Genomic DNA, 72,089 nt, shown 5'->3' with positions numbered 1-72,089 from the left:
TTAACCGGTATATCGGATGGAGATAATCTGTGTTGTCACACAAATTTGTAGTAATCAATTTACAAAAAATACATCCAGCCTAGCCAATTTATACCAAACAGTATTTCAAAGATAATTTGTATACTCACTGTTACTTCAACGATGGTTTTTGAATGACCAATGTTCGGGGCACTCACCCAACTTACAAAAGCTGACCACCACAAAAGACACTTCCCTGGTCAGCTCGGTCTGCCCACACTCATCTCCTCTGTAATAATTATCTTGTTTGTCTGCGCTGGCGTTCACGTTTTGAGGCAACCGAAGTGTGTGTTTTCCTTGTCACTGAGCACGAACCACCTTTGCCCAACAATAACTTGACACAAAAGTTCAATTTAAATCCACATTTAATGTTTTATTATTTCAACTAGATTACAAAATATTTTTGACACATGCCTATTTCATTTAGTGGGTCAACAAAAGAAAATAAAATTACACTGAGCTCTTCGTCTCTCTGGTGGTTGCTATAACAGTGAAGATTCCAATGCGGCTGTAGACTGAACTAAGCCTAGAATATTTTCTTATGACTTGCATACCCGCAAAGAAGCCACAAAGAGGGAGGGAGAGTCAGAGACAACAAAACAAAGTCAACATAATCCATCGTCATAATTATTGGGGAGTGGAAAACGCATTTGCAAGTGTAGCATTGTGGCGTTTCTTGTATAAACAAACTCTATCCAGTGCTCTTTGGAAGGCATTAGGTTCCAAATGTAAGTCAAAGCGCTATTCTGTTAGTTTGTTACGGTAGCTGTCTCAGAATACTGCTAGTTTTTTGCGTCGAGATCTATTATAAAGCGTTCGGACCTCCTTTTCTTTGTTACGAATCTCCCTTGTCATGTATTTTTCGTAGGCAGATTTCCTCTCTCGAATGACTTTGCTACGGTCTCCGTTAACCTATTGCCATCTCTGTTTATGTCATATATGCTTAGACATTCAATGTTTCAGAAAATTCAAATCTTGTGTTTTTTCCAACCGCAGGTGTAGAAGCGTACAAAAGTTTTCCATAAAACTAAACTCCCACTTCGCAAGATACTATCTTCAACAGTGTTTCCAAAAACAGCTTTCAACTTAATGTTGGGAAACAAAGCGATCAACAACCGCAAAGCAATAAAAAACAACACAGTGGTTGTGAGCAGGCACAACAACTACCTACATTCAATGCGGCAAAATCATAGACGCACTGCTTTAATTTTAACAACAACAATAGCAACTGAAGCAGCGCACCACGCATCTAACTGCACGCTAGCAGCACTGTCAGCGCACAAGCAGTTAACCGGTATATCGGATGGAGATAATCTGTGTTGTCACACAAATTTGTAGTAATCAATTTACAAAAAATACATCCAGCCTAGCCAATTTATACCAAACAGTATTACAAAGATAATTTGTATACTCACTGTTACTTCAACGATGGTTTTTGAATGACCAATGTTCGGGTCACTCACCCAACTTACAAAAGCTGACCACCACAAAAGACACTTCCCTGGTCAGCTCGGTCTGCCCACACTCATCTCCTCTGTAATAATTATCTTGTTTGTCTGCGCTGGCGTTCACGTTTTGAGGCAACCGAAGTGTGTGTTTTCCTTGTCACTGAGCACGAACCACCTTTGCCCAACAATAACTTGACACAAAAGTTCAATTTAAATCCACATTTAATGTTTTATTATTTCAACTAGATTACAAAATATTTTTGACACATGCCTATTTCATTTAGTGGGTCAACAAAAGAAAATAAAATTATACTGAGCTCTTCGTCTCTCTGGTGGTTGCTATAACAGTGAAGATTCCAATGCGGCTGTAGACTGAACTAAGCCTAGAATATTTTCTTATGACTTGCATACCCGCAAAGAAGCCACAAAGAGGGAGGGAGAGTCAGAGACAACAAAACAAAGTCAACATAATCCATCGTCATAATTATTGGGGAGTGGAAAACGCATTTGCAAGTGTAGCATTGTGGCGTTTCTTGCATAAACAAACTCTATCCAGTGCTCTTTGGAAGGCATTAGGTTCCGAATGTAAGTCAAAGCGCATGGCTTTCCACTGGTAGAGTCCTTTACCTGCGACTGCGACAAGCGTGATTGGGAATCTATAGGGACTATACATCCTCGCTTTACACGTTTATTCACCTCTGCATCTATGATAGCTTGCATTGCTGGATGTCTTGGTGCATACCCTAATTTAATTTTACGGTCACCTGACCGTTATTGTGGAGAGATCCTAAATTCTTTTGAAAATAGGAAACTCTCGTGATATGACATCAATAACGAGTCCTTTTTAAGCTGTACTAAGCTCATCACTCTCTTTGTAAGTTGGTAATGTGTCCGTTACACATACAACCTGATCTTCAAAAGCCATGGCACAATGCTCTACCTGATGCGTTGGTTTGACCAATTAAACTCACGCATATGGAATTCCAATCCCAGAATAATCTCTTCTTTTAGTTATGGCATGATTAGAAGCATGGTCAATTTGATTATGTTGACTGACAGTTGGCTGAACCAGTTCGCTTACTTGAAAACTTGACGTTGATTTGTAAACGTGAAAATGACCAAAACATGTGAATGTATTTGTCTGTTGGCTAATACATTCCTCGATTCCAGTAACATTCGTAGCGTAATTAGCCATATCAATAGATTAAAAACAAAATAAAAAACATTAAGTTCGGCCAGGCCGAACTTTCAATACCATCCACCTTAAGGTAAAGCAAAGCAAAATTACAGAAGGTAGAACAAAGTTACCCCTAAATACAATTTTTTTTCCTTTTGGTGCCCTTATTTTATCAACACATATATAGATTTTGTTTATGTGTGAGTATTGGTTTGAATAAAAAAAATATAATACTTTGAAATTATTTCATATTCGGTTCCAAAATAAATGCATATTTTCGACGTTAATGAGCAACACATTGTACAATTTTGGGATAAAACTGCATTTTCCTACAATTTAAGATTCTATCTTGTGGAATAAGCCCAACATTCTATTCTTCTTTCGCGGGTTTTCCCAATATAAGAATTTTGTTAAAAAAGTTAAAAATAAACAAACCCAACTGCTGTATATTTAAAAGTCTAATTGACACCATAAGACTCCAGTACAGAGTTGCATTTTTCTGGTTTCTTTGAAGTTGAGCAACCTTTCTTATTGAGCCATGGGGTGAAGGAAACATTTTTATATAAAAGTATCTGAATTCATCTTAAACTTCATATACCAATAAGACCGTTTGCACAATGCAGTAAATTTTATCAAAAAACCGTAAAGTGTCTGAAGTCATTATATGTGGCCATACCAAAACGGAACCTCTTTAAGTAATTCTATACTTCAAGGATTGTCATCTATCATATCTTCTAAAATACAAAATTTGAAACAATTATGTATGTAAATGTGACGGGGATTATCAAAATACCGAATATCGGCGGGTATACTTACATGTGCGGTTTAGGAAAACGTGGAACTAAATATTCAATGTTCTGCCAACGAGCAAAATCCCATTATGAACTACAAAGCCCAATTTTATGAACATATCGAATATCGGGAGGTACCGTTATACAATGTTTCGTCATACGAGCAAATAACAATTTTTAGAAAAATTCGTATTAAAATTTTGCATAAATCATAAAAATGCCAAATATCGGGAGGTATCATTATATGGGGCTATACCAAAACTTGGACATATACATAAATTGTTTCGCCACACGAGCTAAAACCCATTATTGCTGCAAAGACCAATTTTTAGACAAATCCGTGAAAAAAGTGGTAAAAATCATCAAAATACCGAATATCGGCAAGTACTCTTATTTAGGGGCTATATCAAAACGTGGACCTGTACTTACAATTTTTCACCACCGGAGCAAGAACCCATCATGACCAATAAATTCCAATTTTTAGACAAATCCACGAAAAATGTGACAAAAAATTATCAAAACTCCGAATATCTGGAGGTACCGTTATATGTCGGTTATACCAAGACGAGGACCAATACATAAAATCTTTCGCCAGCGGAGCAAGAACCCGTCATGACCAACAAATTCCAATTTTTTGAGAAATCCGCGAAAAAATATGTCAAAATCGTCAAAAGACCGAATATCGGGAGGTACCGTTGTATAAGGGCTATACCAAAACGTGGACTTATACATAATTGTTTGCAATCTTGCTCTATTCGGTGGGAAGTGTGTATGCATCAAAAGCCTAATGTCTCTTCTATTGTTTCCATCTTGTTAGCCATATCATCCACCATTGTTTTTGATATATCATTTAATACATATAATAATACATTGTTGTATTCTTTTAGTTTGTTACGGTAGCTGTCCCAGAAGACTGCTAGCTTTTTGCGTCGAGATCTATTATAAAGCGTTCGGACCTCCTTTCCTTTGTTACGAATTTCCCCTGTCATGGGTTTTTCGTAGGCAGATTTCCTCTCTCGAATGACTTTACTAGGGTCTCGGTTAACCTATTGCAGGTGTAGAAGCGTACAACAGTTTTCCATAAAACTAAATTCCCAGAGTCAGAGACAACAAAACAAAGTCAACATAATCCATCGTCGTAATTATTCACTCCCCGTTTCTTGGCGTTTCTTGCATAAACGAACTCTATCCAGTGCCCTTTGGAAGGCATCAGGTGCCGACTGCAAGTCAAAGCGCATGGCTTTCCACTGGTAGAGTCCTTTACCTGCGACTGCGACAATAGTGATTTTGAAGCTATAGGGACTATACATCCTCGCTTTTCAAGTTTATTCACCTCTGCATCTATGATAGCTTGCATTGCTGGATGTCTTGGTGCATACCCTAATTTAATTTTAAGTTCACCTTACCGTTATTTTGGAGAGACTCTGAATTCTTTTAAAAATAGGAAACTCTCGTGATATGACATCAATAACGAGTCCTTCTTAAGGTGTACTAAGCTCATCACTCTCTTTGTAAGTTGGTAATGTGTCCGGTACACATACAACCGATTTTCTTACCTTAGCCTGATCTTCAACAGCAATGGCATAATGCTCTACTTGATGCGTTGGTTTGACCAATTAAACTCACGCATATGGAATTCCAATCCCAGAATAATCTCTTCTTTTAGTTATGGCATGATTAGAAAGAGTGGTTTCCAAATATCACTCGTAGCATGATCAATTTAGTTATGTTGACTGACAGTTGGCTGAACCAGTTCGCTTACTTGAAAACTTGACGTTGATTTGTGAATGTGAAAATGACCAAAACATGTGAATGTATTTGTCTTTTGGCTAATTCGCCATATTAATAGATTAAAAACAAATAAAAAAACATTATGTTCGGTCGGGCTGAACTTTCAATACCATCCACCTTAGGGTAAAGCATAGCAAAATTACAGAAGGTAGAACAAATACATTTTTTTTTCTTTGGTGCCCTTATTCTGTCAACACATATACAGATTTTGTGTACAATTTTTAGAAAAATTCGTATTAAAATTTTGCATAAATCATCAAAATGCCAAATATCAGGAGGCACCATTATATGGGGCTATACCAAAACTTGGACCTATACATAAAATGTTTCCGTGAAAAAAGTGGTAAAAATCATCAAAATACCGAATATCGGCAAGTACCCTTATATGGGGGCTATACCAAAACGTGGACCTGTACTTACAATTTTTCACCACCGGAGCAAGAACCCATCATGATCAATAAATTCCAATTTTTAGACGAATCCACGAAAAATGTGACAAAAAATTATCAAAACTCCGAATATCTGGAGGTACCTTAGGTACGGTTATACCAAGACGTGGACCAAAACATAAAATCTTTCGCCAGCGGAGCAAGAACCCGTCATGACAAGCAAATTCCAATTTTTTGACAATTCCGCGAAAAAATGTTTCAAAATCGAAAAAATACCAAATATCGGAAGGTACCGTTGTATAAGGGCTATACCAAAACGTGGACCTACACATAATCGTTTGCAATCTTGCTCTTAATCATGGTGTCGATTATGCGCTCCATGGTTTTGAGTAAGAACGATGTTAGACTTATCAGTCGATAAGACTTAGGTATTGCGTATCTTGCCTTCCCAGGTTTGACTATAAAAACTACCGTCGCTTCCTGCCCCGCTTCTGGACTTCTTCTTGGACGAAATATAGTCCGCTTCCTTTTGAAGCAGAGCCGGGAAAACCATATCTGGTCCCATCTTGTTTCCATCTTGTTAGCAATATCTTCCACCATTGTATTGGCTTGTGCGTGGGTATTGAAAGAAACTATTTTGTTTGTGGTACATCATTTACGCTGTCAATCTGTTCGCAGAAAAGCTTCCAGGAGTTGCGTTTTGCTGATCTTACTACATTGTTGTATTCTTTTAGTTTTTTACGGTAGCTGTCTCAGAATACTGCTATTGTTTGCCGTCGAGATATATTATAAAGCTTTCGGACCTCCTTTCCTTTGTTACGAATTTCCCTTGTCATGGGTTTTTCGTAGCAGATTTCCTCTCTCGAATGACTTTGCTACGGTCTCCGTTAACCTATTGGCATCTCTGTTTATGTCATCTATGCTTAGACATTCAATGTTTCAGAAAATCCAAACCTTCTGTTTTTTCCAACCGCAGGTGTAGAAGCGTACAACAGTTTTCCATAAAACTAAACTCCCACTTCGCTTTCAACTTAATGTTGGGAAACAAAACGATCCAAAATAATATGTTTCCAAGGAGACATAGAGCCAACGATACAATTAGAATTTGTCTACATCAACCCCTTTCCTCAATAGCGGTTATGCCCAAGAACCAAAACTCAAAAATGTTAACTTTGGCTTTACTTGTCTTTCTATTCGAACAAGAGAACGGTCAACCTCGTACGACGAATAGAAAACCGCAAAGCAATAACAAAAACAACACAGTGGTTGTGAGCAGGCGCAACAACTACCTACATTCAATGTGGCAAAATCATAAACGCACTGCTTTAATGTTAAACAACAACAATAGCAACTGAAGCAGCGCCCAAACAGTGAACCAATATTCAGCAAAAACAACAATGTAATAACGGTATATCGGATGGTGATAATCTGTGTTGTCACACAAATTTGTAGTAATCAATTTACAAAAGTTTCTTCAAAAAATTCAATCAGCCTAGCCAATTTATACCAAACAGTATTTCAAAGACAATTTGTGTACTCACTGTTACTTCAACGATGGCTTTTGAAGGACAAATGTTCCGGTCACTCACCCAACTTACAAAAGCTGACCACCACAAAAGACACTTCCCTGGTCAGCTCGGTCTGCCCACACTCATCTCCTCTGTAATAATTATCTTGTTTGTTTTATTATTTCAACTAGATTATAAAATATTTTTGACACATGCCTATTTCATTTAGTGGGTCAACAAAAGAAAATAATATTATACTGAGCTCTTCCTCTTTCTGGTGGTTGCTATAACAATGAATCTGCCAATGCGGCTGTAGACTGAACTAAGCCTAGAATATTTTCTTATGATTTGCATACCCGCAAAGAAGCCACAAAGAGGGAGGGAGAGTCAGAGGCAACAAAACAAAGTCAACATAATCCATCGTCATAATTATTGGGGAGTGGAAAACGCTATTGCAAGTGTTGCATTGCGGCGTTTCTTGCATAAACAAACTCTATCCAGTGCCCTTTGGAAGGCATTAGGTTCCGAATGTAAGTCAAAGCGCATGGCTTTCCACTGGTTGAGTCCTTTACCTGTGACTGCGACAAGCGTGATTGGCAAGCTATAGGGACTATACATACTCGCTATACAAGTTCATTCACCTCTGCATCTATGATAGCTTGCATTGCTGGATGTCTTGGTGCATAACCTAATTTAATTTTACGGTCACCTTACTGTTATTGTGGAGAGATTCTGAATTCTTTTGAAAATAGGAAACTCTCGTGATATGACATCAATAACGAGTCCTTCTTAAGGTGTACTAAACACATCACTCTCTTTGTAAGTTGGTAATGTGTCCGGTACACATACAACCTGATCTTCAACAGCCATGGCACAATGCTCTACCTGATGCGTTGGTTTGACCAATTAAACTCACGCATATGGAATTCCAATCCCAGAATAATCTCTTCTTTTAGTTATGACATGATTAGAAAGAGTGGTTTCCAAATATCACTCGTAGCATGATCAATTTGGTTATGCTGAACCAGTTCGCTTACTTGAAATCTTGACGTTGATTTGTGAATGTGAAAATGACCAAAACATGTGAATGTATTTGTCTGTTGGCTAATACATTCCTCGATTCCTGTAGCATTCGTAGCGTAATTCGCCAGATCAATAGATTAAAACAAATAAAAAAACATTATATTCGGTCGGGCCGAACTTTCAATACCATCCACTTTAGGGTAATGTAAAGCATAGCAAAATTACAGAAGGTAGAACAAAGCTACCACCTAAATACAATTTTTTTCCTTTGGTGCCCTTATTCTGTCAACACATATAAAGATTTTGTGTATGTGTGAGAATTGTTTCGAATAAAAAAATACAATAATTTTAAATTATTTCAAATTCGGTTGCAAAGTAAGTGCATTTTTTCGACGTTAATGAGCAACACATTGTACAATTTGGGAAATTTGGATAAAACTGCATTTTCCTACAATTTAAGATCCAATCTTGTGGAATAACCCCAAAATACTATTCTTCTTTCGTGGGTTTTCCCAACATAAGAATTTTGTTAAAAAAAAGTTAAAAATAAACACACCCAACTGCTGTATATTTAAAAGTCTAATTGACACCATAAGACTCCAGCACAGAGTTGCATTTTTCTGGTTTCTTTGAAATTGAACAACCTTTCTTATTGAGCCATGGGGTGAAGGAAACATTTTTATATAAAAGTATCTGAATTCACCTTAAACTTCATATACCAATAAGACCTTTTGCACAATGCAGTAAATTTTATCAAAAAACCGTAAAGTGTCTGAAGTCATTATATGTGGCCATACCAAAACGGAACCTCTTTAAGTAATTCTATACTTCAAGGATTGTTATCTATCATATCTTCTAAAATACCAAATTTGAAACAATTATGTATGTAAATGTGACGGGGATTATCAAAATACCGAATATCGGTGGGTATAGTTATATGTGCGGTTTAGGAAAACGTGGAACTAAATATTCAATGTTCTGCCACCGAGCAAAATCCCATTATGAACTGCAAAAACCAATTTTATGAAAATATCGAATATCGGGAGGTACCGTTATACAATGTTTCGCCATACGTGCAAATAACAATGTTTAGAAAAATTCGTATTAAAATTTTGCATAAATCATCAAAATGCCAAATATCGGGAGGCACCATTATATGGGGCTATACCAAAACTTGGACCTATACATAAAATGTTTCGCCACACGAGCTAAAACCCATTATGGCTACAAAGGCCAATTTTTAGACAAATCCGTGAAAATAGTGGTAAAAATCATCAAAATACCGAATATCGGCAAGTACCCTTATATGGGGGCTATATCAAAACGTAGACCTGTACTTACAATTTTTCACCACCGGAGCAAGAACCCATCATGACCAATAAATTCCAATTTTTAGACAAATCCACGAAAAATGTGACAAAAAATTATCAAAACTCCGAATATCTGGAGGTACCGTTATATGTCGGTTATACCAAGACGAGGACCAATGCATAAAATCTTTCGCCAGCGGAACAAGAACCCGTCATGACCAACAAATTCCAATTTTTGACAAATCCGCGAAAAAATGTGTCAAAATCGTCAAAATACCGAATATCGGGAGGTACCGTTGTATAAGGGCTATACCAAAACGTGGACCTATACATAATCGTTTGCAATCTTGCTCTTAATCATGGTGTCGATTGTGCGCTCCATGGTTTTGAGTAAGAACGATGTTAGACTTATCAGTCAATAAGACTTAGGTATTGCGTATCTTGCTTACCCAGCTTTGGCTATAAAAACTACCTCGCTTCCTGCCAGGCTTCTGGGAAATACGCAAACGTTAGGCACCCGTTGAAAGTTCCGGGTAAGATGGACGAAATATAGTCCGCTTCCTTTTGGAGCAGAGCTGGGAATACCATATCTGGTCCCTCTGCCTTCAACGATTGGAAACTTTTGATGGCATCTTTTATCATCGAATCACAGTCACATTCCCTCTATTTTCCGATACATCTAAGTGTGTCGTGATGTTCGGAGTGAAGAGTGTATTCATCAAAAGCCCTAATGTCTCTTCTATTGTTTGCATCTTGTTAGCAATATCATCCACCATTGTATTGGCTTGTGCGTGGGTATTGAAAGAAACTATTTTGTTTTTGATACATCATTTACGCTGTCAACCTGTTCGCAGAAAAGCTTCCAGGAGTTGCGTTTTGCTGATCTTACTACATTGTTGTATCCTGTTAGTTTGTTACGGTAGCTGTATCAGAATACTGCTAGTTTTTTGCGTCGAGATCTATTATAAAGCCTTCGGACCTCCTTTCCTTTGTTACGAATTTCCTTTGTCATGGGTTTTTCGTTGCAGATTTCCTCTCTCGAATGACTTTGCTGTGGTCTCCGTTAACCTATTGGCATCTCTGTTTATGTCATCTATGCTTAGATATTTAATGTTTCAGAAAATCCAAACCTTGTGTTTTTTCCAACCGCAGGTGTAGAAGCTTACAACAGTTTTCCATAAAACTAAACTCCCACTTCGCAAGATACTATCTTCAACACTGTTTCCAAAAACCGCTTTCAACTTAATGTTGGGAAACAAAGCTATCCAAAATAATATGTTTCCAGGGAACATAGAGCCAACGATACAATTAGAATTTGTCTACATCAACCCCTTTCTTCAATAGCGGTTATGCCCAAGAAACAAAATTCAAAAATGTTAACTTTGCCTTTACTTTTCTTTCTATTCGAACAAGAGAACTGTCAACCTCGCACGACGAATAGGAAACCGCAAAGCAATAACAAAAACAACACAGTGGTTGTGAGCAGGCACAACAACTACCTACATTCAATGCGGTAAAATCATAAACGCACTGCTTTAATGTTAAACAACAAAAATAGCAACTGAAGCAGCGCACCACGCATCTAACTGCACGCTAGCAGCACTGTCAGCGCACAAACAGTGAACCAACATTCAGCAAAAACAACAATGTAATAACGGTATATCGGATGGTAATAATCTGTGTTGTCACATAAATTTGTAGTAATCAATTTACAAAAGTTTCTTCAAAACCGAAGTGTGTGTTTTCCTTGTCACTGAGCACGAACCACCTTTGCCCAACAATAGCTTGACACAAAAGTTCAATTTAAATCCACTTTTAATGTTTTATTATTTCAACTAGATTATAAAATATTTTTGACACATGCCTATTTCACTTAGTGGGTCAACAAAAGAAAATAAAGTTACACTGAGCTCTCCTCTCTCTGGTGGTTGCTATAACAATGAAGATTCCAATGCGGCTGTAGACTGAACTAAGCCTAGAATATTTTCTTATGATTTGCATACGCGCAAAGAAGCCACAAAGAGGGAGGGAGAGTCAGAGACAACAAAACAAAGTCAACATAATCCATCGTCATAATTATTGGGGAGTGGAAAACGCATTTGCAAGTGTTGCATTGTGGCGTTTCTTGCATAAACAAACTCTATCCAGTGCCCTTTGGAAGGCATTAGGTTCCGAATGTAGGTCAAAGCGCATGGCTTTCCACTGGTAGAGTCCTTTACCTGCGACTGCGACAAGCGTGATTGGGAAGCTATAGGGACTATACATCCTCGCTTTACAAGTTTATTCACCTCTGCATCTATGATAGCTTGCATTGCTGGATGTCTTGGTGCATACCCTAATTTAATTTAACGGTCACCTGACCGTTAGTGTGGAGAGATCCTGAATTCTTTTGAAAATAGGAAACTCTCGTGATATGACATTAACAACGAGTCCCTTTTAAGCTGTACTAAGCTCATCACTCACTTTGTAAGTTGGTAATGTGTCCGGTACACATACAACCTGATCTTCAACAGCCATGGCACAATGCTCTACTTGATGCGTTGGTTTGACCAACTAAACTCACGCATATGGAATTCCAATCCCAGAATAATATCATCTTTAATTTATGACATGATTAGAAAGAGTGGTTTCCAAATATCACTCGTAGGATGATCAGCATTGTCATGTTGGCTGACAGTTGGCTGAACCAGTTCGCTTACTTGAAATCTTGACGTTGATTTGTGAATGTGAAAATGACCAAAACATGTGAATGTATTTGTCTGTTGGCTAATACATTCCTCGATTCCTGTAGCATTCGTAGCGTAATTCGCCATATCAATAGATTAAAAACAAATAAAAAACATTAAGTTCGGCCGGGCCGAACTTTCAATACCATCCACCTTAGGGTAAAGCATAGCAAAATTACAGAAGGTAGAACAAAGCTACCCCCTAAATACAATTTTTTCCTTTGGTGCCCTTATTCTGTCAACACATATACAGATTTTGTGTATGTGTGAGTATTGTTTAAAATAAAACAAGTAAAAAAACATTAAGTTCGGCCGGGCCAAACTTTTAATACCCTCCACCTTAGGGTAAAAGAAACATTAGAAGAAATGTGACAAAAACCATAAAAATTCCGAATATCGGGAGGTACCGTTATATGGGGGCTACACCAAAAGGTCGACCTATAATTACAATGTTTTGCCACACGAACTAGAACCCATTATGACCAACAAATACCAATTTTTAGACAAATCAGTGAAAAAATGTGGCAAAAACCATCAAAATACCGAATATCGGGAGGTACCGTTATATGGGGGCTATATCAAATCATGGACCCATGCATGCAATGTTTCGCCACCGAAGCTGGAACCCATTATGACCAACAAATACCAATTTTCAGACAAATCCGTGAAAAAATGTGGCAAAAATCATCCAATTACCGAATATCGGGAGGTACCGTTATAAGGGGGCTTTACCAAAACGTGGACCTACACATGCAATGTTTTACCACACGCTCAGGCACCCATTATGACCCACAAATACCAATTTTTAGACAAATCAGTGAACAAATGTGGCAAAAACCATCAAAATACCGAATATCGGGAGGTACCGTTATATGGGGGCTATACCAAATCATGGGCCCATACATGCAATGTTTCGCCACCGGAGCTGGAAACCATTATGACCCACATATACCAATTTTTAGACAAATCCGTGAAAAAATGTGGCAAAAAAAAATAAAATACCGAATATCGGGAGGTACCTTTATATGGGGGCTATACCACAACGTGGACCTATACATGCAATGTTTTGCCACACGCTCAGGGACCCGTTATGACCTACAAATACCAATTTTCAGACAAATCCGTGAAAAAATGTGGCACAAATCATCAAAATACCGAATATCGGAAGGTACCGTTATATGGGGACTATACCAGAACGTGGACCGATATATCTCATTTTCAATACCAACCATCCTAGACACAATGCAAATAGCTCTGCTAAATTTTGGCCCTCTACGTCAAATAATGTGGGCTGTATCGTGATTTCAACAGACAGACCGACAGACAGACAGACAGACGGACATCGTTAAATCGACTTAGAATTTTATGCTGATTATGAATATATATACTTTATGGGGTCTAAGACGAATATTTTAGGATGTTACAAACGGAATGACAAACTTAATATACCCTCCTTTCCAAGGTGGAGGGTATAAAAATACAATAATTTGAAATTATTTCAAATTCGGTTGCAAAATAAATGCATATTTTCGACGTTAATGAGCAACACATTGTACAATTTGGGAAATTGGGATAAAACTGCATTTTCCTACAATTTAAGATTCAATCTTGTGGAATAACCCCAAAATCCTATTCTTCTTTCGTGGGTTTTGCCAATATAAGAATTTTGTTAAGAAAGTTAAAAATAAACAAAACCTGCTGCATATTGAAATGTCTAATTGACACCATAAGACTCCAGCACAGAGTTGCATTTTTCTGGTTTCTTTGAAATTGAGCAACTTTTCTTATTGAGCCATGGGGTGAAGGAAACATTTTTATATAAAAGTATCTGAATTCAAGCGTGTTTCACCTTAAACTTAATATACCAATAAGACCGTTTGCATAATGCAGTAAAATTGATCAAAAAACCATAAAGTGGGTGAGGTCATTATATGGGGATTATCAAAATACCGAATATTGGTGGGTATAGTTATATGTGCGGTTTAGGAAAACGTGAAGCTAAATATTCAATGCCACCGAGCAAAATCCCATTATGAAATGCAAATACGAAATTTTATGAAAATATTGAATATCGGGAGGTACCGTTATACAATGTTTCGCCACACGAGCTAAAACCCATTATGACCTACAAATACCAATTTTTATAGAAATTTGTGAAAGAATGTGGCAAAAAATGAAAATACCTACTATCGGGAGGTACCAATATATATGGGGACTAGAACTCATTATACCCTACAAATACCAATTTTTAGAAAAATCCGTGAAAAAATGTGTCAAAAATCATCAAAACACAGAATATCGGGAGGTACCGATGTATGGGGGCTATACCAAAACGTGGATATATACATAAAATGTTTCGCCACACGAACTAGAACCCATTATGACTACAAGGCCGATTTTTAGACAAATCCGCGAAAAAATGTGGCAAAAAATGATCAAAACTCCGAATATCAGGAGCTACCATTATATGTGGGCTATACCAAGACGTGGACCAAAACATAAAATGTTTCGCCAGCGGAGCAAGAATCCGTCATTACCAACAAGTTCCAAATTTTTGACAAATCCGCGAAAAAATGTGTCAAAAATCGTCAAATTACCGAATATCGGGATGTACCGTAGTATAAGGGCTATACCAAAACGTGGACCTATACATAATCGTTTGCAATCTTGCTCTTAATCATGGTGTCGATTGTGCGCTCCATGGTTTTGAGTAAGAACGATGTTAGACTTATCAGTCGATAAGACTTAGGTATTGCGTATCTTGGCTACCCAGGTCTTGGCTACCTCGCTTTCTGCCAGGCTTCCGGGAAATACGCAAACGTTAGGCACCCGTTGAAAGTTCCGGGTAAGTTGGACGAAATATAGTCCGTTTCCTTTTGGAGCAGAGCCGGGAAGATCATATCTGGTCCCTCTGCCTTCAACGATTTGAAGCTTTTGATGGCATCTTTTATCATCGATTCACAGTCACATTCCCTCTATTTTCCGATACATCTAAGTGTCTCGCGATGTTCGGAGTGAAGTGTGTATTCATTAAAGCCCTAAGGTCTCTTCTATTGTTTCCATCTTGTTAGCAATATCATCCACCATTGTATTGGCTTGTGCGTCGGTATTGAAAGAAACTATTTTGTTTTTGATACATCATTTACGCTGTCAACCTGTTCGCAGAAAATCTTCCAGGATTTGCGTTTTGCTGATCTTACTATATTGTTGTATTCTTTTAGTTTGTTACGGTAGCTGTCCCAGAATACTGCTAGTTTTTTGCATCGAGATCTATTATAAAGCCTTCGGACCTCATTTCCTTTGTTACGAATTTCCCCTGTCATGGGTTTTTCGTAGGCAGATTTCCTCTCTCGAATGACTTTACTAGGGTCTCCGTCTCCGTTAACCTATTGACATCTCTGTTTATGTCATCTATGCTTAGACATTCAATGTTTCCCTGCTCTAGCCATTCTTATACCTGTCTCTCATACTTTATCCAGTCACTCTTGGATTTGTTCCGGAAACGTATTGGGTTCGGCGACGGCCGCGTTATATCAAATCTTATATACCGATGATCCGAATATGAGTGTTTTTCCAAAACACTCCAATTCTGAATCTCGTTTATAAGATTTCCTGAACAAAAAGTAGTACCTCCTCCCTACTTTTGTTTACAAGGTACAAGCAATGTTGTGAGAGGTAGCATCGCTACATAATAGAATTTCGTTAAATGTTTGTTTTGCTTTGCCCACCAGTTCCGACGTAGGTGGTAGTGTCGGCGCGTCGAACGGTAGGTATACTGTCGATAGGTATATGTTGCCATTCCCCTGCCTCAGTACAGTTGCGTCCCATAAATTTGTGTGACATATTATACAAGTTTACGGTCGAGACGCTGTATTGGAATAGAACAGTGGGTAATTAAAATGGTTTAGTCCGGAGACCTTATTCTGAACAGTCCAAGGTTTCTGAATTAATCCAATGCGTATCTTACCTGTATTTATTAGTTTAATCAGAGCTATAGTTGCCATCTCCCTCCGATCAAGGTTGATGTAGATGACCTCTATCATTGGTCCTCCAATAGACGGGCTTCTTGAGAGTGGGTGATTTCTGCATCGACTCCCTGCTTTTTGTTGCTTGGGGGCTCCTCTTTCTGCTTCTTGCTGTCACTTTTGGTTTCCTCGTCTTCGATTCTCAACTTGTTATTCTTGAATCTGACAGCGCTCGATAAATAGAAAGTAGTGTCCTTAGTCTTTGTCAGACTGGCCATGGAAAGACTTCCCTGTGAAAGACTTCCCATCTATTCACGTCCAAAGTGTTGTTTTGTCTCCCAAAGACTTCAAGCATACGTTCCGTCTCGAACTAGCTGCCAAATCCTCTGACGCATACCTTCGTTTTCGTTAGGCGAGGATTTCGCTCTTCCTCATCAACTAGGGGCTGCCGTTTTCCCAAGGGGATTTTATCTTCGTGATGATCTACTTCAGGGCGGTAATGTTTGCATTTGTAGCAAGCTTAAGAAAAAATGTCCTAATGCCGCTACTCATAATGGAATTTGTATCACCGCCTTCCATTATGTGATCCATTTCCTTTTGGTCTTTGGGTAAATTGCATGAATCTTTATTGCCATCGATCAATGCGTAGCGCACTTCGTACCTATAATGTTTTCTGGCTGTTTTTGAATAAGATGGATGGTTCTTACCCTTTTCCTCGGACCGCTTTCTTTTCTGTTGGGTCAGGGATTTTTTCGCAGAAACCCCAGGCTTAGCAGTGAATTTCGTGGCCGGGCTCACCTTTTCATGTTTGGGTTAACCTCGTCGCCCTTGGTCAAAGGATTCCTATTACAGTCTTCTTGGCGGAGCACCTGACTCCAAGCGAGTGCGTCTACTTGTAGCACCCTTAGGAGCATTCTCGGACTGTATATGTGCTCGTTTGTTGCTTCCTCTGCTTTGGCCGTTGAACCAAAAAAAAAGATTTTCCTTTTAGTTGTGAGCCTCGCCAAGCTGTCGCTCACTTCTTTTTTAGTTTTGTGAGCTTCCTCCTTTGTTGGGATTAGAAAAACGGTAGTATTGTTTCTGCAGCTGCCAGATTCTGTCTGATAGATTGATAAATAGTTGCGGTATACGCAAAAAATAGTTTAAAAGAAAAGTTGCGGTAGAAAACTTTAAGTTTCTTTTCAACAGCTTCGAATTTGATTACGTCTTACATGAATATGCGCGGTCTAGATTGTAAGACCGCTTACTTGACATGTTGACGTTGATTTGTGAATGTGAAAATGACCAAAACATGTGAATGTATTTGTCTGTTGGCTAATACATTCCTCGTTTCCTGTAGCATTCGTAGCGTAATTCGCAACATTAATGGGTTAAAAAAAAACATTAAGTTCAACCGGACCGAACTTTCAAGACCATCCACCTTAGGGTAAAGCATAGCAAAATTACAGAAGGTAGAACAAAGCTACCCCCTAAATACAATTTTTTCCTTTTGGTACCCTTATTCTGTCAACACGTATACACATTTTGTGTATGTGTGAGTATTGTTTTGAATAAAAGAAAATACAATAATTTGAAATTATTTCAAATCCAGTTGCAATATAAATGCATATTTTCGACGTTAATGAGCAACACATTGTACAATTTTGGGATAAAATGCATTGTCCTACAATTTAAGATTCAATTTTGTGGAATAACCCCAGAAATCAATTTTGTGGAATAACCCAAAAATTCCATTATTGTTTCGTGGGTTTCCCCCAATATAAGAATTTTGTTAAAAAAGTTAAAAATAAACAAAACCAACTGCTGCACATTTAAAAGTCTAATTGATACTACAAGACTCCAGCACAGAGTTGCATTTTTCTTGTTTCTTTGAAGTTGAGCAAACTTTCTTATTGAACTATGGAGTGAAGGAAACATTTTTATATAAACGTACCTGAATTCAAGTGTATTTCAATTTAAACTTCATATACCAATAAAGACCGTTTGCACAATGCAGTAAAATTTATCAAAAAAACCAAAAAGTGTGTGAGGTCATTATATGGGACCATACCAAAACGGGAACCTCTATAAGTAATTTTATTTTTTCAAGGATTGTCAGCTATCAAATCTTCCAAAGTACCAAATTTGAAACAATTATGTAGGTAAATGTGACGAGGATGATGCTTTAGAAAAACGTGGAACTAAATATTCAATGTTCTGCCACCGAGCAAAAATCCATTATGAACTGCAAATACAAATTTTTTGAAAATATCGAATATCGGGAGTTACTGTTTAACAATGTTTCGCCATACGAACTAGAACCCATTTTGACTAACGAATACCAATTTTTAGACAAATCCGTGGAAAAAGTGGTAAAAATCATCAAAATACCGATTATCGGGATATACCGTTATATGGGGGCTATACCAAAACGTGGACCTATATATACAATGTTTCGCCACCGGAGCAAGAACCCATCATGACCAACAAATTCCAATTTTTAGACAAATCCGCGAAAAAATGTGATGTTATTTGTTAAGGGTTACGCGACTTAAAAGCGCTGTTTATCTGTTGTATTGCAGCGAGTTTCCTTTTGATAAATTTTGAAATTTTATTTTTATTCAATATTGCGAGGTTTGAGTTGTGTGGTGGTTTTCACTATTACAGTATTAAAAAATAGTGTTTTGTGCTTTCAATTATTAATATTTCTTTAAGAGTTTTTCGTAGTTATTCGTTTCAGTTTTTAGTAGTTATTCGTTTTGGTTATTTATTCCTTAAATTGTGCTACGCTGCCTTCTCTTCATACTTAACGCGATTTTAATTTAATTTAAAATCAATTTCGTCTTTTACGCGATACATCAAAAGCCGCCGACCACTTTTACTTTGTAAGTTTCAAATGAAAAAAATTGAACTTAGATTTGCGAAACTTGTCAAAAGTCTCATTGCTGCATTTTTACACATTTAAAAACCTTTTTTTATTGAAACCGAATTAATTTTGTGGCTACTGGTGAAAGAGTTACTTAAAACTATTTTACAATATTTAAGAGAGAAAATGAAAAAATCTTATTATTTGCGAAACATTGTATGTTTATGTCCACGTACATCGGTACCTCCCGACATTCGGTATTTTGATGATTTTTGCCACATTTTTTCGCGGATTTGTATAAAAATTCGTATTTCGTATGGCGAAACATTGTTAAAAAGTTACTCCTGATATTCGATATTTTCATAAAAACTGGTATTTGCAGTTCATAATGGGCTTTTGCTCGGTGGTAGAACATTGAATATTTAGTTCCACGTTTTCCTTAACCGCACATTTACCCACATAATTGTTTCAAATTTGGTATTTTGGAAGATTTGATAGATGACAAACCTTGAAGTATAAAATTACTTATAGAGGCTACCGTTTTGGTAAGGCCCCATATAACGACCTCACACACTTTATGTTTTTTTTTTTTTTTTTGATAAATTTTACTGCATTATGCCTTACGGTCTTACTGGTATATGAAGTTTAAAGTGAAACACGTTTGAATTCATATACTATTATATAAAAATGTTTCCTTCACCCCGTGGCTCAATAAGAAAGATTGCTCAACTTCAAAGAAACCACAAAAATGCAACTCTGTGCTGAAGTTGTAGTGGCAAATAGACTTAAATATGCAGCAGTTGGTTTCGTTTATTTTTAACTTTTTTTGAACAAAATTCGTATATTGGGGGAAACCCACGAAACAATAATGGAATTTTGGGGTTATTCCACAAGATTGAATCTTAAATTGTAGGACAATGCAGTTTTATCCCAAAGTTGTACAATGTGTTGCTGATTAAAGTCAAAAATATGCATGTATTTTGCAACCGATTTTCAAATAATTTCAATTATTGTATTTTTTTTTTTTATTCCAAACAATACTCACACATGCACAAAATATGTATATATTTTGACAGAAAAGGGCATCAAAAGAAGAAAATGTATTTAGTGGATAGCTTTGTTCTACCTTCTGTAATTGTGCTATGCTTTACCCTAAGGTGGATCGTATTGAAAGTTCTGCCCAACCGAACTTAATGTTTTTTTTATTTGTTTTTAATCCATTGATATGGCGAATTACGCTACGAATGCTACAGGAACGAGCCAACAGACAAATACATTCACATGTTTTGGTCATTTTTACATTCACAAATCAACGACAAGATGTCAAGTAAGTGGTCTAGGTTGTAAGCGCATATTCACGTAAGACGTTATGTTTAAAAGAAACTTTTAATCTTCAACCGAAACTTTTCTTTTAAACTATTTTGTGCATATACTGCAACTACCTATCAATCTATCATATCTAAAGACAGAATCTGGCAGCTACAGCAACAATACTACCGGCTTGCTAATTCCAACAAAGGAGGAAGCTCACGAAACGATAAAAGAAATGAGTGACAGCTTGGCAAGACTCACAACTAAAAGGAAAACCTTTTTTTTTTTTGTTAAACGGCGAAAGATGAGTAAGCAGCAGACAAGCACAAAATGCAGTCCCAGAATGCTCCAAAGGATGCTACAAGTACATGCACTCGCTTGGAGTCAGGGAAGAGGATCAGGTCCCCTGAGGAGGAAATAAAGCTTCCCGCCTTCAAGTGCTCCGCCATGAAGACGGTAATAGGCATCCTTTGGCCAAGGGCGACAAGGTTGACCCAAATATGTAAAGATTAGGCCCGGCTGCAAAATTGACTGACCAGCCTGAGGTTTCTGAGAAGAAATCCCTGACCCAACAGAAAAGGAAGCGGTCCGAGGAAATGGGTAAGAATAAGATGGCTATCTTCTTCAAAAACAGCCAGAAAACATTATAGGGACGAAGTGCGCTACGCATTGATCGATGGCAATAAAGATTCATGCAATTTACCCAAGACCACCTGGAAACAATAGAGGAAATGGTCATGAGTAAAATCCAATTCAAATGTTGGTATTAAGCATGCTGCACATGCAATCACTAACGCCCCAAGGGAGATTAGTGGTAAGATAAAATCCACTTGGAAAAATGGCAGCCTCTAGTTGGTGAGGAATAAAGAAATTCCTCGCCTAACGAAAACGAAGATATGCGTCAGAGGATTTGGCAGCAAGTTCAAAACGGAACGTATGCTCTTTGGAAGACAAAACAGGACTATGAACGTGAATAGATGGGAAGTTTTCCACAGGGAGGAGAAGGAGGATGGCTCTCTCCCTGTGATTGGAGTTGACGATATCTCCATGGCTAGTCTGACAATGACTAAGGACACTGCTTTCTATTTGTTGAGATATTTGAAATAACGCGGCCGTTGCCGAATCCAATACGTTTCCGGAACAAATCCAAGACTGACTGGATGAAGAGTGAGAGATCCTTCGTCCATTTGTTCCGAAAACGTATTAGGTTCGGCGACCGCAGTCTTATCGCTGCTTATGTATTGGTTTTAGTAGTTAATATGGTTTAGTCCAGAGACCTAATTCTGAACAGTCCAGGGTTCCTGAATTAATCCAATGTGTACCTTACCTGAATTTATTACATCAATCTGATCTATAGTTGCCGTCTCGCTCAAATCAAGGTTGATCTGGATAACCTCGGTTCTTCGACGGGCTTCTCGAAAGTCGGTGATTTCTGCATTGACTCCCTGCCTTTTGTTGCTTGGGTCTCCTATTTCTGCTTCTTGCTGTCACTTTTGGTTTCGTCTTCGACTCTCACCTTGTTATCTTGAAGCTGACAGCAATCCAGACATATAAAGTAATGCCCTTAGACTTTGTCAGACTGGCCATGGAGACATCATCAACTCCAATCACCGGGAGAAAGCCATCCTCCTTCTCCTCCCTGTAGAAGACTTCACATCTATTCATGTCCAAAGTCTTGCTTTGTCTTCCGAAGACTTCGAGCACACGTTCCATCTCGAACTTACTGCCAAATCCTCTTATGCATACCTTCGTTTTCGTTAGGCGAGGAATTTCGTTATTCCTCACGAAATTGAGGTTGCCGTTTTCCCAAGGGTATTTTATCTTACCGATAATCTCCCTTGGGTCGTTAGTGTTTGCATGTGCAGAAACCTTTTTTATTTTTGTCAGGCAAAATTTATTTTTGTCAGTTCTATTCTATGGTAGAAGAACACAGGTAGTCGACTCGACACAGCTGCTGTGACAACTGCCAAACCAATTTTGAAATTGACAATTTTGAAATTGATAATTTTGAATGAAAAATTATTCAAATTTGTAAAAATTGTAAAAAATGCATCTCATTACAAATTTACGTATTTTTGAAAAACAAAACAAAAAAAAAAAAACATATCAATGTTCCCAAGCGTTGATGCATCTACCTATATTCTTCTACCATGGTTCTATTCCTACACCACAAGGTTTTATCTCAATCCCTCCACATAACCAAACTTTGAATTTCCTAGATGAGATATATGCTCTGTTTTATACCCTTCACCTTAGAAAGGAGGGTATATTAAATTTGTCGTTTCCCTTGTAACATCCCCATATATGCACCGTTGACGCCATAAAGTATATATTCATAATCGGAATTAAAAATGAGATATATCGGTCTACGTTTTGGTAAAGGTGCTGATGATTTTCGCCACATTTTTTCTACGAATTTGTCTACTAATTGGTATATGTAGGCCATAATGGGTTCTTGTTTCACAGGCAGAACATTCCATGTATAGGTCCACGTTGTTGTATATCCCCCATATAACGGTATCTCCCGATATTCGGTAGTTTGATGAATTTTGCCACATTTTTCACGGATTTCTATGAGAATTGGTTGAGTAGGTCATAATGGGTTCTAGCTCGTGTGGCGAAACATTTTATGTACAGGTCAACGTTTTGGTATAGCCACCCTACAACGGTACCTCCCGATATTCGGTATTTTGATGATTTTTTTCATATGTTTTCGGTTTTGATTTGTCTAAAAATTGGAATTTGTTGGTCATGGCGGGTTCTTGCTCCGGTGGCGAAACATTGTATGTTTAGGTCCACGTTATATAACGATACCTACTAATATTCGATATTTTCATAAAAACTGGTATTTGCAGTTCATAATGGGCTTTTGCTCGGTGGCAGAACATTGAATATTTAGTTCCACGTTTTCCTAAACCGCACGTGTAACTATACCCACCGATATTCGGTACTTTGATAATACTCGTAACATTTACCTACATAATTGTTTCAAATTTGGTATTTAAGAAGATTTGATAGATGACAATCCTTGAAGTATAAAATTACTTATAGAATTTCCCGTTTTAGTATGGCCCCATATAATGACCTCACACACTTTATGTTTTTTTGATAAATTATGCTGCATTATGCAAACGGTCTTACTGGTGTATCAAGTTTAAAGTAAAACACGCTTGAATTCAGATACTTTTATATAAAATATTTTCTTCACCCCATGGCTCAATAAGAAAGGTTGCTCAACTTCAAAGTAACCAGAAAAATTCAACTCTGTGCTGGAGTCTTATAGTGTCAATTAGACTTTTAAATATACAGCAGTTGGTTTTGTTTATTTTTAACTTTTTTAACCAAATTCTTAAATTGGGAAACCCGCGAAAGAAGAATAGAATTTTGGGCTTATTCCACAAGATTGAATCTTAAATTGTAGGAAAATGCAGTTTTATACCAATATTGTACAATGTGTTGCTCATTAAAGTCAAAAATATGAATTTTGCTATGCTTTACCCTAAGGTGGATGGTATCGAAAGTTCGGCCCGGCCGAACTTAATGTTTTTTTTATCTGTTTTTAATCTATTGATATGGCTAATTACGCTATGAATGCTACAGAAAACGAGGAATGTATTAGCCAACAGGCAAATACATTCACATGTTTTGGTAATTTTTATATTCACAAATCAAAGTCAAGATGTCAAGTAAGCGGTATAGATTGTAGGCGCATATTCACGTAAGACGTTATCAAATTTGAAGTTTCCAACCGAAACTTTTCTTTTAAACTATATTTTGGGCATACTGCAACTACCTATCAATCTATCGTATCTAAAGACAGAATCTGACAGCTGCAGCAACAATACTACCGGTTTGCTAATCCTAACAAAGGAGGAAGCTCACGAAACGATAAAAGAAATGAGCGACAGCTTGGCGAGGCTCACACTAACTGGAAACCCTTTTTTTATACCCTCCACCATTATACCCTCATTCTCGGAATACTCACGTCCGACCAAATAAAGTATATATATTCTTGATAAGCGTAAAATTCTTAGTCGATTTAGCGATGTCCGTCTCTCTGTTGTAATCACAATACACGATGGATACTACAGCCTAAGACAGAAAATTATCTGTGCAGGTTCACGTCTTCATAAAGTCCCCGTATAGCGGTACCTCTCGATGTTCGGTAGTTTGATGATACCGTATAGCGGCACCTCTCGATATTCGGTAGTTTGATTATTTTAGCGACATTACTCACCAGAATAGTTTTAAATTTGGTATTTGAAGTTCGTAATGGGTACTACAGCCTAAGACAGAAAATTGTGTGTGCAGGTTCACGCCTTCGTATAGCCTCCCTACCACGGTACCCCCAATATTAGGTATTTTGACGATTTTAGGTACTATACTCACCGAAATTGTTTGAGATGTCGTATTTAAAGTTCGTAATAGATGCTACAGCCTGTGACAGAAAATTGTCTACGCAGATTCAGATCTTCGTATAGCCCCGATATAACCTCCCTATATACGGTATTTTGAAGATGCTACGTAATACCCGTTTATAATATTGTAATGGCTTATAACAAAATGCCTATGAAGGTCCACGTCGTGTAGACCCTAATATAACGGCTATATTCGGTATTTTTAAGATTTAACGGATTTTATTTTTTGAAAATTTCCAAATTCGTGGAGGGTATTCAAAGTTCTTATTCAAAAACAGTCAAAAAACATTATAGGGACGAAGTGCGCTACGCATTGATCGATGCCAATAAAGATTCATGCAATTTACCCAAAGACCATATGGAAATGGGCAACAACAATATCTTGGATCACATAATGTGATACAAATTCCATCATGAGTAGCGGCCGCCCTGAAGTAGATCATCACGAAGATAAAATCCTTTTGGGAAAACGGCAGCCTCATGGTGGTGAAGAAGAGCGAAATTCCTCGCCTAACGAAAACGAAGTTATGCGTCAGAGGATTTGGCAGCAAGTTCGAGACGGAACGTATGCTCGAAGTCTTTGGAAGACAAAACAAGACTTTGGACGTGAATAGATGTGAAGTCTTCCACAGGGAGGAGAAGGAGGATGGCTCTCTTCCTGTGATTGGAGTTTACGATATCTCCATGGCCAGTCTGACAAAGACTAAGGACACTACTTTCTATTTGTCGAGCGCTGTCAGATTCAAGAAAAACAAGTTGAGAATCGAAGACGAGGAAACCAAAAGTGACAGCAAGAAGCAGAAAGAGGAGCCCCCAAGCAACAAAAAGCAGGGAGTCGATGCAGAAATCATCCACTCTCAAGAAGCCCGTCTATTGCAGGACCAATGCTAGAGGTCATCCAGAATCAGGCCTCCGGACCATTTTAATTTCCAAATGCCAATACAGGTTAATTTCCAAACGCCAATACAGGTTGTCGACCGAGAACTTGTATAGTATGTCACAAAAATTTATATTTTCTTTTTTCATAAGAGTTATCAACGATTGACGCAGGGGAATGTCAACCTGACGTCAGTATATCTACCGTAAGACTTGCCGACACTCCCACCTTCTTCGGAAATGCAGCGGCTGGTAAGCAAGGCAAAAATAACAGGTAAAGAAGTAATTATAAGCAACGATAAGACGGCGGTCGCCGAACCCAATACGTTTTCGGAACAAATCCAAGACTGACTGGATGAAGTATGATAGACTAGTAAAAGAAAGGCTATGGTAGGGAAACATTGAATGCCTAAGCATAGATGACATATACATAGATGTCAATAGGCTAATGGAGAGTTTAGGAAAGTCATTAGAAGGATGTTGTGCTCTTTGAGAGAGGAAATCTGCCTACTAAAAACCCACGGCAAGGGAAATTCGTAATAAAGGAAAGGAGGTCCGAAGGCTTACAATAGATCTCGACGCAAAAAACTAATGTGCGTGAAGATAAAAACGATTTTAACTAGCGAAGACAACACCCAAGCTGGACGCACTTTCTGTTGTATAACAGTGTATACGAGATATGCGGAAAATAAAAACGATATTTGTAGAGGTGAAATAAAAACGATTTTTGAAGATGCGAAACAAAAATTCATTTTTTTTAATTTGTAGTTATTCTTGTTTTTACCTGATAATGAACATAACTATAAGTATAAAAAAATAAAATAACTAATTTAAAGATGTTTCCATAAAAAACTTTCGTCATCATACCGATTATTTTTTAATGGAAGAAAATTACATAGCTCACTTTGCGGCAATAATAAATAGTGCACTCATATAAATGGTACTGTAGGAAAGTCTGTTCCAAGAGCTTTCTAAAACGCTATTACTTGGCCAAATCGATCGTGGAAAATTAGAGAAAAATTGATTTTTCTTATTTTTCAAAAGTTATCAACGAGTCCCCCTGTGCGAAAACAAAAAATAGTGCAAGCTCATGGAATAGCACGTTGGAAAGCCCATGAGGTGTTCTTTCAAGATATATACACTCGTGAAAGATTAATCGGGCAGATTTTTTTAAAAAAATATTTTTCCTAAACTCATGTGTTTTCTAGAGGGAAATATAAATGGCCTACTGTGCAGCAATAAAAAATAGTGCACGCTTATGAATGGTACTGCAGGAAAGGCCGTTCCAAGAGCTTTCTAAAACTTGGCCAAATCGATCGTGGAAAATTAATTTTTGTTATTTTTCAAAAGTTATCAACGAGTCCCTCTGTGCGAAAACTAAAAACAGTGCAAGCTCATGGAATAGCACGTTGGAAAGCCCATGAGGTGTACTTTCAAGATATATACACTCCTGAAAGATTAATAATCTAATGCCTCGATGGTTATACGACCATCAATTGTTTTTATAAAAAAGAAGATATATATGTAATTATAAAATGTATTTGTTACCCTCAAAATTGACGGCTACGCCTATTATTTATTATAATTATATTTCTAATTTATTATAAGTAAAGATTTTTTTCTTGTAACATCGCTAGATGTTGCAAGGGCGGCGAAAATGTTTAACTTCAATTTAATTTAATTTGTTTAAAATACAACCCTTTGCTCTTTTTCTTCAATTTGTCAAATACCATTTTATTCAACGTTGAACTCTCGTTTAAAGTTAATGATGACAAAATTATAACGATCAAAGATGATCTATTCGCGCCTCTCTTGTGACATCTAGGCTTGCTCGCCACTTTTTACTCACTTGTTTTTCGGATTTTCGTCCAACAACATCGAGCAACTCCCATTGCTAAAAAACGTAAATAATATTAGTTCTTCGACTAATATTCAATAAAACGGCCAATTTTTATTATTTAAACATTTTAACTAATTGTGTTTTATTTTCCCTTTATTTATTTTCGCTGCTCCGAAACAGTATGTATCTTGGAAAAAGAGACATTGTAGCTAAAAAATGGTGGCGCTTCCACTTGGGAAGACAATAATTGATAGGGCATTCACAACAACTGGTGTCGACTTCGCCCGCCCATTTGTGATCAAATCATTAACTAGTCGTGTGTGAAAGATTACAAAGGGATATATTTGTGTGTTAGTTTTTTTATACCAAGACCATACATCTAGGAGCAGTAAACGATTTGTCCACTCCCAATTTCTTACTGGTTTTTCATCGATTTGTTGCACGTCGAGGTTGTCCTCGCTTGATATTTTCAGACAATGGTACGAATTTTGTGGGTGCTTCCGGTGGAATTTTCGAGATTTCATTCGGAATACCTGCGAATCGTTCCGTAATGTATTTGCAAATCAGTGCCTCAATTGGAATTTTATTTCAGCGGGTGCTGCACATATGGATGGACTCTGGGATGCTGGAGTGAAAGTTTCAAGCAACACTTCCGAAGACAAGATCGAAAAGTTCGGCTTATATTGAAGGAATTGGTAACCGTTCTGGCCAGAATAGAGGCTTCTTTGAATTCGCTTCCTCTATGCACGATGACTGATAGTTCGGATGAACTAGTAGTGAACAAGTCATTTTTTGATTGGCGCTCCATTGCTCGCTCCTTCTGAGCCTGTATTATCTAACGGACCTTTATCGCTCGTGAATAGGTTTTGAAACGAACGACCCTTTCTCATTTGTTTTGCCTTAGATGTTGAAGTTTTCGCTTCCAATGACAATGTAATGTATAATCTGAATTTACATATCTACCATGTGATATAGATATTTTTAACGGCGATTTCCTTTCCTGGCCTACCTTTATGGTTCTTTTCTCTGCGGTATACATCAACAACTGTCGACTTAGTAACATTGAAAAATTATATTATTTACTTAAGGAAACCAGTGGGGAAGCAAAAGACATCATATCAAAGTTTCCGCTGACACACAAAAGTTTCGCTTTAGCGTGGCAGGCTTTGATCTTCCAGTTATCGATAATGAGTCCTGCGGTTCAAAAAATCTACAACGAGCAATTAATGAATGTATTTCGGCTATGGCGATCTATGACGTTTCGGCTTTGACTGATTGGAAGAATTTGGATCGTTTTCTTATGGAAAGGATCCAGACCCTTACTTGTCTCCAAGTCATTCGTGGTATTGACTCATCAAAAAAGGTAAACAAAGTCCATATTCTGTGTTTTTTAGTGTTTCTTTTGGTATTTAAGAAGATTTGATAGATGACAATCCTTGAAGTATAAAATTACTTATAGAATTTCCCGTTTTAGTATGGCCCCATATAATGACCTCACACACTTTATGTTTTTTTGATAAATTATACTGCATTATGCAAACGGTCTTACTGGTGTATCAAGTTTAAAGTAAAACACGCTTGAATTCAGATACTTTTATATAAAATATTTTCTTCACCCCATGGCTCAATAAGAAAGGTTGCTCAACTTCAAAGAAACCAGAAAAATTCAACTCTGTGCTGGAGTCTTATAGTGTCAATTAGACTTTTAAATATACAGCAGTTGGTTTTGTTTATTTTTAACTTTTTTAACCAAATTCTTAAATTGGGAAACCCGCGAAAGAAGAATAGAATTTTGGGCTTATTCCACAAGATTGAATCTTAAATTGTAGGAAAATGCAGTTTTATACCAATATTGTACAATGTCAAAAATATGAATTTTGCTATGCTTTACCCTAAGGTGGATGGTATTGAAAGTTCGGCCCGGCCGAACTTAATGTTTTTTTATCTGTTTTTAATCTATTGATATGGCTAATTACGCTATGAATGCTACAGAAAACGAGGAATGTATTAGCCAACAGGCAAATACATTCACATGTTTTGGTAATTTTTATATTCACAAATCAAAGTCAAGATGTCAAGTAAGCGGTATAGATTGTAAGCGCATATTCACGTAAGACGTTATCAAATTTGAAGTTTTCAACCGAAACTTTTCTTTTAAACTATATTTTGGGCATACTGCAACTACCTATCAATCTATCGTATCTAAAGACAGAATCTGGCAGCTGCAGCAACAATACTACCGGTTTGCTAATCCTAACAAAGGAGGAAGCTCACGAAACGATAAAAGAAATGAGCGACAGCTTGGCGAGGCTCACACTAACTGGAAACCCTTTTTTTATACCCTCCACCATTATACCCTCATTCTCGGAATACTCACGTCAGACCAAATAAAGTATATATATTCTTGATAAGCGTAAAATTCTTAGTCGATTTAGCGATGTCCGTCTCTCTGTTGTAATCACAATACACGATGGATACTACAGCCTAAAACAGAAAATTATCTGTGCAGGTTCACGTCTTCATAAAGTCCCCGTATAGCGGTACCTCTCGATGTTCGGTAGTTTGATGATACCGTATAGCGGCACCTCTCGATATTCGGTAGTTTGATTATTTTAACGACATTACTCACCAGAATAGTTTTAAATTTGGTATTTGAAGTTCGTAATGGGTACTACAGCCTAAGACAGAAAATTGTGTGTGCAGGTTCACGCCTTCATATAGCCTCCCTACCACGGTACCCCCAATATTAGGTATTTTGACGATTTTAGGTACTATACTCACCGAAATTGTTTGAGATGTCGTATTTAAAGTTCGTAATAGATGCTACAGCCTGTGACAGAAAATTGCCTACGCAGACCCAGATCTTCGTATAGCCCCGATATAACCTCCCTATATACGGTATTTTGAAGATGCTACGTAATGCTGTTTATAATATTGTAATGGCTTATAATAAAATGCCTATGAAGGTCCACGTCGTGTAGACCCTAATATAACGGCTATATTCGGTATTTTTAAGATTTAACGGATTTTATTTTTTGAAAATTTCCAAATTCGTGGAGGGTATTCAAAGTTCTTATTCAAAAACAGTCAAAAAACATTATAGGGACGAAGTGCGCTACGCATTGATCGATGCCAATAAAGACTCATGCAATTTACCCAAAGACCATATGGAAATGGGCAACAACAATATCTTGGATCACATAATGTGATCCAAATTCCATCATGAGTAGCGGCCGCCCTGAAGTAGATCATCACGAAGATAAAATCCTTTTGGGAAAACGGCAGCCTCATGGTGGTGAAGAAGAGCGAAATTCCTCGCCTAACGAAAACGAAGTTATGCGTCAGAGGATTTGGCAGCAAGTTCGAGACGGAACGTATGCTCGAAGTCTTTGGAAGACAAAACAAGACTTTGGACGTGAATAGATGTGAAGTCTTCCACAGGGAGGAGAAGGAGGATGGCTCTCTCCCTGTGATTGGAGTTTACGATATCTCCATGGCCAGTCTGACAAAGACTAAGGACACTACTTTCTATTTGTCGAGCGCTGTCAGATTCAAGAAAAACAAGTTGAGAATCGAAGACGAGGAAACCAAAAGTGACAGCAAGAAGCAGAAAGAGGAGCCCCCAAGCAACAAAAAGCAGGGAGTCGATGCAGAAATCATCCACTCTCAAGAAGCCCGTCTATTGCAGGACCAATGCTAGAGGTCATCCACATCAACCTTGATCGGAGCGAGACGGCAGCTATAGCTCTGATGGAACTAATAAATACAGGTAAGATACGCATTGGATTCATTCAGGCACCTTGGACTGTTCAGAATCAGGCCTCCGGACCATTTTAATTTCCAAATGCCAATACAGGTTAATTTCCAAACGCCAATACAGGTTGTCGACCGAGAACTTGTATAGTATGTCACAAAAATTTATATTTTCTTTTTTCATAAGAGTTATCAACGATTGACGCAGGGGAATGTCAACCTGACGTCAGTATATCTACCGTTAGACTTGCCGACACTCCCACCTTCTTCGGAAATGCAGCGGCTGGTAAGCAAGGCAAAAATAACAGGTAAAGAAGTAATTATAAGCAACGATAAGACGGCGGTCGCCGAACCCAATACGTTTTCGGAACAAATCCAAGACTGACTGGATGAAGTATAATAGACTAGTAAAAGAAAGGCTATGGTAGGGAAACATTGAATGCCTAAGCATAGATGACATATACATAGATGTCAATAGGCTAATGGAGAGTTTAGGAAAGTCATTAGAAGGATGTTGTGCTCTTTGAGAGAGGAAATCTGCCTACTAAAAACCCACGGCAAGGGAAATTCGTAATAAAGGAAAGGAGGTCCGAAGGCTTTACAATAGATCTCGACGCAAAAAACTAATGTGCGTGAAGATAAAAACGATTTTAACTAGCGAAGACAACACCCAAGCTGGACGCACTTTCTGTTGTATAACAGTGTATAAGAGATATGCGGAAAATAAAAACGATATTTGTAGAGGTGAAATAAAAACGATTTTTGAAGATGCGAAACAAAAATTCATTTTTTTTTTAATTTGTAGTTATTCTTGTTTTTACCTGATAATGAACATAACTATAAGTATAAAAAAATAAAATAACTAATTTAAAGATGTTTCAATAAAAAACTTTCGTCATCATACCAATTATTTTTTAATGGAAGAAAATTACATAGCTCACTTTGCGGCAATAATAAATAGTGCACTCATATAAATGGTACTGTAGGAAAGTCTGTTCCAAGAGCTTTCTAAAACGCTATTACTTGGCCAAATCGATCGTGGAAAATTAGAGAAAAATTGATTTTTTTTATTTTTCAAAAGTTATCAACGAGTCCCCCTGTGCGAAAACAAAAAATAGTGCAAGCTCATGGAATAGCACGTTGGAAAGCCCATGAGGTGTTCTTTCAAGATATATACACTCGTGAAAGATTAATCGGGCAGATTTTTTTAAAAAAATATTTTTCCTAAACTCATGTGTTTTCTAGAGGGAAATGTAAATGGCCTACTGTGCAGCAATAAAAAATAGTGCACGCTTATGAATGGTACTGCAGGAAAGGCCGTTCCAAGAGCTTTCTAAAACTTGGCCAAATCGATCGTGGAAAATTAATTTTTGTTATTTTTCAAAAGTTATCAACGAGTCCCTCTGTGCGAAAACTAAAAACAGTGCAAGCTCATGGAATAGCACGTTGGAAAGCCCATGAGGTGTACTTTCAAGATATATACACTCCTGAAAGATTAATAATCTAATGCCTCGATGGTTATACGACCATCAATTGTTTTTATAAAAAAGAAGATATATATGTAATTATAAAATGTATTTGTTACCCTCAAAATTGACGGCTACGCCTATTATTTATTATAATTATATTTCTAATTTATTATAAGTAAAGATTTTTTTCTTGTAACATCGCTAGATGTTGCAAGGGCGGCGAAAATGTTTAACTTCAATTTAACTTAATTTGTTTAAAATACAACCCTTTGCTCTTTTTCTTCAATTTGTCAAATACCATTTTATTCAACGTTGAACTTTCGTTTAAAGTTAATGATGACAAAATTATAACGATCAAAGATGATCTATTCGCGCCTCTCTTGTGACATCTAGGCTTGCTCGCCACTTTTTACTCACTTGTTTTTCGGATTTTCGTCCAACAACATCGAGCAACTCCCATTGCTAAAAAACGTAAATAATATTAGTTCTTCGACTAATATTCAATAAAACGGCCAATTTTTATTATTTAAACATTTTAACTAATTCTGTTTTATTTTCCCTTTATTTATTTTCGCTGCTCCGAAACAGTATGTATCTTGGAAAAAGAGACATTGTAGCTAAAAAATGGTGGCGCTTCCACTTGGGAAGACAATAATTGATAGGGCATTCACAACAACTGGTGTCGACTTCGCCCGCCCATTTGTGATCAAATCATTAACTAGTCGTGTGTGAAAGATTACAAAGGGATATATTTGTGTGTTAGTTTTTTTATACCAAGACCATACATCTAGGAGCAGTAAACGATTTGTCCACTCCCAATTTCTTACTGGTTTTTCATCGATTTGTTGCACGTCGAGGTTGTCCTCGCTTGATATTTTCAGACAATGGTACGAATTTTGTGGGTGCTTCCGGTGGAATTTTCGAGATTTCATTCGGAATACCTGCGAATCGTTCCGTAATGTATTTGCAAATCAGTGCCTCAATTGGAATTTTATTTCAGCGGGTGCTGCACATATGGATGGACTCTGGGATGCTGGAGTGAAAGTTTCAAGCAACACTTCCGAAGACAAGATCGAAAAGTTCGGCTTATATTGAAGGAATTGGCAACCGTTCTGGCCAGAATAGAGGCTTCTTTGAATTCGCTTCCTCTATGCACGATGACTGATAGTTCGGATGAACTAGTAGTGAACAAGTCATTTTTTGATTGGCGCTCCATTGCTCGCTACTTCTGAGCCTGTATTATCTAACGGACCTTTATCGCTCGTGAATAGGTTTCGAAACGAACGACCCTTTCTCATTTGTTTTGCCTTAGATGTTGAAGTTTTCGCTTCCAATGACAATGTAATGTATAATCTGAATTTACATATCTACCATGTGATATAGATATTTTTAACGGCGATTTCCTTTCCTGGCCTACCTTTATGGTTCTTTTCTCTGCGGTATACATCAACAACTGTCGACTTAGTAACATTGAAAAATTATATTATTTACTTAAGGAAACCAGTGGGGAAGCAAAAGACATCATATCAAAGTTTCCGCTGACACACAAAAGTTTCGCTTTAGCGTGGCAGGCTTTGATCTTCCAGTTATCGATAATGAGTCCTGCGGTTCAAAAAATCTACAACGAGCAATTAATGAATGTATTTCGGCTATGGCGATCTATGACGTTTCGGCTTTGACTGATTGGAAGAATTTGGATCGTTTTCTTATGGAAAGGATCCAGACCCTTACTTGTCTCCAAGTCATTCGTGGTATTGACTCATCAAAAAAGGTAAACAAAGTCCATATTCTGTGTTTTTTAGTGTTTCTTGATTTAAATCTTGCGTTCTCTGCTCTAAATTGGTCCAGCCAATGCGAATCCAAATATTCCCTCGACTTCGTCAGGTATATCCCACTCTGTCAATAGACAATTGCATCAGATTTCGCAAAACAAAAAAATGTTGTTTTGGGTACTGCAATGGTGAATCTGATTCACCAAGGCATCACATACCCTGCTCGTGCCCTAATCAACCCAGCTACTGAATCGTCTTTCATCACTGAAAATTTGCAACGTCGTCTTGGTGGTTCTACTACGTCGACTCAAGCTACGATTTCTGGCGTTAATCAAAGTGTTTCTACTACATTCAGAAATTGTGGTCATTATGCATAGGATACCCTATCGACTCATCAATTTTCTTTGAAATCCCAGCTCTAGTGGTTCCCGCTATTTCTGGTAATTTACCCTCTATTTCAATAGGTAGTGACATAATTTCCTGTTTGCCAAACATTCGTTTGGTAGATAGAAACATTATGATTTATATCCTAGAATCTTTTACAGGGAATTCAATCAAACATCCTAGGTTATTTAATGTAGCAAAGAACTGTTTTCGGCTGGATCATTACTGGTCCCATTCCCAATTCTACCATTACGGTTTTAACAACCACGATCAACTTTCCGAAAGAAGATCTTAACAAGTCTCTTCTTCGATTTTGGGAATTGGAAAAAACTCCAAAACCTCAAAAAACAATTGATGGTCGTATAACCATCGAGCAATAGAAGATCGCCTCCCCGCCAAAAATGGTTAATTGAGCCCTGGGGAACACGGGACTCGAATAAGTCTGTGACTTTATTACCCTCGGGTAAACATTAGACCCAAGAATGAGCCCAACGTGAGCGGACTTATGGAATTTGGGATCTGCCAATTGTATCCCGGCATAATGGTCCTTAAAATAGTCGGGGGCTGATTGCGACGGGCGTGACCACATACCTCAAGGACATACTTCTGGCGGAAACGCGTAGAAGTTTGGACGAATCATGAAATGATTGCAACGTAAGTTGGCAATAAAGCTCTTGGCCAACGTTTAGAGAATTCAGCTGAAGCTTACTAGCCAGCGCTGAGCATATACGGCTATGTCCAGCACAGGGGGTCCAACAGCGCTCTGACTGATACTTTTCTATCCGGAAGGATAATATTAACCAAATTGTCGGCCCCAACGTAACAATGGGCTGAATGGACTGTATGTCGGAACATCAAAGCTCGACGGCTTGGACGAGACCAGACAAGGAGGAGCAGATAAACTTGGTTTAGAGGACTTCTTTGGAACGGACTTTTTCGAAGTGGGTATATGAGACGAATTGGATGGACGGCTTTGGTAGCCACATCTGTCGATGGAAGTTCGTGGACGACGGGTGCAAGCTCCCGTAAAGGAGACGCCGTGCCAACGGTACAGGTAGAGCCTTAGGAGATTGGGGCACGCTCTCTTGAATCTGCGGTAGCCCTTACATCTCGGCATTTTCTTATAGGATCTCCAACCAATTGGATATCGTTAACCATTATAGAAAGTTAAAGCGCTCTCACAACAATTCTGCCTTCGGTGGAAAGAAAAATAGTTAAAGAGCTTCCATCATCGTTACAAGTGGAAATTTCCGTAACGCGATATTCAACCGGACGATTTAGTAGTCCTTCGACAGGAACATTACCTCCCACAGCGTGGGAATTAGGTGGCATTGTCCAAATTTATCCGGAATTGTTCACCTCTCTCCCATGGCATCTCCACTTTTTTCACAGTTGGAAAATTTGAGTCAGATGGACCCTTCCTTCCTTACTACGATGAGGACATCCCAATGTCGGATTAAGAGAGAGGTATTGAGGATGCCATTATTCCTTTGGGCTCCCAGGACTCCGATATACGCTGGGTCAGCAATGCTATGGCTCCTCTTCGGGAACCTGCAACGCTACTACCCGGCTCTACGGCCGATCTAGCAGGCTCCACTTGTCCTCTACGGATAATTTCACTGCAGAGCCTGCCCTAAATCAGGGATTTTCGTCGCTACCGACAGGAGATACCCCCAGGTGCTCCTACCCGCAACCAGTGGCCTTTCGACCACAGACACCAGCAGACACACGCTGCTCCTCTACGGGAGATTGCACCAGCGAGTCCTGCAGGTCCCCAAGGCTCTGCCTGGACCGTTGGCACGGCGTCTCCTTTACGGGAGCTTGCACCGTGGTGGTTTATATTACCCTTCCGGATAGAAAAGTATCAGTCAGAACACTTTTGAACCCCTATGCCGTATATGCTCAACGCTGGCTAGTAAGGTTCAGCTAAATTCTCTAACCTTGGCCAAGAGCTTTAATGCCAACATCTGTCTCTATTTCCAAGCTGATATACACTCCTGAAAGATTAATAATCTAATGCCTCGATGGTTATACGACCATCAATTGTTTTATAAAAAAATAATATGTAATTATAAAATGTATTTGTTACCCTCAAATTGACGGCTACGCCTATTATTTATTATAATTATATTTCTAATTTATTATAAGTAAAATTTTTCTTGTAACATCGCTAGATGTTGCAAGGGCGGCGAAAATGTTTAACTTCATTTAACTTATTTGTTTAAAATACAACCCTTTGCTCTTTTTCTTCAATTTGTCAAATACCATTTTATTCAACGTTGAACTTTCGTTTAAAGTTATGATGACAAAATTATAACGATCAAAGATGATCTATTCGCGCCTCTCTTGTGACATCTAGGCTTGCTCGCCACTTTTTACTCACTTGTTTTTCGGATTTTCGTCCAACAACATCGAGCAACTCCCATTGCTAAAAAACGTAAATAATATTAGTTCTTCGACTAATATTCAATAAACGGCCAATTTTTATTATTTAAACATTTTAACTAATTCTGTTTTATTTTCCCTTTATTTATTTTCGCTGCTCCGAAACAGTATGTATCTTGGAAAAGAGACATTGTAGCTAAAAATGGTGGCGCTTCCACTTGGGAAGACAATAATTGATAGGGCATTCACAACAACTGGTGTCGACTTCGCCCGCCCATTTGTGATCAAATCATTAACTAGTCGTGTGTGAAAGATTACAAGGGATATATTTGTGTGTTAGTTTTTTTATACCAAGACCATACATCTAGGAGCAGTAAACGATTTGTCCACTCCCAATTTCTTACTGGTTTTTCATCGATTTGTTGCACGTCGAGGTTGTCCTCGCTTGATATTTTCAGACAATGGTACGAATTTTGTGGGTGCTTCCGGTGGAATTTTCGAGATTTCATTCGGAATACCTGCGAATCGTTCCGTAATGTATTTGCAAATCAGTGCCTCAATTGGAATTTTATTTCAGCGGGTGCTGCACATATGGATGGACTCTGGGATGCTGGAGTGAAAGTTTCAAGCAACACTTCCGAAGACAAGATCGAAAAGTTCGGCTTATATTGAAGGAATTGGCAACCGTTCTGGCCAGAATAGAGGCTTCTTTGAATTCGCTTCCTCTATGCACGATGACTGATAGTTCGGATGAACTAGTAGTGAACAAGTCATTTTTTGATTGGCGCTCCATTGCTCGCTACTTCTGAGCCTGTATTATCTAACGGACCTTTATCGCTCGTGAATAGGTTTCGAAACGAACGACCCTTTCTCATTTGTTTTGCCTTAGATGTTGAAGTTTTCGCTTCCAATGACAATGTAATGTATAATCTGAATTTACATATCTACCATGTGATAGATATTTTTAACGGCGATTTCCTTTCCTGGCCTACCTTTATGGTTCTTTTCTCTGCGGTATACATCAACAACTGTCGACTTAGTAACATTGAAAAATTATATTATTTACTTAAGGAAACCAGTGGGGAAGCAAAAGACATCATATCAAAGTTTCCGCTGACACACAAAAGTTTCGCTTTAGCGTGGCAGGCTTTGATCTTCCAGTTATCGATAATGAGTCCTGCGGTTCAAAAAATCTACAACGAGCAATTAATGAATGTATTTCGGCTATGGCGATCTATGACGTTTCGGCTTTGACTGATTGGAAGAATTTGGATCGTTTTCTTATGGAAAGGATCCAGACCCTTACTTGTCTCCAAGTCATTCGTGGTATTGACTCATCAAAAAGGTAAACAAAGTCCATATTCTGTGTTTTTTAGTGTTTCTTGATTTAAATCTTGCGTTCTCTGCTCTAAATTGGTCCAGCCAATGCGAATCCAAATATTCCCTCGACTTCGTCAGGTATATCCCACTCTGTCAATAGACAATTGCATCAGATTTCGCAAAACAAAAAAATGTTGTTTTGGGTACTGCAATGGTGAATCTGATTCACCAAGGCATCACATACCCTGCTCGTGCCCTAATCAACCCAGCTACTGAATCGTCTTTCATCACTGAAAATTTGCAACGTCGTCTTGGTGGTTCTACTACGTCGACTCAAGCTACGATTTCTGGCGTTAATCAAAGTGTTTCTACTACATTCAGAAAATTGTGGTCATTATGCATAGGATACCCTATCGACTCATCAATTTTCTTTGAAATCCCAGCTCTAGTGGTTCCCGCTATTTCTGGTAATTTACCCTCTATTTCAATAGGTAGTGACATAATTTCCTGTTTGCCAAACATTCGTTTGGTAGATAGAAACATTATGATTTATATCCTAGAATCTTTTACAGGGAATTCAATCAAACATCCTAGGTTATTTAATGTAGCAAAGAACTGTTTTCGGCTGGATCATTACTGGTCCCATTCCCAATTCTACCATTACGGTTTTAACAACCACGATCAACTTTCCGAAAGAAGATCTTAACAAGGCTCTTCTTCGATTTTGGGAATTGGAAAAACTCCAAAACCTCAAAAAACAATTGATGGTCGTATAACCATCGAGGCAATAGAAGATTGCCTCCCCGCCAAAAATGGTTAATTGAGCCCTGGGGAACACGGGACTCGAATAAGTCTGTGACTTTATTACCCTCGGGTAAACATTAGACCCAAGAATGAGCCCAACGTGAGCGGACTTATGGAATTTGGGATCTGCCAATTGTATCCCGGCATAATGGTCCTTAAAATAGTCGGGGGCTGATTGCGACGGCGTGACCACATACCTCAAGGACATACTTCTGGCGGAAACGCGTAGAAGTTTGGACGAATCATGAAATGATTGCAACGTAAGTTGGCAATAAAGCTCTTGGCCAACGTTTAGAGAATTCAGCTGAAGCTTACTAGCCAGCGCTGAGCATATACGGCTATGTCCAGCACAGGGGTCCAACAGCGCTCTGACTGATACTTTTCTATCCGGAAGGATAATATTAACCAAAATTGTCGGCCCCAACGTAACAATGGGCTGAATGGACTGTATGTCGGAACATCAAAGCTCGACGGCTTGGACGAGACCAGACAAGGAGGAGCAGATAAACTTGGTTTAGAGGACTTCTTTGGAACGGACTTTTTCGAAGTGGGTATATGAGACGAATTGGATGGACGGCTTTGGTAGCCACATCTGTCGATGGAAGTTCGTGGACGACGGGTGCAAGCTCCCGTAAAGGAGACGCCGTGCCAACGGTACAGGTAGAGCCTTAGGGAGATTTGGGGCACGCTCTCTTGAATCTGCGGTAGCCCTTACATCTCGGCATTTTCTTATAGGATCTCCAACCAATTGGATATCGTTAACCATTATAGAAAGTTAAAAGCGCTCTCACAACAATTCTGCCTTCGGTGGAAAGAAAAATAGTTAAAGAGCTTCCATCATCGTTACAAGTGGAAATTTCCGTAACGCGATATTCAACCGGACGATTTAGTAGTCCTTCGACAGGAACATTTACCTCCCACAGCGTGGGAATTAGGTGGCATTGTCCAAATTTATCCGGGAATTGTTCACCTCTCTCCCATGGCATCTCCACTTTTTTCACAGTTGGAAAATTTGAGTCAGATGGACCCTTCCCTTCCTTACTACGATGAGGACATCCCAATGTCGGATTAAGAGAGAGGTATTGAGGATGCCATTATTCCTTTGGGCTCCCAGGACTCCGATATACGCTGGGTCAGCAATGCTATGGCTCCTCTTCGGGAACCTGCAACGCTACTACCCGGCTCTACGGCCGATCTAGCAGGCTCCACTTGTCCTCTACGGGATAATTTCACTGCAGAGCCTGCCCTAAATCAGGGATTTTCGTCGCTACCGGCAGGAGATACCCCTCAGGTGCTCCTACCCGCAACCAGTGGCCTTTCGACCACAGACACCAGCAGACACCGCTGCTCCTCTACGGGAGATTGCACCAGCGAGGTCTGCAGGTCCCCAAGGCTCTGCCTGGACCGTTGGCACGGCGTCTCCTTTACGGGAGCTTGCACCGTGGTGGTTTATATTACCCTTCCGGATAGAAAAGTATCAGTCAGAACACTTTTGAACCCCTATGCCGTATATGCTCAACGCTGGCTAGTAAGGTTCAGCTAAATTCTCTAAACCTTGGCCAAGAGCTTTAATGCCAACTTACTTTGCAATCATTTATGATTCGTCCCAACTTCTACGCGTTTCTGCAATAAGCCCCCGACTATTTCAAGGACCATTATGCCGGGATACAATTGGCAGATCCCAAATTCCATAAGACCGCTCACGTTGAGCTCATTCTTGGGCCTGATGTTTACCCGAAGGTAATAAAGTCGAGTCCCGGGTTCCATTTTTGGTTGGGTGATATCGGGTCCTTGTCCACTGTAGGATCGCCAGAGATGATCAGCCAACATCTGTCTCTATTGCCAAGCTGATTTTTGGAGGCAATCTTCTATTGCCTCGATGGTTATACGACCGTCAATTGTTTTTTGAAAAAAAAAATATATATACATGAAATATATATGTTCGCAATAGTAGCACGTGATGACTTGAATTGATTTTCAACACAGGTTAATTTTAGTGAAATCCAATTATTTCTTTATTGTCAACTTGTGACCCAACCTTATGTTATAATTCCTTAAAATAGTACATAATTAGTAATGTTAAGTTAATTATGTTAAGACTTACTTTTTGGTTTCAAACCATCAACTTTTCATTTATGAAAATATAGCGCAAGTTGTGCGTAACTACTTCTGCTTGGTATGAAAAACAGTTTCTAAAAGGAATTTCCGGATGTAAAGCAAAACATAAGGTGAATAGTGCATGAGGTACAAAGGTATAAGAACAATAGTAAAATGAACAAGTTAAAAAGCAGTAAGTTCGGCCGGGCCGAACTTTGAATACCCCCCACAATTTGGAACGAATTTGGAAATAAAATCCTGAAAAAATTTTGGGAAAATTTTAAAAATACCGAATATTGCCGTTATATTGGTGCCTATACGACGTGGACCCACACAGGCATTATTTGTCATGAGTCATTACCAAATTCAAATTCGGAACTTGAAATAAACGCGAATAATGTAGCTAAAATCATCAAAGTATAGAATATAGGGAGGTACCGTTATATCGGAGCTGTGCGAAGACCTGAACCTGCGTAGACAATTTTTTGTCATATTCTGTAGCATCCATTACGAACTTCAAATACGACATTTCAAACAACAACTCGTCAAAATACCGAATATAGGGAGGTACTGGCATATGGGGCCTATACGAAGACCTGGACCTGCATAGACAATTTTTTGTCACAGACTGGAGTTTCCATTACGAACTCTAAATGCGTAATTTGAAAAAACGTTGGTAAATAAAGATGCTAAAATCACCAAAATACCGAATATAGGGAGGTACCGTTGGGGGCTATACGAAGACGTAGACCTGAACAGACAATTTTCTGTCTTAGGCTGTAGTATCCATTGCGAACTTCAAATACCAAATTTTGAACAATTCCGATTAATAATGTCGCTAAAATCATGAAAATACCAAATATCGGGAGGTACAGTTATATGGGGGCTATACGAAGACTTGGACCTGCACAGACAATTTTCTGTCTTAGGCTGTAGTATCCATTTCGAACTTCAAATACTAAATTTGAAACAATTCGTGTGAATAATGTCGCTAAAATCATCAAAATATCGAATATCGGGAGGTACCGTTATATGGGGGCTATATGAAAACGTGGACCTACATGGCCCATTTACAAACTTAACCTGCCTACTGTAAAAATAAACCTGTGTGCAAAATTTTAGCCTTATATCTCAATTCATTCGAAAGATAGCGTGATTACAACAGACAGACAAGCGGACATCGCTAAATCGACTTAGAATTTTACGCTGATCAAGAATATATATACTTTGTTGTGTCTGACATGAGTATTTCGAGGAGTTACAAACGGAATGACAAAGTTAATATACCCTCCACAGTATGGTGGAGGGTATAATAAAAGTACAGAGCTGCATATTTTCAGTGCTGCATTAAAGTGGCGCCAACACCCCCCTGCAGTATGACGAGAAACTTTCGAAGTCATACTCCTAAATTGAGGACACATCCAATATCGCCAATCTTGTTGCAGGGCGCACAATCACTCCATTCCTAGTTAAGACCCTCGCCTTTCGAATCTGCCCATCAATTGCCATAGTAGTTCCTACAATTTTTCCTCTTGGCCACACGTTTCTTGGACTCGACGGGTCAACCACAATAACTAAGTCTCCAACTTGCAACGGTTTAGTCTTTTCATACCACTTTGTTCTAAGCGTCAACGATGGCAAGTATTCTTTTACCCACTTACGCCAGAACATTTCTGCATATTGTTGGGAAGCGAGCCAGTTTTGTTTAAGTGCCACGCCACTGTCGTCGTATGTCGCCAGCGGTTTCATACCATTGGATGAACATAGCAGCAGGTGATTTGGTGTAATTGCTTCTGCATTTTCGTGTTCGATTGGAACGTAAACCAAGGGTCTGGAATTAATTATGTTTTCCACTTCAGCTAGCATTCCTCGAAGTAGCTCATCACTTGGCGTGCGAATATGGGAAATACTATAAAAAACGTTTTTTACCGATCTCACCAGTCTTTCCCACGCCCCTCCCATATGCGGTGACGAGGGTGGGATAAAATTCGTAGTAAAAATACGTATTAGTTCGTTTTTATCAATTTCTCTTACGGCTTCTCGGATTTCCTTTTCTGCGCAAACAAAATTTGTCCCGTTGTCACTATAAAAGTCTCTAGGCGTCTCGCGACGACATATAAAATTTCTAATTGCAATTATACACGATGACGTGTTAAGAGTGTTGACAACCTCTATATGGACAGCTCGTACCGTAAGACACGTAAATAAAGCACCATACCTCTTTTCTTTATGTCGGCCAACCGTTACCATAATTGGGCCAAAATAGTCCACACCTGTATACGTAAAAGGACGACAAAAAGCTGCCAATCGGGCTTTTCTTCTTGTAAAATTATTTTAAGGTACATTGCGAAATTATCAACAAGTCCCAGGGGATCGTAAACTGTCATTAAAATTTTTAAAATTTGTCGTTTTGTAGGAGCCTTATTAAGACGAACAATATCGTGGCTTAGAATATGGGGTGAAATCTTAAATACGATGGCATCATCTAAGGGGTTCCAAAAAACACCTAAAACCTTTTCCGTTCCCTTATCTGAACCCATGTTCAACAGCTTTTCTTTCACATGATGTGGTTTTTCTATTTGGTTTACCACTCGAATATTATTCGAAACCCAATTTCTAAGGTTAAATCCAGCTTGCAGTTGAATATACTTAATATCCTTTGCTATATCAATGGCTTGCTCTACTGTATCGACAGAGTACAGAGAATCATCTACGTAATGATTGTTTTTAATGGCAGAAGCAGCTTCAGGAAATGTATTTTCAAATTTGGAGGCATTTATATTTTTTACGTATTGGGAAATACATGGAGCACAGGAGGCTCCAAATATCATAACATTCATGAGGTAAACATCAGGTTCTTTGCTGGAATCACAATTACGCCATAAGAATCGCTGAACATGTCTGTCTTCTTCGCGCATAAAAACCTGGTGAAACATTTGCTCGATGTCAGCACAAATGGCTACAGACCGTTCCCTGAACTGAAAATATATTGCTTGTAACGAAGCCAACAGGTCTGGGCCTTTATAGAGCATGGAATTTAACGAAATCCCATTAAACTTGGCGGAAGCATCCCATACAATCCGACACTTGCCTGGCTTATTCTTATTATATACAGGAAAGGTAGGAAGATACCAGATTCTATCAGCCGATGTATTTACATCAATCTTGGTGATATAACCTTTATTAAGATACTCGTCGATCGTCTTAGCATACACTGCATTAAGTTCGCTATTTTTTCTTATTTGCTTTTCAAGGCATAAAAGTCTACTTTTCGCCATTTGGTAATTATTTGGCAAAAATATTTTATCATTTTGCCACAGTAGAGTGGTTTCATAATGACCATCATCTCGTTGCTTGGTAAAATTATCTAGAAGTTGCAACGACCTTTCATCCTCTCTAGTGGCCCTGACATTTTGATAATTAATACCCAGACTTTCAATGCTAAAAAAACTTTTTACCAATCGGTTTATTTGGCTTTCAGTCTCCAAACACTCGCATATATGAAGATTGTATTGGACAGCTTGATTGCTACCAAAATGTCCAAAAACTGTCCGCCCTAATGCGGTTTTAATAGCAATTGGTTCATTTTTTCTGCCTTCCTTGATTTTGTTCGCCAATGTTATGTTTATATTGTTAAGTCCAATAAGATTTTTTGGTGTTGCGGCATAATAACTTTCAACTGGCAATCCCTTTAAGTGACTAAATTTTCTACATAAAGTTTTATAATCCAGTGTTTGTTTGGGCAAGGAAAGTCCTCTTACAGTGCGAACATCAACACTAAAACTCCTGTTGTTATTTCCCGACACCTGGACTGTAATGCGTTGTGAGTTTTCTTCCATTCTTTCTATTTTTGCCGTCCATTTTAAACATAGTGGTGCAGCTTCCCCCTCGAATTCCAACTGTTTTATTATTTCTTCGTCTATTAAGCTAATTGAAGAGCCGTCATCCAAAAACGCGTATGAAGAAATGAATTTGTTGTTGTTTCCATAAATTTTTATTGGAATTACTTTAAAGAGAATATTTTGTTTTTGAGTATCATGTGGGTTTATATTTTGAGCATTACTGTTATCACTCTCTTTCTCATTGTTTTCTCTTGGGGTATTGTTGCTTACATACTTATGAAGAAGCTTATTATGTTTAAATTGACAGCCTTCTACATTACAGCTTTTATCTCTGTTAAAACAGACACCTGAATGTTTCCGTAAGCAGTGCTTGCATAACTCTAATCTGTTGACATAATTCCATCTATCTTTGCGGTCAGCTGACAGAAACTTTTTACAGCTTGTAACAGTTTTACAATCACTGCTGCAAACCAGACATTTCTTGTTATTAGTTTCTGTGTGTGTATTGCAAAAGGCACTCTTTTGTTTACGATTATTAACAGAGTCAAGAGTCATGTTATTTGTAATGTTAACAGTGCTAGCTGACAGTCCAATGTCAAAGATCCAATTGGCAAACTCTGTTAAATTAGTTTTTTGATCATTTTGCTGAAGACCTAATTTTATTGAACCCCAAATTATTTGATAATACGGTGGCAATTTGGCGACAAGTTCCTAAAGCAGCGAAGTATCGTTCAATTCATCAAAGAGTCCACAGGCTTCAATAGTTGATTGGAGACCTTTTACTTGGATGGCAAAGTTTGTTATGGTTTCCATTTTGTTGAGGTTAATTGGCGGTAATGTTTTTATTTCATTTTTCAGAGAAAACAGAATCTTGTCTGGCTGACCGTACAATAATATCAATGTGGAAATAGCGTGAGGCACACATGAAGGATGAATAAGAATTCTTTTAACAGCTTCCAATGCTTCACCTCGCACAGATCTTTGGAGCCTTATAAGATTTTCTGCATCAGTCAAGCCGCAGACTTCTGTAGACCAGTCGTATGTCGAGCTAAACAAAGGCCATTCCTCCGGACAACCTGAAAAGGTGGGTAGGTCTTTAGGCACTGTTTGTCGAGCATGTACTTGGTCGGATCTTAATCTGGTCTCCAGTGTTGTTGGCTGCAATAGCTGTGGCTGAGATGTTTCCGTCTGTTCACGATTAACAAATTATTGTGCCTGCTGTGTGTTATTTATATTTTGGGAATAACTTAGACGTGGTTGGTTCACATTTTGATTTACTGTTGAGTGCAACGGAAAATTTGGACAAATCGGGTTAAAAGGTCGTGAAGTTGTGACATTGGTTGGTTCATATAAACGGTTTACTGGAGGATTGTGTGCGACGATAGTCATTATAGGTAGGGTGTTTGGCACATGCAAAGATGCATTAAATGAGGTTAGGTTCGGCGGCGAGACCGTGACATTTGTTTCTTGCGTAATTTGATTCGAGAATTGTGGAAGATGGTCATTAGCATCTTCTTCTTCTATTTCATGAAGAATTTTATATTTTTTCTGCAGATATACCTGATCGCGTCTCATGGACAGCTCCCGCTCCTCTTCTAACCGCTTTAGCGCAAGTGTCTTTCTTCGGCTAGCAGAGTCTTTTGACGCCAATGAAGAGTGTGTGCTCGAAGCAGAGAGCGAAAAGTTTGTGTTACACGATTGACATAGCCATGACTCTTGTGGGCTAGGGACCTTTGCGCAGGTGGTATGGTATGGTTTTTGACATGACTTGCAACTAACAACGATATCGGCAAGTTGTTCGTGGCAAAGCTGACATATTTGTTGGACGTTTTGTGGTAATACGTCTTTAATCTGTGGTTGACCGTGGTGAGGTAAAGGGTCCATATTTTACTTACGTGTGGCCGAGATTGTGTTGAATGTGACAGCTTTGTGAACTTTTAGGTCCAGGGCTATAATCTTTCCCTCCAGTGTATCCGTTATTGCCAGATAGACCACAAAAAGAATTATAAATTTGTTCGCAATAGTAGCACGTGATGACTTGAATTGATTTTCAACACAGGTTAATTTTAGTCAAATCCAATTATTTCTTTATTGTCAACTTGTGACCCAACCTTATGTTATAATTCCTTAAAATAGTACATAATTAGTAATGTTAAGTTAATTATGTTAAGACTTACTTTTTGGTTTCAAACCATCAACTTTTCATTTATGAAAATATAGCGCAAGTTGTGCGTAACTACTTCTGCTTGGTATGAAAAACAGTTTCTAAAAGGAATTTCCGGATGTAAAGCAAAACATAAGATGAATAGTGCATGAGGTACAAAGGTATAAGAACAATAGTAAAATGAAAAATAAAAGTACAGAGCTGCATATTTGCAGTGCTGCATTAAAGTGGCGTCAACAATATAATTCAAGTTTTTTTTTTATCCGACCTTGTCTAATATAATTTCAATAAATAAATTTTTCTTTGAGCTTTCGGTCTGGGTTTTTTTCTTTATTAAAATCCGATATTTCGCAATGGAACGAATTTGGAAATAAAATCCTGAAAAAATTTTGGGAAAATTTTAAAAATACCGAATATTGCCGTTATATTGGTGCCTATACGACGTGGACCCACACAGGCATTATTTGTCATGAGTCATTACCAAATTCAAATTCGGAACTTGAAATAAACGCGAATAATGTAGCTAAAATCATCAAAGTATAGAATATAGGGAGGTACCGTTATATCGGAGCTGTGCGAAGACCTGAACCTGCGTAGACAATTTTTTGTCATATTCTGTAGCATCCATTACGAACTTCAAATACGACATTTCAAACAACAACTCGTCAAAATACCGAATATAGGGAGGTACTGGCATATGGGGCCTATACGAAGACCTGGACCTGCATAGACAATTTTTTGTCACAGACTGGAGTTTCCATTACGAACTCTAAATGCGTAATTTGAAAAAACGTTGGTAAATAAAGATGCTAAAATCACCAAAATACCGAATATAGGGAGGTACCGTTGGGGGCTATACGAAGACGTAGACCTGAACAGACAATTTTCTGTCTTAGGCTGTAGTATCCATTGCGAACTTCAAATACCAAATTTTGAACAATTCCGATTAATAATGTCGCTAAAATCATGAAAATACCAAATATCGGGAGGTACAGTTATATGGGGGCTATACGAAGACTTGGACCTGCACAGACAATTTTCTGTCTTAGGCTGTAGTATCCATTTCGAACTTCAAATACTAAATTTGAAACAATTCGTGTGAATAATGTCGCTAAAATCATCAAAATATCGAATATCGGGAGGTACCGTTATATGGGGGCTATATGAAAACGTGGACCTACATGGCCCATTTACAAACTTAACCTGCCTACTGTAAAAATAAACCTGTGTGCAAAATTTTAGCCTTATATCTCAATTCATTCGAAAGATAGCGTGATTAAAACAGACAGACAAGCGGACATCGCTAAATCGACTTAGAATTTTACGCTGATCAAGAATATATATACTTTGTTGTGTCTGACATGAGTATTTCGAGGAGTTACAAACGGAATGACAAAGTTAATATACCCTCCACAGTATGGTGGAGGGTATAATAAAAGTACAGAGCTGCATATTTTCAGTGCTGCATTAAAGTGGCGCCAACACCCCCCTGCAGTATGACGAGAAACTTTCGAAGTCATACTCCTAAATTGAGGACACATCCAATATCGCCAATCTTGTTGCAGGGCGCACAATCACTCCATTCCTAGTTAAGACCCTCGCCTTTCGAATCTGCCCATCAATTGCCATAGTAGTTCCTACAATTTTTCCTCTTGGCCACACGTTTCTTGGACTCGACGGGTCAACCACAATAACTAAGTCTCCAACTTGCAACGGTTTAGTCTTTTCATACCACTTTGTTCTAAGCGTCAACGATGGCAAGTATTCTTTTACCCACTTACGCCAGAACATTTCTGCATATTGTTGGGAAGCGAGCCAGTTTTGTTTAAGTGCCACGCCACTGTCGTCGTATGTCGCCAGCGGTTTCATACCATTGGATGAACATAGCAGCAGGTGATTTGGTGTAATTGCTTCTGCATTTTCGTGTTCGATTGGAACGTAAACCAAGGGTCTGGAATTAATTATGTTTTCCACTTCAGCTAGCATTCCTCGAAGTAGCTCATCACTTGGCGTGCGAATATGGGAAATACTATAAAAAACGTTTTTTACCGATCTCACCAGTCTTTCCCACGCCCCTCCCATATGCGGTGACGAGGGTGGGATAAAGTTCGTAGTAAAAATACGTATTAGTTCGTTTTTATCAATTTCTCTTACGGCTTCTCGGATTTCCTTTTCTGCGCAAACAAAATTTGTCCCGTTGTCACTATAAAAGTCTCTAGGCGTCTCGCGACGACATATAAAATTTCTAATTGCAATTATACACGATGACGTGTTAAGAGTGTTGACAACCTCTATATGGACAGCTCGTACCGTAAGACACGTAAATAAAGCACCATACCTCTTTTCTTTATGTCGGCCAACCGTTACCATAATTGGGCCAAAATAGTCCACACCTGTATACGTAAAAGGACGACAAAAAGCTGCCAATCGGGCTTTTCTTCTTGTAAAATTATTTTAAGGTACATTGCGAAATTATCAACAAGTCCCAGGGGATCGTAAACTGTCATTAAAATTTTTAAAATTTGTCGTTTTGTAGGAGCCTTATTAAGACGAACAATATCGTGGCTTAGAATATGGGGTGAAATCTTAAATACGATGGCATCATCTAAGGGGTTCCAAAAAACACCTAAAACCTTTTCCGTTCCCTTATCTGAACCCATGTTCAACAGCTTTTCTTTCACATGATGTGGTTTTTCTATTTGGTTTACCACTCGAATATTATTCGAAACCCAATTTCTAAGGTTAAATCCAGCTTGCAGTTGAATATACTTAATATCCTTTGCTATATCAATGGCTTGCTCTACTGTATCGACAGAGTACAGAGAATCATCTACGTAATGATTGTTTTTAATGGCAGAAGCAGCTTCAGGAAATGTATTTTCAAATTTGGAGGCATTTATATTTTTTACGTATTGGGAAATACATGGAGCACAGGAGGCTCCAAATATCATAACATTCATGAGGTAAACATCAGGTTCTTTGCTGGAATCACAATTACGCCATAAGAATCGCTGAACATGTCTGTCTTCTTCGCGCATAAAAACCTGGTGAAACATTTGCTCGATGTCAGCACAAATGGCTACAGACCGTTCCCTGAACTGAAAATATATTGCTTGTAACGAAGCCAACAGGTCTGGGCCTTTATAGAGCATGGAATTTAACGAAATCCCATTAACTTGGCGGAAGCATCCCATACAATCCGACACTTGCCTGGCTTATTCTTATTATATACAGGAAAGGTAGGAAGATACCAGATTCTATCAGCCGATGTATTTACATCAATCTTGGTGATATAACCTTTATTAAGATACTCGTCGATCGTCTTAGCATACACTGCATTAAGTTCGCTATTTTTTCTTATTTGCTTTTCAAGGCATAAAAGTCTACTTTTCGCCATTTGGTAATTATTTGGCAAAAATATTTTATCATTTTGCCACAGTAGAGTGGTTTCATAATGACCATCATCTCGTTGCTTGGTAAAATTATCTAGAAGTTGCAACGACCTTTCATCCTCTCTAGTGGCCCTGACATTTTGATAATTAATACCCAGACTTTCAATGCTAAAAAAACTTTTTACCAATCGGTTTATTTGGCTTTCAGTCTCCAAACACTCGCATATATGAAGATTGTATTGGACAGCTTGATTGCTACCAAAATGTCCAAAAACTGTCCGCCCTAATGCGGTTTTAATAGCAATTGGTTCATTTTTTCTGCCTTCCTTGATTTTGTTCGCCAATGTTATGTTTATATTGTTAAGTCCAATAAGATTTTTTGGTGTTGCGGCATAATAACTTTCAACTGGCAATCCCTTTAAGTGACTAAATTTTCTACATAAAGTTTTATAATCCAGTGTTTGTTTGGGCAAGGAAAGTCCTCTTACAGTGCGAACATCAACACTAAAACTCCTGTTGTTATTTCCCGACACCTGGACTGTAATGCGTTGTGAGTTTTCTTCCATTCTTTCTATTTTTGCCGTCCATTTTAAACATAGTGGTGCAGCTTCCCCCTCGAATTCCAACTGTTTTATTATTTCTTCGTCTATTAAGCTAATTGAAGAGCCGTCATCCAAAAACGCGTATGAAGAAATGAATTTGTTGTTGTTTCCATAAATTTTTATTGGAATTACTTTAAAGAGAATATTTTGTTTTTGAGTATCATGTGGGTTTATATTTTGAGCATTACTGTTATCACTCTCTTTCTCATTGTTTTCTCTTGGGGTATTGTTGCTTACATACTTATGAAGAAGCTTATTATGTTTAAATTGACAGCCTTCTACATTACAGCTTTTATCTCTGTTAAAACAGACACCTGAATGTTTCCGTAAGCAGTGCTTGCATAACTCTAATCTGTTGACATAATTCCATCTATCTTTGCGGTCAGCTGACAGAAACTTTTTACAGCTTGTAACAGTTTTACAATCACTGCTGCAAACCAGACATTTCTTGTTATTAGTTTCTGTGTGTGTATTGCAAAAGGCACTCTTTTGTTTACGATTATTAACAGAGTCAAGAGTCATGTTATTTGTAATGTTAACAGTGCTAGCTGACAGTCCAATGTCAAAGATCCAATTGGCAAACTCTGTTAAATTAGTTTTTTGATCATTTTGCTGAAGACCTAATTTTATTGAACCCCAAATTATTTGATAATACGGTGGCAATTTGGCGACAAGTTCCTAAAGCAGCGAAGTATCGTTCAATTCATCAAAGAGTCCACAGGCTTCAATAGTTGATTGGAGACCTTTTACTTGGATGGCAAAGTTTGTTATGGTTTCCATTTTGTTGAGGTTAATTGGCGGTAATGTTTTTATTTCATTTTTCAGAGAAAACAGAATCTTGTCTGGCTGACCGTACAATAATATCAATGTGGAAATAGCGTGAGGCACACATGAAGGATGAATAAGAATTCTTTTAACAGCTTCCAATGCTTCACCTCGCACAGATCTTTGGAGCCTTATAAGATTTTCTGCATCAGTCAAGCCGCAGACTTCTGTAGACCAGTCGTATGTCGAGCTAAACAAAGGCCATTCCTCCGGACAACCTGAAAAGGTGGGTAGGTCTTTAGGCACTGTTTGTCGAGCATGTACTTGGTCGGATCTTAATCTGGTCTCCAGTGTTGTTGGCTGCAATAGCTGTGGCTGAGATGTTTCCGTCTGTTCACGATTAACAAATTATTGTGCCTGCTGTGTGTTATTTATATTTTGGGAATAACTTAGACGTGGTTGGTTCACATTTTGATTTACTGTTGAGTGCAACGGAAAATTTGGACAAATCGGGTTAAAAGGTCGTGAAGTTGTGACATTGGTTGGTTCATATAAACGGTTTACTGGAGGATTGTGTGCGACGATAGTCATTATAGGTAGGGTGTTTGGCACATGCAAAGATGCATAATGAGGTTAGGTTCGGCGGCGAGACCGTGACATTTGTTTCTTGCGTAATTTGATTCGAGAATTGTGGAAGATGGTCATTAGCATCTTCTTCTTCTATTTCATGAAGAATTTTATATTTTTTCTGCAGATATACCTGATCGCGTCTCATGGACAGCTCCCGCTCCTCTTCTAACCGCTTTAGCGCAAGTGTCTTTCTTCGGCTAGCAGAGTCTTTTGACGCCAATGAAGAGTGTGTGCTCGAAGCAGAGAGCGAAAAGTTTGTGTTACACGATTGACATAGCCATGACTCTTGTGGGCTAGGGACCTTTGCGCAGGTGGTATGGTATGGTTTTTGACATGACTTGCAACTAACAACGATATCGGCAAGTTGTTCGTGGCAAAGCTGACATATTTGTTGGACGTTTTGTGGTAATACGTCTTTAATCTGTGGTTGACCGTGGTGAGGTAAAGGGTCCATATTTTACTTACGTGTGGCCGAGATTGTGTTGAATGTGACAGCTTTGTGAACTTTTAGGTCCAGGGCTACAATCTTTCCCTCCAGTGTATCCGTTATTGCCAGATAGACCACAAAAAGAATTATAAATTTGTTCGCAATAGTAGCACGTGATGACTTGAATTGATTTTCAACACAGGTTAATTTTAGTCAAATCCAATTATTTCTTTATTGTCAACTTGTGACCCAACCTTATGTTATAATTCCTTAAAATAGTACATAATTAGTAATGTTAAGTTAATTATGTTAAGACGTACTTTTTGGTTTCAAACCATCAACTTTTCATTTATGAAAATATAGCGCAAGTTGTGCGTAACTACTTCTGCTTGGTATGAAAAACAGTTTCTAAAAGGAATTTCCGGATGTAAAGCAAAACATAAGATGAATAGTGCATGAGGTACAAAGGTATAAGAACAATAGTAAAATGAAAAATAAAAGTACAGAGCTGCATATTTGCAGTGCTGCATTAAAGTGGCGTCAACAATATAATTCAAGTTTTTTTTTATCCGACCTTGTCTAATATAATTTCAATAAATAAATTTTTCTTTGAGCTTTCGGTCTGGGTTTTTTTCTTTATTAAAATCCGATATTTGGCAATGGGTTACATTGCATCTTCAGGGAGATCTACAAAAATACATTTTGATTTTTATATTTCATATTATCACAGCATTAAATTATTTAACAAAATAATAAAAGATAAACAGAAAAATACACAGAAAATAAATATATTGCTTACATGTAAAACATCCATAAAAGTGTTAGTTTTACTTAAACCTACGATAGAATTTCACTATCATTGTCTGTGGTAAATATTGCACTGAGTTGTTTTACATATTGCACGATCTATTTTTCTGTGTGAGATTGTGGTAGCAATAAGCTGCGTTATCCGTGTCGCTCTTATAGTTTATTCCCTTTGTTGTTGATAGGTTATTAATATGTAACATTTCTAAAGTCAATCTCCTGTGTAGTTATTCTCCGTTTGTATTATTTCAATATTCTCAAAGTTTGGTGATTTTAGGAAACTTTCTGACATGTGTGGTATGTAAATCATAGACGTATGTTTTTTCCTCTTTTTCCAGCTTTGGTCTTGTGGGTCTATATTCAATAAAGTTGTTGATCATGTTCATTGGAAAATTATTCGTTATCAGTTATCTCTGATTTTGTTTTTGTTTCGGCTGTGGAATTTTTCGTCACTTATATTCAATACTCTGTATACAAAATTTTTAGCAGTGTTAATTATTATTTGTTTCGGATTCTTTGAAAAGAAATAAATGATTCTGCCAGAAGCTGTCGGTTTTTTGGTACCAATCAAATTCTATTTTCTCATTGTTCATATAGACTATTGTATCCAAATAGTTTAAGCTTCCATGTAATTCTTCATCCATCGTAAATTTGATATTGTTATTAAAGCTGTTTAACATTCTCAATGTGTCTTGTATTCACTTGCTTCAAGAATCACGAAAAGATCGTCAACATACTTCGTCTCAATCGTCGGTTTTGTTGTAAGTTTTTCCAAACAGGTGTCAAATAGTTTCTCCATCACCAAATCGGCTACAATCGGAGAAGCCGGCGAGCCCTCTCTTTTGTTTGTACACTTTGTCGTCAAATTTGAAATAGCGGTTGTCCTTGATGCAGAAAGTAAGAATATTGAAAAATAATAAATTTGTCTTTAAAAGCTATAGAGTCTTTGACGTTGTATTTGGAATAGCTGGTAAAATTTTTCAAAATGTTGGTAATATATCTGCAGAGTTTAATTGATGGAGAATTGACTGATGAGCAAATTGGACGCAAAGGGTAATCTTCCTTGTGGATTTTAGGAAGTCCGTATAATCTAGGAGCTGTGGCCACGTCTGTTTTAAGTCTTTTCTTTTCTAAAACTGAAATTATATTGTTTTATTGTTCATCTACCAGTTCATTATTTCCTTTCATTAAATGTGTTGTAGGGTCCTTATTTATACGATCATATATCATAATGTAATTTATTATATTATTCATTCTTTGTCTGTAGTCATTTTTACCACAGACGATGATAGTGAAATTCTATCGTAGGTTTAAGTAAAACTTGACACTTTTATGGATGTTTTACATGTAAGCAATATAAGACGGGACGAAGGACAAACTTATTATTTTTCAATATTCTTACATTCTGCATCAAGGACAACCGCTATTTCAAATTTGACGACAAAGTGTACAAACAAAAGAGAGGGCTTCCAATGGGCTCGCCGGCTTCTCCGATTGTAGCCGATTTGGTGATGGAGAAACTACTTGACACCTGTATGAAAAAACTTACAACAAAACCGACGATTGTAACGAAGTATGTTGACGATCTTTTTGTGATTCTTGAAGCAAGCAATACAAGACACATTGACAATGTTAAACAGCTTTAATAACAATATCAAATTTACGATGGATGAAGAATTACATGGAAGCTTACCCTATTTGGATACAATAGTCTGTAGGAACAATGAGAAAACAGAATTTGATTGGTACCAAAAACCGACAGCTTCCGGCAGAATCATTAATTTCTTTTCAAAGCATCCGAAACAAATAATAATTAACACTGCTAAAAATTTTGTACATAGAGTATTGAATATAAGTGACGAAAAATTCCACAGCCGAAACAAAAACAAAATCAGAGAAATACTGACAATGAATAATTTTTCAATGAACATGATCAACAACTTTATTGAATATAGACCCACAAGACCAAAGCTGGAAAAGAGGAAAAAACATACAAGTCGATGATTTACATACCACAAATGTCAGAATGGTTCTTAAAATCTAACATATACGACAAGAATACATTTACAACAGAGCAAAAAACTAACAACACTCTAAAAAAGTTTTTCAGCGACACTAAAAGCAAACTAAACAGCGAAGACAAACACAACGTAATTTACCAAATAGAACGCGAGGGAAACAACAACGAAAAATGTGGGAAACTGTATGTTGGTACAACAAAAAACAGACCTAAAACGAGAATGTCTGCTTACAAATCAAACATCAAATCCAGAAACGAAAATGAGACACAAAAGACAGTTCTTGCTGAGCATTGCAGAAGAAATAAGCACACACCAAACTTTGAGAATATTGAAATAATACAAACGGAGAATAACTACACAGGAGATTGACTTTAGAAATGTTACATATTAATAACCTATCAACAACAAAGAGAATAAACTATAAGAGCGACACGGATAACGCAGCTTATTGCTACCACAATCTCACACAGAAAAATAGATCGTGCAATATGTAAAACAACTCAGTGCAATATTTACCACAGACGATGATAGTGAAATTCTATCGTAGGTTTAAGTAAAACGTGACACTTTTATGGATGTTTTACATGTAAGCAATATATTTATTTTCTGTGTATTTTTCTGTTTGTCTTTTATTGTTCTGTTAAATAACTTAATGCGGTAATAACATGAAATATAAAATCAAAATGTATTTTGGTAGATCTCCCTGAAGATGCAATGTAACCCATTGCGAAATATCGGATTTTAATAAAGGAAAAAAACCCAGACCTAAAGCTCAAAGAAAAATTTATTTATTGAAAATATATGTAATAATAAAATGTTTTTATTCTGCTCAAAACTGACGGCTACGCCTATTATTTATTATAATTATATTTCTAATTTATTATAAGTTAAGATTTTTTTCGGCGGAAATGTGTAACTTCAATTTAATTTAAATTCTTTAAAATACAACCCTTTGCTCTTTTTCTTCAATTTGTCAAATACCATTTTATTCAGCGTTGAACTTTCGTTCAAAGTTAATGATGACAAATTATAACGATCAAAGATGATCTATTCGCGCCTCTCTTGTGACATCTAGGCTTGCTCGCTACTTTTTACCCACCTGTTTTTCGGATTTTCATTCAACAACATCGAGCAACACCCATTGCAAAAAAATGTAAATAATATTAGTTCTTCGACTAGAATTCAATAAAACGGCCAATTTTTATTATTTAAAAATTGTAACTTATTGTGTTCTATTCTCTTTTTATTTATTTTCGCTGCTCCGCAATATTATGTATCTTGGAAAAGAAGACATTGTAGCTAAATAGTGGCGGCGCTTCCACTTGGGAGAACAATAATTGATAGGGCGTTCACAACAACTGGTGTCGACTTCTCCAGCCCATTTGTGATCAAGTCATTAACTAGTCGTGCGTGAAAAATTACAAAGGGATATATTTGTGTGTTAGTTTTTTTTCTACCAAGGTCATGCATCTGGGAGCAGTAAACGATTTTTCCACTCCCAATTTCTTACTGGTTTTTCATCGATTTGTTGCATGTCGAGGTTGTCCTCGCTTGATATATTCAGACAACAGTACGAATTTTGTGGGTGCCTATGTCGGAATTTTTGAGCATTCATTAGGAATAGCTGCGAATCGTTCTGTAATGTATTTGCAAATCAGGGCCTCAATTGGGCTTTCATTTCATCGGGAGTGGACTCTGGGAAGCTGGAGTGAAAAGTTTCAAGCAACACTTCCGAAGACAAGTTCGGCTTACCTTGGAGGAATTGGCAACCGTTCTGGTCAGAATAGAGGCTTGTTTAAATTGGCGTCCTATATGCCCGATGATTGGCGCTCTATTAATCGCTCCTGTAGCCTGTATTATCTAACGAACCTTTACCGCTCGTGAATAGGTTTCGAAACGCCCGACCCTTTCTTATTAGTTTTCCCTTAGATGAAAAGAGAAGTAATAAGTAAGATTGCAGATGCACTATAATAGAAATTTCCCGAACGATAAATCCATAAACACGATCTCGTTGTTATTCGTCATGAACAAATTCCACCAAAGTCTTGGAGTAGTTAATATTTACCCGGGTATTGATGGTCATGTTCGCAAATGGCGTTGTAAAGCGGCCCATTTCTAAACTGGTCACCCTGACCGACCACTCATCCTCGAATTAATTTTAAATTCGCAATTTGTTCCCACAACATGGATTCTGCTAATATGTACAAAATCAATCTAGTTATGGGAATTGAGAATCACCGGGAGAGTGCCGATGAAAAGAAGAGGTCTACATCGGAAGTAGTGCATGGTTTGGTGAAGCCAATAGCTGCAGTGAAAAAAACTGAATTGGAATCCATCTCTGCGGATCCGATAGAAATGTGAACGGAATCTGTGTCTGCGGATTCTGCAGATTTAACTATCAATAACGCGGAATCCCTAACTGCGGGTTCCAACGAACGGCATTTTAATCCGTCTCTGCTGGTTCATCGGGTGGAAAACTCGTTGATAATAATTCGGATTCCATAACTGTTTGTTCAATCGCGACCTCAGCCAATCATTTAGTAGAATTAGGGTGTATGACTATCGATTCGGACACCCCTCACAAATACAGCTGCCAGGATTGTCTGCGTAGACACTCGCTGAGCACTTACAAACAGTTTTTTTTTTAAATGACGCTGGAATTGCGCTTCAATGATGTGGCCTAGCATCGAATTAATTTTCTAATTTGTAATTTTTTCTTACAACATGGATTCTGCTAATATGTACAAAATCAATCTCGTTATGGCAATTGAGAATTACCTGGAGAGTGCAGATGGAAAGAAGAGGTCTACGTCGGAAGTAGTAGATGGTTTGGTGAAGCCAATCGCTGCAGTGAAACGAACTGAATCGGAATCCATCTCTGCGGATCCGATAGAAATGTCAACGGAATCTGTATCTGCGGATTCTGCAGATTTAACTATCAATAACGCGGAATCCGTAACTGCGGGTTCCAACGAACGGCATTTTAATCCGTCTCTGCTGGTTCATCGGGTGGATCGGATTCCATAACTGTTTGTTCAATCGCGACCTCAGGCGATCATTTAGTAGAATTAGGGTGTATGACTATCGATTCGGACACCCCTCACAAATACAGCTGCCGGGTTTGTCTGCGTAGACACTCGTTGAGCACCTACAAACAGTTTTTTTAAAATGACGCTGGACTTGCGCTTCAATGATGTGGCCCAGCATCGAGTTAATTTTAAATTTGCTATTTTTTCCTACAACTTGGATTGTGCTAGTATCTACAAAATCAATTTCGTTATGGCAATTGAGAATCACCTAGAGAGTGCAGATGAAAAGAAAAGGTCTACATCGGAAGTAGTGGATGGTTTGGTAAAGCCAATCGTTGCAGTGAAACAAACTAAATCGAAATCGGTCTCTGTGGATCCCATAGAAATGTCAAATGAATCCGTTACTGCGGATTCCAATAATCATGCTGCAACTTTATGGAAATCCGTCACTGCAGATTTAGATATAAATAACGCGGAATCCGTAACTGCGGGTTCCAAGGAACGGCATTTTAATCCGTCTCTGCTGGTTCTTCGGGTCGATAACTCGTTGATTATAAAATGATCAACAATTTAAAACAATGTTTACTTCCATAAATCTAGCAAAATCATTAGTTTTCTCGAAAACAGAGTATTGTATTTCTTCCATGGCTCATATGCCAGCATATTTGATCACAAAACCTTACAAGTTTTCAAAAACAGATGCTAAGGAGAAATCTTGATCTAACACCGTCAACATCTCTGAAGACAGGAAGCCCAATAGATCCATCGGTCAATTTAGAAACTTGTGCGCTGGTGTTGCCGTCCATTTCTTTAAATTTGCATCTGATTTTAAAGCCCAAATGCTTCAAAGAATTCTTTATCACGACTTGCCAACCAAACCCATTCTCTACTACAAATTGGAAACGCTGACTTTCGGCCTTAATTTTGCTCCTTATTCAGCAATTCGGGCGCTTCTATCACTCGCTGACGAGACAGATTCTGAATATTGCTCTCGCCAAAATATTGCGATAATTTATGTACGTATATGACGTGTTGGCCGGAACGCATGACCTGGAAACCGCTTCTATTGCTAGGGACCAGTTGTTCGGTGCACTTTCTTCAGCTAAAATTGAATTGGATTTGGATTGTTTTCCCCCGAGCATTTGGTTGATGCTCAAGTTTTTTCGGAAACTAAATCAAGTTATACAAAGCGGGAAGTTATATCTACAATCGCCACGCTTTGTGTTAGCCTTGTGATTGTAACAGCGAAAATAATAATGCAAAAGGTGTGGCTAGATCAAGTTATTCGGAGAGACGCAAATTAATCAATTGTTACCCTAAGGTAAATTTAATGAAAAAAACCTTGTTGGCTTTAATGTACCCCTGAATTTTCGCCTGAATTACACGTCCTTTCTGATGCTTCTGTTAAGTCATACACGGGAGAGCACAGTCGAGTCTCCAGATAAAATGTGTTCGTGCATTTGTTATCAGTAAGAAAAGAGTGGCTCCATTGAAATCAATTTCTCTACCTCGTCTAGAACATTACGGCGCAGTATTAGCCTCTGAACTTTTAAAAACTATCGTCAAAGAGATCGATTTATAATGTTGTCAGGTTTATTGTTTATAACAGCAGACCTGGGAAGTCGTGGTTTATTGCCTGCATATTTAGCTGTAATTCTCTTTGGTTGCGTGGGCTTCAACGGCTCAGACAAAACAAGTCTGATTGTTCTATTCGAGATCTGGCTCCGTCTCTTCAGTGTAATTTTTCATTTTTTCTTCGTCCTTCGAATATATTCTCGAAAGGTATTCCATCATATTCGGAACGTCATCCTATAATGCTTCCCTATAAAAGTTGGTTCGCGAAACTTTTGATCGAATACATCCACATAAAAAGTGTTCTTCGTACGCTAAGGAAGGAATATTGCATTCCTCGAGTAAACATTTTGATTCGCTCGGTGGTACATAATTGTAAAGTATGTATCTTGAAAAAAAAAAAAAACATTGTAGCTAAATAATAGCAGCGCTTCCACATGAGAGAACAATACACAAAGGGATATTTTTGTGTGTTCGTTTTTTTTTTTTTTTTTCTACCAAGACCATACATTTAGGAGCAGTATCCGATTTGTCCACTCCCAATTTCTTACTGGCTTTTTATTGATTTGTTGCACGTCGCGGTTGTCCTCGTTTGATATTTTCAGACAATGGTACGAATTTTGTGGGTGCTTCCGGTGAGAATTCATTCGGCATAGTTTTAAATCGGTCTGTTATGTATTTGCAAATCAGGGCCTAAATTGGAATTTTATTTCATCGGGTGCTCCACATATGGATGGACTCTGGGATACTGGAGTGAAAGTTTCAAGCAACACTTCCGAAGATAAGTTCGAAAAGTTCGGCTTACCTTGAAGGAATTGACAACCGTTCTGGCCAGAATAGAGGCTTGTTTGAATTCGCGTCATCTATGCCACATGACTGATAGTCCGGATGAACTAGTCATGTTTTGATTGGCGCTCCATTACTCGCTCCTTCTGAGCTTGTAGTATCTAACAAACTTTTACCGCTCGTAAATAGGTTTCGAAAAGAACGATTGCCTTAGATGAGAAGAGGAATAATAAAAAAGATTGCACATGCGCTATAAGTAGAAATTTCCCGAACGAGAAATCCATAAAAACGATTTCGTTGTTATTCGTCATGAACAAAGTCCACCAAAGTCTTAGAAGTTAGGCCGAGTAGTAAATATTTACCCGGGTATTGATGGTCTGGTTCGTAAATGGCGTTGTAAAGCGGTCCATTTCTAAACTGGTCACCCTGACCGACCACTCATCCTCGAATTAATTTTGAATTCTCAATTTTTTCATGGATTCTGCTAATATGTACAAAATCAATCTCGTTATGGCAATTGAGAATTACCTGGAGAGTGCAGATGGAAAGAAGAGGTCTACGTCGGAAGTAGTAGATGGTTTGGTGAAGCCAATCGCTGCAGTGAAACGAACTGAATCGGAATCCATCTCTGCGGATCCGATAGAAATGTCAACGGAATCCGTGTCTGCGGATTCCAATAATCATGCTGCAACTTTATAGAAATCCGTCCCTGCTGACTTAAATATCAATAATGCAGAATCCGTAACTGCGGGTTCCAACAAACGGCATTTTAATCCGTCTGTGCTGGTTCATCGGGTTGAAAACTTGGTGATAATAAATCGGAATCCATAACTGTTTGTTCAATTGTGACCTTAGCCGATCGTTTAGTAGAATAAGGGTGTATGACCGTTACTAGCGATTCGGACACCCCTCACAAATACAGCTGCCGGGTTTGTCTGCGTGGACAGTCGCTGAGCACCTACAAACTAATTTCAAAAATGACGGTGGAATTGCGTTTCAATGATGTGGCCCAGCATCGAATTAATTTTAAATTTGCAATTTTTTCCTGGAACATGGATTCTGCTAATATGTACAAAATCAATTTCGTTATGGCAATTGAGAATCACCTAGAGAGTGCAGATGAAAAGAAGAGGTCTACATCGGAAGTAGTGGATAGTTTGGTGAAGCCAATCGCTACAGTGACACAAACTGAATCGGAATCCGTCTCTGCGCATCCGATAGAAATGTCAACGGAATTCGTCACTGCGGATTCCAATAATCATGCTGCAACTTTATGGAAATCCGTCACTGCAGATTTAAATATCAATAACGCGGATTCCGTAACTGCGGGTTCCAACGAACGGCATTTTAATCCGTCTCTGCTGGTTCATCGGGTGGATCGGATTCCATAAATGTTTGTTCAATCGCGATCTCAGCCGATCATTTAGTAGAATTAGGGCGTATGACCGTTACTATCGATTCAGACACCCCTCACAAATACAGCTGCCGGGTTTGTCTGCGTAGACACTTACTGAGCACCTACAAAGAATTTAAAAAACTGACTCCAGAATTGCGTCTCAATGATGTGACCCAGCATCGAGATTGTACGCGTTATCTGTGCAAAAATCGCGTAATTGCCATAGCACCAAAAGCTGTTACAATTGGTAAGGGGGCCATCATGCTTGGCTGTATGATAGTAAGATTTTAGACGAATGCCTCTACCTATGTTCCGTCCGCTCCAGCATACAAGGTCTCGTCCGTATCCAAGTTTAGTGTCTGGTCCGATTACAGGGTCTGATCTTCGTTCGTCCAATGATTCAGGATTCTTCTGCCATTCATCTGGAAGTTCCCATGGTATTTTGCCTTTACAATCAGTGGCGATCTTCCCAGTCCGAGCGGTTTCGTAAACTTGCTCAAATCTGAGTCTCATTTGTTCGACAATGGTAGACCAATTGAAGATACCCTCTTCCGACCTAGATGGAATTTGGCTTTGCCGAATCACAATCACGCCCGTGTATGATGCTTGAAACAAAACATTTCTTTAGTATCATTGGTGCATTGGTGCTGGGCCCTGATGTGTATTCGAAGTGGTGACTCATCGGGTGCACACACTCCCGGATTACGTATAGCACAATATTTGGTTAGGTATATTCTGCAATAAGCTACAAGTAGCAGAATTTGTTAGAATCCGAATTTTCGAACACATGAATTTTACAAAAATAACTTTGAATTGCTCGCAAAACGACACTGCACCTCCGTTTTCATTATATATATTATATATATGTTACCATACATATTTATCGACTTATGTTACAACATTCATAATGTAGCAATCAATCGATTTTCTCTTTTTAACCTACTTTTTTTAGTTACTTATCAATAAAGCTATTGATTCCATTTGAATTTATAGACCAAAACAATTGTGTTTTTATTTTTTTCTTCCAATTACCTATACCTATTACAGATATTGCTTCAGTATACCTTTTCAGAAGAAAATTGAAAATAAAAGAATTGAATATTCCGAGACCACTAAAATCGATATTATATACGTACCCGCCGACATATTTATGTGCGAAACCTGTAAGGATGATTGATGATGATGATGCCTCCTGTAAGGATGATTTTATATTACTATCAATTTCTATTATCCCGCTTAAGAACTAATAAAACCGCCGCTATGTATGTAGCTAAAGGTCCACGAAAAGTATCATACATCGCCTTACAAGTTACCCAAATTAATAAAAAGATCAACAAATTAAAACAAGGTTTACTTCCATAAATTAGTTTTCCATAAATTAGTTTTCTCGAAAACAGAGTATTGCATTTCTTCAACGGCTCATATGTCAGCATATTTGAACACAAACCTTACAAGTTTTCAAAATCAGATAAAGTCTTGATCTAACACCGTCGACATCTCTAAAGATTGGAAGCCCTTTGGATCCATCGGTCAACTTAGAAACTCGTGCGCTAATGTTGTCATCCATTTCTGGAAACTTGCCCTCTGATTTTAGAGCCCAAATGCTTGAAAGAATTCTTTATCGGGACTTGCCAAACAAACCCATTCTCTACTACGAATTGAAAACGGTGACTTTTGGCCTTAAATTTGACCCATATTTAGCAATCCGGACGCTTCTACAACTCGCTGACGAGACTGATTCCGAATATAGCCTCCACTAACATATTGCGATAATCTATGTACGTATATGACGTGTTGGCCGGAACGCATGACCTTGAAACCGCTTTTATTGCTATGAGCCATTGGATCGGTGCACTTTCTTCAGCTAAGTGTGAATTGAGGAAGAGGACGTCCAATGAAAAGTCAACTTTGTATTGTTTCAGCATTTGGTTGATACTCAAGTTTTTTCGGTTGAGGAAGCCAGTGGTTCAAAACCCCTAGGAATTCGGTGGAATGCGAGGTTGGGCTCGTTTTAAGCTGTGAATACATAAAGCGCTTATTTGGCTGGCTTAGTCATCGGCGGGCTTCTTCGGAAATGAACAAAGGAGACTAGGGCCAAAATCGAACTAGGTCAACCTAAAACTCCTTTGCTCATATACGAAGAAGCCAGCCGATGACTTAAGCCAGCCAAATATGCGCTTTATGTATTTCCAGCCTTACTTTGATGCGTGTCTTATTGAAACTTAGTCCAGTTATACAAAGCGAGAAATTATATCTTCAATCACCAACATTTTTGACCCGGTAGGTTGGGTTGGCCTTGTGATTGTAACAACGGGACGAGCCCCTGTTGCCTGCTACTTATTCGGAGAGGCGCAAATTAGTCCATTGTTACCCTAAGGTAAATTTGATTAAAAAAAAACCTCATTGGATTCGATGTACCCCTAAATGTTCGGCTGAATTACACGTCCTTTCTGATGCTCCTGTTAAGGCATATGCGGGGGTAGCATATAAGTTATCGTGAAGAAACACGCTTATGTCGTTGTTCCCACAGTTTTGGCTTTTGTCAAGTAACTGAACGCTATACACATGTGCTACTCAGCACATTTAACATTCCCACAGGTTCTTGGCATCTGAATCGCCAAATGCGGTGCTGCAATGTCAGCAAAGCGGTCGCACAGCTACGGCAGTGGAGCTTAGATTAAGAATAGTAAAAATTAATTAAGTCAGTAGATGACAACTCATAGAAGTAACAACACTTATATTTAATAAAAATAAATGTTATAAAATTGCATAATTAAAATAAATGTAATAAAATTAAATAATTGGCGCCCAACAAGAAAAAACAAGTCGAAGTTTTGAGAGTATACCGGAAGTCTGAACGACAAAATAAGGAACACTATCACCAAGGAACGATTTTCCTTGGACAGCGTTGAAAATACACTAGAAGTTTGAAAACACTGGAAGTCTGGAAAACAATAGAAATCTGAAAATCACTGGAAATAGCACTACGTGGTCCACCTGAAAATTCATCATAAGTTAACTAATTCATTACATTAATATGAAGGTGAGTGAAGTGCGAGTGAAAAAAAAATAAAAAGTAAAACAACTGATAATAGTGATTGAAGGTAGATGAGTGATTTAGAATCATGGTTTGAGAGGTTAATTTTAGAAATTATAGAACAGAAGATTAATGCGGAACAAGTGAGTGATTTAATAAAAGCGGAGGTGAGAAATGAATTATGTACTCAAAGAATAGAATTTGACAGAAAAATACCGCGATTCAGGCCATTTTGACTTGGCGAAACCGAAAGTACAAAAATTCGCGAAGGTTACGATCAACCCACTTGTGCCATGTGAAATTACTCTAGATGCGATAAAATCTCTTCCGGAATTTTCCGGACAACAAGGCACCTGTGTGTCTTGGCGTGAGGCTGCGCACAACGCTTATGAATTATTTAAGAGATATAATGTCAGTGAACGCTACTATCAAGCAGTGACCATACTAAGAAATAAGGTGCGGGGTGCAGCCGATGCGGTACTCTCATCTTTTAACACAGTCCTAAATTTTAATGCAATCATTGCACGACTGGACTTTACCTATGCGGACAAACGTCCCATCAATTTAATAGAACAGGATCTGTCCACACTTAGACAGGGTTTAATGTCATGTTAAGAGTTCTACGACGAAGTAGAAAAGAAACTAACGTTATTAGCAAACAAGACCATCGTGTCATACGAAAACTGTGTAGCGGACACTATTAACGAAAAGTATAGGGCCGATGCACTTAGGGTATTCATATCTGGTTTAAAGAGACCTCTGCGCGATATCCTTTTTGATTCAAGACCATCCGACCTTCCATCTGCTCTTCCAAGAAGTAGACGCTAACAACGAGCGCTATGTATATGCAAAATGTGCCCAATCTTTATTTAATCACGAACACTATGTAGGACACAATAATCCACTTTATTCGGTAAATAGACAGAAACAGGTTGGCCCCTCGCAGCAGTTCACGGGTTATCAGAAACCAGATGCCAGTGGTAAACACTCTGACCGAAGACGAGTGGAGCCTATGTAGGTGGACCCCTCCTTTTCCCAATTTAAGCATCCAACGTACTATATTCATACTGACAGGCCGCAAGACATATGACGAAACGACCCGCTAATTCTGGGCAATACACAGGACCAAAAATACAACGTGTAAATCATCTTAACGATTATCATAATCTATCTGATTTACCTGCTGATCTAATATACGAAGAAGAAGCGGAGCAGGCCGAGTATGAAAATGAAAACGATGAGCTTAATTTATTGGGGACAAAACCCCTCTTGCCTTGGATTTCAAAGTCAAAGTCAATTGGGGGAGGGAAGCTAAGCTCCTTGTATACACAGGAGCGTCAAAGTGCTATATCAAACCACTACCTGAACTAAAAGGAATTAAATCAGTTCAGCATTCTTTTTCAGTAAAATCAATCCACGGGGTTACCACTGTCAATCACAAATCAAACCAAACCAGATAGGGAAAAAATTGCGTTTTCAAACAAAACAAACAAAACGGAAAATACAAGTTTTGTAGACTGCCCTTCGGTCTGAAGAATGCTCCCAGCATTTTTCAGAGGGCGGTAGATGAGATGTTAAGAGAACACATCGGGACGAGGTGTTTTGTTTACGTAGATGATGTAATCATATTCTCGAAAGAGGAGCAACAACACTTACACTTACTTACTGAGAAGTCTATTTGAAGCCAATATAAGGGTTTCGGCTGAAAACCCAAAATTCTTCAAAACTGAGGTTTTTTTAAGGATTTCTAGTTTCCCAAGGTGGATTTAGAACAAGTCCAGAAAAAGTCAATACAATTCAAAATTTTCTCGAGCCTACCAATCTAAGGGGATTAGGATCATACTTAGGATTGACGGGATATTACCGCTGTTTTATAAAAGACTGCCAAGATTGCATAGCCACTCTCAAATATACAGAGATGAGAATATGGCCGAGTTTCTGCATCGCAGTCGAAAAAAATCAAAATTGATTTGACAAGTGAACAGAAAGGTACATTCAACAAAATAAAAGAAATCCTTACGTCCAAAGATGTAACGCTAACATATCCAGATTTTCGGAAAACACTGTCCCTTTGCGTGGAGGCAGACCTATTACTATGATCTCCCGCATTTTGTTCAAAAGCGAGGAACATTGCGCAACTAATGAGCGGGAGTTGTTGGCCATCGTCTGAGCACTAAAGACGCTTAGAAATTATATCTGCGGAGTACCAGATCTGAATGTATTCACAGATCATCAACCACTAACATTTGCCGTTTCGGACAGTAATCCGAACTCAAAAATCAAAAGATGGAAAGCATTTATCGACGAATACAATGCAAGGCTGTTCTACAAACCTAGAAAGGAAAATATGGTCGCCGATGCGCTGTCTAAGCAACACATAAATGCCTTGGATAATGTGAGTGTAGATACAATTCATAGCGAAATATCATCAACTAACACAATTGAAAAAACCGACAAATCGGTAAATTGTTTTCGCAATCACACAATCGTGAAAGAAGGTGTAGAGCCTCAGATAAGAACTTTTAATATCTTTGGAGAAAAGACATGGCACCTAATTACATTCCGAACAAACGGTGATCTGATCAAACACCTACAAGAGTCTGTAAAAATGGATGTAGTAAACGACTTGCCACTCTGGCACGATTCCAGCATAAATTTGTTGAACTCTTTCCAAATGTGAAGTTCAGACACACGGAGAAGTTACTTATCGATATATCAGTCCCGAATGAACAACAGGAAATTATAGCAGCTAAACATAAGTTGTCATGCGTAATTGTATAAGCACACCGAGCAGCTCAGGAAAATGTCAAGCATATTCTGAAGGACCATTTTTTCCCAAAAATGGAAAAGAAAACGAAGCAGTTAGTGGCAAACTGCCGTTTAGGTTCCCAGGCAAAGTATGATCGTCATCCAAAAAGGCAGCTTATTGCCCAGACACCCATACTAATATATTGCGGGGAATTCCTTCACATTTACATATTTTCCACCGGTGCAAAGTAGTTTCTGACTTGCATCGACAAATTTTCACAATTTGCGATAGTACAGTTACTAAAATCCAGAATTATAGTGGATGTTTAACGACTGCTACTACAGTTGCTCAATATGTTCCGTGGTACAAAAACCATTTATTGTGACAACGAAAGTCACTTAATTCACACATCATTAAGGCTACGTTGAAAAATCACTTCGACATACGTAGTAATTTTTGTTGACGAAACACCAATTACCTTTAATCAAACCAAAATGTTCGCTGGGAAGCCTTTTTTTATTATCCCAGTATTTTCTCTCATTTAATTTGTTATCTTCTTCTTCTTACTTTTAAACTCAATTCTGAGTGATTTTGAAAGTGCGTAACCAGCCTTCCGCCGGAACTCGTATCATCGATTGCCAACCCACCCACAAGTCTTGAGTTAGGTCAGAGGGATCACACCGCTTACCAATCCCGAGGTTGTGAGTTCGAATCCCAGTAGGGTCGGAAGAAAAATTATATTTTTTAGTTTTCTTTGCAAATTTTTGGCGCAGAATGCAGGTACCGTTAGTTTTTGGAGACTTTTGATCGGATAAAATAAAATAACAATGTATTTGTGAGAAGTAACGTTCAATTTGGCTATAGGTATTTTAGAGTAGTTTTCTCATTTCTTGAAAAAACTAGTGGTGAAAAAAATGATGCACTATCATACGAGCTCAAATGTTACTGATCAAAGAAATCAACATTCTTTTGTTTTGTCGATTTGAAACCATCAACACCTAAAGGAAACAGTCTTTTTGTGCGTGTGTTTTTTATACCAAAAAAAGTGTTTGATTTTTTTTTCTTACATATAACAAACAAATAATCCGAAATTATCAAAGTAATCGTTTGATTTTTAATTAATTTGTTATAAAACAAAAACTAAAAACATTTACGTGAATTAAAGAAGAAGGTAATTTTTTGCAAAAGCAATCAATCGAATTTTGGTGTTTAATTCCAAAAATCCTTTTTGCCGTAGGATTTTGAAATCAATTTTTTCCCAAACCGAATCAACAAAAAAATCATTTTATACAAGAATCAGTTTTTTAAGGTAAGAATTGGAATTTATTAGTAAAGAAAAATCTGTGGCTAGAAAAATTCTAGTATTTCTTCTACAGAATACCTCAAGATTCCTTTTTACGGCATCTGATTCTGCCGCCGGAATTAAGGAATCCAATATTTTTTAACCGAGGAAAACCGAAAAAGACATTTCCGTACATTCTGGAAAAATAGAAAAGAAATCTACAACACGTCACTTTATTTGGTTACCAAACATAAATTAAATTGGAAGATCGCAAATAGTGCCCAATAAAAACCCAAATTATTACCCGAAACACAAATTTATTAAGTGCTCCAGCCAACTAAATTTATCAGTTTACCGGCATAATTAATAAATCCGCAATTTACACACATCAGAACACTGTGCGGAAGCTCTAGTAGATGCCAGATGCCCTCTCTTACCCAAACAGCCTTAAATAATGCGTGAGCTAAAAATAGAAAAGCTTTCATCTCGGCTTGCCTAGCCAGCGGAGTCGGTGTAGAACAACACAAATTTCAATACAGCCGTACAAAGGGAAAATAACCAAGGCACCTCATAAGCAAGCAGTAGCCCAGAGTGTAAAAGGGTTACGTTAACAATCGTATTGTTAACAATTGTTTATACATTATTTTTGCCATAAACAAAAATAATGTATAAACGAATTTAAATTTGCATATGAAGTATAATCTCTATAGTAGTGTTAGGATATAATATAAACTTTAAGACATAATACAATCATAGAAAAAGGATAGTTATTGAAAGGATAACTCGATTTTTAAATTTCTGTAAAACCCGTTGTTGGTATTAGTTTCTGGTAGTTATCCTTGCATTGCAATAAGTATCCTTGAATTATCAAATTTATTGTCTAAGGACCTCTAAAGATCTTCCCAATTTTTTTTTTTATTTTCAAATTTATTATAAAAATGTCAAGATTTGGCCAGAATATTTTTGAAAATCCTATTTTCTTTTGTTTTTTATATTGAATTAAATCATATATTTCAAAACACTTATTATCCTTAATTTTAATATAGGATTAAACTAGATTCTATCCTTTATAACCTCCTGAAATGTTTCTAAATAATAAACCTATATTTGGATTTTGAATATGTTATTATTAACATAAAATATGGAATTGTAAATCATCTGTTTTCCTAATGTGGTGAGGTAATGACGTGAGGTAGTACAATGAGGAGGTAATATTTCGCTTTTGGGGTCTCTTAAAAATTTTGGCAACGAGACCAAGGATGGGTAGGGTAAAGAGGCTGAACTCCAAACAACATCAGGAGTTCCTTTTGTGTTTGTTAGGATTGATTCATATTTTTTGTTTTAGATTTTATTTTTTTTTTGTATCATATTCTGAATCAACAAGGGTGCTGGTGTTGTTCAGAATCCAAGGCCCTCCAAATTTAGTATTTAAAAAAACTGGGAGTCTATAATAATTTTTAGTTTATGTTTAGGAAGTGATATATAATGAGCTCAAAGAAGATCCGAACTCCCCCACCCGGCTGCTTGCTAGTCTAATCAATGGCTCCCATCTGTCTTAGTTTGTGCTCAAAAATAACCATACTTTTTCCATCATTGTATCCTTCCTTGTTCAATCAGAAATGGCGTAAGCGTTTCGAAGAATTCCTTAGAACACTAAGCAATACAAAATCAACGTAATTGAATTTGAACATTACATAATTAAAATTGGCGCCCATCGTGGGGCATACTCAGTATCAGATATCAAGGACTAAGTACCTTTGCAGGACATTAGGAAGGAGTTTATATTACGACGTAATAAGAATTCTTTCTGTTAAAGAAATTGGAATATTCAATTTTTGGTTTCACCATCATTGAATATAACTACTAAAATGTACTGATTGCTCTATTTTTTTTTTCTTTTCGTATTAAAGTAGATTTCAAATGTTTGTAATTTGTTTCAAACTATTATGAATTGCTAGACATTGGAAAAGAATACTTGCTGTAAATGCTCTGGATTTTCATATTTTTTGGAAGTGTTCGAAAAAATGACCGAGGTTTTATAACAATATTTTATTCTCTACTGACTAGTTGGCATATTAGTTTTGAACAAAGTACATTACGTAGATATATAGGTTGTAAATTAATTGTTTTGATTTGTACTGCGGTATCATCAGCCTGGAATTTCCTGGATA

Source organism: Musca domestica, unplaced genomic scaffold, assembly GCF_030504385.1.
Source record: "Musca domestica strain aabys unplaced genomic scaffold, Musca_domestica.polishedcontigs.V.1.1 21, whole genome shotgun sequence".
NCBI classification, from domain to species: domain Eukaryota; kingdom Metazoa; phylum Arthropoda; class Insecta; order Diptera; family Muscidae; genus Musca; species Musca domestica.
Note: the sequence above shows the minus strand (reverse complement) of the source record.